Here is a 70962-nt window from a genome sequence, read left to right as displayed (position 1 = left end):
TTGTGATCATAAGTCAAGATGAAATATAAGAATTTCATAAAGCACGCAGACACACACACACAGAAAAGAAAAGAACAGAAAAGAAAAGAAAAGAAGCATAATCAGACCAAATTATGTAACTCAGAATTTGGAGACAAATACCTCCTTTGAGTGTGAAATGACTAAAAACCATCAAGGGAAAGAATTAGTAATTCATAGAAGAAAACTATCCCAAAAAGATCATCTGTCCTATATTCCTGAGATAACCTGGAAAATACTAGAATGTTAGTAGATAAAAGGGTGTAAAATTATGTAAGACCTTAAACGTCAAAGTGAGAATTGGAAACTTAGCAACCAGAGGGCACCTAAGTAAAGTGGATAGTAAACGAAGAAACAAGTTAATCAACCATGTGGGCCTGTGACTGGCATAATGACATGGCAACAAAGTTAACAGAAGAGTAGAGCCCTGTATGAATGCTAGGTGAACAGAAACTACATAGACCTTCTCAATGTCTACATAGTTCTGTATACGGGGAAAAGATTATAATGTACAGATATAAAATACTCCATCACTCTCTTCTTCAGCCAAGGATTTTGGATTTTCTAGGACAACCCTATTGCAAACATACTGATGTCAGAACTAATGAGAACATGTACAAGTTTTAGGTTGAGAAAATGAGTTACAATAACCATACAATATAAGCAAGGATAGTTAATACATCTGACTTTTCTACATCCTGGATTAAATGTCATTACAATCATTTGATTCTCATTCCTCCAATTTACCAGGCAATAATAATTTTCTTGCTGAGGAGATTCCCTAAACTGTGTGAGGATATTCTCCTGAGATTACATACAAGAGTTCCAGTCCCAGGAGAGGCACCTTCTAAATCACTCTCCTCTGGGTTTGGTTAATGAGTCCCTTAGAGCTGACTCACCTTGGGGTGAATCACACCGAGTTTCTGAGCCTTTGGTACTGAGCACCAGCCCACCTGTCCTTCACTTATTGCAAAATGAGCCTTTGCTATCCAGCAACTTCCCCCACACCAAACTTCACTTCCAGTGTGGTTCAGCCATCCGCAAGCAAGTGCCTTCTCTGTGCTCTGAATGGGCACTAAAACAATGCCAGGAGGCAGAGTTCTGCTCTGAAATGATCAAAAAGAGCTATTTGAAACTTGTGTTTGAGGGGCACTGGATTTCCAATTTCCTTGCAGACCACCAGTGACAAGTCCTGAAAAAGGCGTCAGCTTCCATACCCAGCTCCTTTCACGTCTCAATAATAACGGTGCCTGCCCTTGGGTAGTGCCTGAGCATTTCCGAAGTGTCTCGCAGCATCTCATGTAACCCCCACCTCCATCCTCTGAAGTAGGTAAGGTCGGTGGTATGACCTCCAACTTAGTGATGAAGAAAGGGAAACTCAGAGAAGGAAAGGGTTTGTGCAAGACTCCCCCAAATCAGTAGAAAACCCAGCAGCAGAACCCAGATCCTGAATAATTGGTCTCCAGCTCCCTGCAGTGTGCTGGGTTTTCTGGTTCATTAATAACTCTGTGCTACCTCGTACACAAATTATTTAACCTCTAAAGAATAGAGTTTCCTCTCAAGGGTCTCTTTCCACCACCTGCTGACACTTGTAAATTCCATAAAACCCCCTGTCTGAATACAAGCATTTTCATTTTTAGCAATAGCTTGTTTGGAAAATCCCTAAACCAAGGTGTTTCTCAACCCAGGATCTATGACCCCTGAGGGTCTGTCATTAGATTCTCAAGGGTTTATGAGAAGTTTATGTGTGTGTATTTTATTTTTATGATCTTAAACAAACAAAACAATGCTGGATGACTAGCTCATAACCAAGGACTGCCACAGGATTTCAGTACTCATATTTACCAGCATTTGGCAAACTACACAGGCTTCAGGCCAAATCCAATTGGCCACCTGTTTTGTAAATAAAGTTTTGTTGGGACACAGCCCTGCCCTTTCATTTACTATTGTCCATAGCTGTTTTGATGCTAAAATAGCAGAGTTGACTGGTTGCAACAGAGATAGTACGGCCCTCAAAGCCTAAACTATTTACTATCTGGCCTTTGCAAAGGCCATTTGCAGACCTCTGATATTTATATTGTCTTCGAAATCATATTGGAACCAAATTGCAGAACTTTAATTATCTGGGCTTCTGAGAAACAACACATGATGGGTCCTGCTCAACAGAAAGCTACATAAAGGGGATGCCTGGGTGGCTCAGTCGGTTGAGCATCTGCCTTGGGCTCCGGTCATGATCCCAATCAAGTCCCGCATCGGGCTCTCTGCTCAGCGGGGAGCCTGCTTCTCCCTCTGCCTGCAGCTCCCCCTGCTTGTGCTCTCTCTCTCTGTCTCTCCGACAAATAAATAAAATCTTAAAAAAAAAAAAGCTATATGAAGGCACATGGACAGTGCAGCACGAATGAAGCCTGCTGGCGGTTTGAATGGAGACAAGTGGTGGAAGAACAAGCCATAACCCAACCCACAGTGGGACAGTAGGACCAACTTCAAAGAATCTGGGCTTCTGCAGTCAGTACCTTATTCTCTTAATGAGTAGTAATTTAATTTCAGCCAAACCATATCTTTTGTCCACTAAACTTTAATTAATTTTAATTTTATTGGTTTTGTGATGTTTGATTTTTCTTTTGTAAACATAGTTGCGTAAGAGCTGTAAGTCTAAGGATTAGCCTGTGGATGTAAAATTATCTCACATCTAATTTTAGGTTTCATACATATAAATAATGGTGTACTAAAAAAATAAATTGTCAACACTGGGGGTCCATGAACAATACTGAGTAGAACAGTACCGACACATGCCAACATATACATATATATATATACAACTCTTGCCTGGTATTTTAATGTCCTGTATGAAGAAAGGGATTGCCATTTTTATTTTTTATTTTTTTATTTTTAAAATATTTTCTAAAGATTTATTTATTTATTTGAGAGAGAGTGTGCATGAGCAGTGGTTGGGGGTAGAAAGAGAGGGAGAGAGAATCCCAAGCGGACTTCCCACTGAGCACAGAGCCCGTTGCAGGGCTTGATCCCAGGACCCTGAGATCATGACCTGAGCCAAAATCAAGATTTGGATGCTACGGGGCACCTGGGTGGCTCAGATGGTTAAGCATCTGCCTTCAGTTCAGATCATGATCCCAGGGTGCTGGGATTGAGCCCCATGCCAGGCTCCCTGCTCGGCAGAGTCTGCTTCTCCCTCTGCCTCTCCCTCTGGTTGTGCTCTGTCTCTCTTTCAAATAAATAAATAAAATCTTAAAAAAAAAAAAAAGATTCAGGCGCTTAACTGACTGAGCCACCCAGGTGCCCCAAGGCATTGCCATTTTTTAGAGATTCCCCTCTTAGGAACGTGCAAAGTTTGTCCTCAAGCCACACAGAAGGAGCCAAATGGTCCTGGGCTGTTCCTCCACTCATTCACATTCTGTGCTCTGGCCAGGCGTTGCAACTTGGCCACAGCCGCAAAGTCCTCGGGTCCATCACACATTCCACATGGGCAACTTTCCTTAGAGGAAGCTTATCCAGAAGGGGCATCTGTGATGCGGCACAAGACTGGATAGCAGGACATCTAGCTTGTAATAATTAGGATCACTTCTCTCACCAAAACTTTTTGGAAAGAGGTAATGACTACCTAATTACAAGAAATGCCATCTTCCCATTAAATAAACAAATCCTATCATAAGAGAAATAAGCTTAACTTACCTCTTGACACAGATGTGGAGATTAAGAAGAGAGCCAGTCAGTTGCTCATTTGATTAAAAAAAAAAAAATCATGAGCTGATTATATTATTTCCCTGAGAGGAAACTAGTGCTTTAAGCTCGGGCAAATGGAGTCTAGTGGTTTCCAAGGGAGCATAAGCCAAACAGGTGTAACCCGATCATTTGTTTTGGCTCATAACTTAGATGAGAACTCTTGGGTCTCTGCTGTTTACAATATATGTTAAAAGAGAATTGAAACTGGAAAAACTAACTCAAAGCCATTCACATACACACAGTTCACTGAATATCTCTTTTTATAAAACCTTGTCATCACCTACCCAAAGAAGCTGGAACAATGAGAGGGTGTTTCATCTCTTTAAAGGATTTTCCAAGATTATTTATCAGAACCTATCTACCAAAAACAATAGGCAAAAGAACAATTTAAGTCAATGTATCTTTGATGAACTTACTTTAACTTCATATCATATACGCTATTCTTAGAAATTCAGAAAGTAAGAAGACATAGTAAAAATCACTCTCACAAAACCAGGAAGCATCAATAACAGACATTTTGTATGTACATAACAAACAGATGTGAAAGGGAGGGAGAGAGGGAGAAGCGGGGACGGGCGGGGGGCAGGGGGAGAGAAAGTACTTTATCTTTTTATTCCTAGGTATGAATTCAGCTAAAATTAAAGATATGTGGAAATAAAAATGAAATCATTTTTCTCTTAGAATAAGAATAGCTTACAAATAGAATTTCATTGTTGGAAATGATATTGGATGTCATGAAATTTAATGCCTTCATTTTAAAGATGAGAAAACAGAACCACAGAGCACAGCGGGCCTCAGGTCCCAGAGCCAGGATAGAAAGTCTTTGTACTGAGACACCTTCTGCCAGGAGCAGTTGGATTGAGGTAGTTCATTTTTAGGATGACCTTCAGGGAAGACATACTGAATCCTTGAGCATTAATAATTCAGAGGATCCTAGCCTTCTAATAATGTTAGCACTAACCCAAACAAAGATAGAATTTGACAGTTTTCTAGACAAAGGCCCCTGTCCTCACGGATCTTGCAGCACCTTACACAGAAGCCAGGGGAGGGAGAAATTGCCGGAGGCAGTGGGCTATCAGGAAATGCTCTATAGAAGAGGTGGGACATGGGTTGAATCTTTATGGAATGAGAAATAGGAACATGGGTGTGTTCTGGACAAAGTGTCTCTGCTGAACCCTACACCTTCTCAGTTACACTCATGACTCTTGCTATGCTTTTGACAAAGAGATTTAATTCTTCCATCACCATTTTTCATTTGGAAGAAACAGACATAATAAAAACTGCAAAAAGAGTGCTGTATTGTAGTAGAAATAACAGCATCTATAAGTCAGAAAGCTAAGGGTGGGGAGAAATAAGAGAAGGCAGAACTAGAAAAAGAACGGAATAAATTCTGTAAACCTTGTTCTCCTTCTTTAAGATTTGGATTTCGATAGCTTTCTCTTCAGTGTGAGACTCTGGCCCCTGTGAAATGTCAGCAAGAGCAGAGCCCAGAGCAAAGGCTATATATGCCAGAGCTTTCAAATGTCCAGTGTGTCCCCCTGAATGAACTGCACAAGGGTGGGGGCTCAGGAAGGCCTATCTTGGTGATCACTCTGTTAAGAAAGACCACAAAGGTGTGTTGAGTGCAGACACCATATGAGAAGAACATGACCAAGATTCTGATTGTTACCATCACAGCTGGCTGCAGTGATGGCAAAATAAACACTACTATACATTGGGGACCATCACACACAGATCACTGTGCTCTGAACTTGACCTTTATTGTGTCTCAGCATGTCTCTTCCAAGGGAGGTTAGGAGTCTTTTCTGCTCAGTTTAGACACAGTTGGAGCACTGTGTTTTGTTCTGGTCTCAGTAGGACCTTTGACAAACTCGAGTAGGTCTAGAAGACTGACCAGGGTGGAGAGGGTGTCTCTAAACATGCATAAAAAGGATTGGAGCAACTGGAGGTGTTTAGCCTGGAAAGACAAGGTCCCAGGGAGTTACTTATCAGAATTTGATGCTAATTCTGTCAATTTCAAGATTTTTTTTGCAATAGTAGAGATCCTATAGACTCTGAGTTCAGACAAACCAGGGTTGGAAACTTGAAGCTATTTCCTACTTAACTTTGTGGCTTTGCCCAAGATGCTTGAGTTCTCTGAGCCTCCGTTTCCTCATCTGCAAAATAGAAAGGAATTCCCTATTTCAGGGTTCTTATGATGGTTAAATGAAATAATAACTGCTCAATAAACTGTAACCACCATTATCCTTGTCTACTGAAAGCAGCATTGACCTTGGATTGTGAAATTTCCTGTCAAAAAAAAAAAAAAAATGGCACCAGAAATGAGAGACATATGCATGGACTTGACAAACCACAAAAGTTACCTTTTGTGTTGGGGGGAACTTGCCTGCACATCTCAGAGCAATTGGTTTTCAGTACCATTTGTGAACCCAAGACACCTTCGTGAAGGAAGAAGTAATTCCCAGTTACACCAGAAGCTTGTAGATTTGTAGCATTGGGACAAGTCCAGGGACACACTAAATATTACTTAATAATGATTGATGTCTGTGATATCAAGTGCTTCTGAGGTTTCACGTTCTGGTAAGAGTGGTTTGAGGGGCTCCCTGCCTTCCACTGCTGTGTCTTCTGGTGCCATAAGTGATTCATTCCTCTTCTGACTGATGTAGGAAAGGATCAAGGGAAAATGCTTCATTGGTATAGAATACCTGAGGGATAGAGAAAAGGTCACATTTCAGCACCATTTCTATATCTAAAATGAGTTTTTAACATTTTTAGAATGAAAATGTGAGCATTGTCTCCTTGATTTTAACCTCTCTTTAATTAGCTCTTTCTGGACCCAGTGGTATGACGAGCTTGCCCCATATCGCAGCTGGCTGCCAGTAGAACCACGGTGCCAGCCCCATCCAGATACCATGTCTCTTCCCAGGTCATTGAAAGGGCTCACATTTTCAATACTTGCACTTAAAGCATCAAATACTTTCTACCCACTTTCCACATCCAAGAAATGTTTGCAATATTGTTTTGCTAAGAAAAAGAAACTCACGTATTACCTATCATGAGTGTAGCCACCACTCTTTCAAAACTTTCAGGGCTCGAAGTTGATAGATGCATGTGACTCTGGCTCTAGTTAATTCTTCTCGTTGTTAGATCAAGAGATAAAAAGCCATATTTTACCTATGAGTATTTTGTGCACCTTTACTTAAGAAAACAAGTGCACAGTATTGAAAAACATTTAGATTCAACTGATATGTTCACAGTATATACAATATAACAGTTATTACACCTGTGTGACAGATAAGCCTAAATTTTTATCTCTCTTCCCTTATTATTTTAATCTGCTTTAAAAGAAATAATATGAATGGTTTTGTGTGCATATAGATGTTATTGCAGATATTGGAGATTAAACAACAAATTTTATCTCTTCTCCACCAACTTTTGCCAAATAAAAAGTTCTTAATTTAATCACTTACATGCCTTCTCCAAGAATATTATTTTAATAGTTAAAGTAAATTTTATTTATTTGACAGAGAGAGAGAGAGAGAGCACAAGCAAGGGGGGAGCAGCAGGCTCCCCGCTGAGCAGAGAGCCCAATATGGGGCTCGATCCCAGCATCCTGGGATCATTACCTGAGCCGAAGGCAGTTGCTTAACCAACTGAGCCACCCAGGCACCCCTTTTATAGTTAAATTTTAGATGGAGACATAAATATAGGCAATAAAATCCCATTTTGTATAGAAAATATATATAACTCTGTAAATGTAGCCTGGAGATTAATAATGTGAAACATATATACGTAAGTAAGGATCTCCTATTCCAGGATGGTTGGAATAGATTGGACTCATTGCAACTATAACTTCATTATGTGCTTGGGAATTATTGGCTCTGATTATCTAGCAATAATGTGAAATTATTGGGTAATAGTGCCCAACATATAACAGGCATTTGATAAATGTTACTGCAATTTAAGGTTGAAAGGGCAAAGTAATGAATAATAGCTGATAAAGTAATTTGAGATTCATGTTTGAAAAAGGATCACAATATGTTAAAAGTAGTAGCATTATTTCTTCAGGCCATTGGTTAGTCCAATGGGGTAGAAGGGCAAAAGTATTAATACTTAACACACATAATTATGGAAGATGAAATAATTAGGTCAAATGCTTCTTCCAGTGCTTGACTAAACTAAAAAAAAAAAAACACGAAAAAGTACCTTAAACATCTCTTTTTGTAATTCAGATGAAAAGCACACACTTCAAATCCCATTCAGGGCTTAAGGTCTATGGATTGCACCACTCTGTATGTTGCCATAACATACAGTTCAGCAGATGGTGTTCTGTAAACACGGGCGTAACATAGCCATCCGTTCTTCTAAGTTTTAATGCCCAAGGATGCTTATATTTTGCTTCTTGTGGTGTAATAAACACAGCTAACTTTGCACACAGCCTTCATATGGTTGTACATAGAATTAAGACAATGGCACCCAGAGCCAACACTTTGTAGCCACACCCTGAATCCCAGACACTTCAACATCTTTAGCTTATTGGAAAAGTGGAGAAGTAAACCCAGTGTATTAAATAGTCTTCCATCAGACATTTTAGAGAAAGAAGAAGGATTAAAGACTATTCCAGTGGGTTTGGGGGAAAATGGGGAGTAGAGGGAGGCAGGGTTTTATTCACTCCAGTCTTCTGTAAGGACAATGTATTTCAGAATACTCTCATCACTCTTTGTCCTCTGAGAACTTTGAGAGTGAGAAAGAAGAGAGGTGGGGGCAGTATATTTGACTAGACATTTAGAGAGAGAGAAGGAATATGGAGAACAATTATTGTTCTCTTACTCCTTCCCTCAGAAAGCCCTACTGAAATGAGACAGGGGATATGGTTTGATGTGGTACTGAATCTCCCCACGACCATGTGTATGAAATTATATAAAGGGCAAGGACTGAGCTTTCCTTTCTTTGTCTATGATTATTCCAGAGTCCACATTCTTTATTTTTTTAATTTCAGCTGTTTTATTTTTATCTTTTTTTTTAAATTGAAGTATAAATAGCATACATTGTTATATTAGTTTCAGGTGCACAATATAATGATTCAACAACTCTATACATTACTTAGTGCTCATCATGGTAAGTGTACTCTTAATTCCCTTTATCTATTTCACCCATCCTCCTACCCACCTTCCCTCTGGCAACCACTTGTTTGTTCTCTATATTTAAGAGTCTGGGTTTTTGTTTGTCTCTTTTCTCTTTGTTCATTTGTTTTGTTTCTTAAGTTCCACATATGAGTGAAATCATATAGTATTTGTCTTTCTCTGATTAACTTATTTCATTTAGAATTATACCCTCTAGGTCCACCCATGTTGTTGCAAATGGCAAGATTTCATTCTTTTTATGTCTGAGTAATATTCCATTGTGTGTGTGTGTGTGTGTGCGTGTGTGTGTGTGTGTGTGTGTACCATCTCTTCTTTATCCATCTATCTGTTGATGGACACTTGGGTTCCTTCCATGTCTTGGCTATTGTAAATAATGTTGCAATAAACATAGAGGTGCGTATCTTTTCAAATTATTGTTTTCATTTTCTTTGGGTAAATACCCAGTAGTGGAATTATTGGATCATATGGTAATTCTATTTTTAATTTTTTTGAGGAACTACCATACTGTTTTCCAAGTGGCTGTATCAGTTTGCATTCCCAGCAACAGTGCAGTAAGTTTCCTTTTTCCCAGAGTCCACATTCTAAATAAGCTACCCTGTGGGGGTGATTAAATAAATAATATTTAAATACAAGGTAGATTTACTCCGAAGCTAACAAAGACCCTCCTCACCAGCATAGCTCCCTCCAAGGCCCTGGAAATGGCCCCAGTAACATGTTTTCATAGGCATATGTTTCTATAAAATTTGCAAATTTAAGATGTATTAACTGATAAGATAATCAATTGAGACTGCTGTCTCCTTCTACTACTACAATATCTCCTTTGTTGCACTTCCCCTCCTATCAGAGTTTGGAGTGGCTGTGGATATTTTGAGGATCTAGCTAAGGAATGTTGTTTTAGACTTAGTTTTGGTTTAGTGAAATATATTTGTGTAGTTCACATTCACTTTTGTTTAGAGTTAAGTTGTTACAGGGCGCCTGGGTGGCTCAGTTGGTTAAGCGACTGCCTTCGGCTCAGGTCATGATCCTGGAGTCCCGGGATCGAGTCCCGCATCGGGCTCCCTGCTCGGCGGGGAGTCTGCTTCTCCCTCTGACCCTCCTCCCTCTCATGCTCTCTGTCTCTCATTCTCTCTCTCTCAAATAAATAAATAAAATCTTAAAAAAAAAAAAAATGTAGAGTTAAGTTGTTACAAAGCGTTCTGGTGTAGGGATAGTTTTCAAGAATCATCCTATCGCCCATTGTGCCCGCTCACCCATTGCTGTAGCCAAAGGTGCAGAGATTGTGGTCTCATTGCAATCTGAATATGTCTAGTAAAACCCAGGACCAGAAGGATTTGGGTTATGGAAGAGAAATGAAGTTTGAAATATATCAGGGCAGATTTTGGTCTGGAAAATTCTTCTAAATATGAAGAAACCTCATGGAGGCTTTCCCGCAAATTGGCAATAATCTCTAATGTATATGCTATTAGTAGAAAGTAATCAGAAAAATTCTGATTACTTAAGTTTTCTAAATTATCGGTAATAAAAAGCAAATTTTGAACAACTATGCCAGAGAAATGATTGGATTGTCTCTGTGTATTATCTGGAGAAAATTGAAGTTATTGTCACAGGGAGAGGCAACAGAAGAGTATGCAGACAATAAAGTTTCCTTAAGGAGCTCAGTCTAGTGGAAGACAGAGACATTCCCAGGCTTACATACATGATTACAGTGTAATGAGAGGTAAGCACTGAGTCAATGATGTTCCTTATTGCTACTGGACAGGCAAGGTTAAGGACTTAAGAATTTTGTGGGGACAGTTCAACTGACCCTTGAATGCAGGGCCATTTTTTCTGTTTATTTATTTTTCTTATAAAGATTCTCCAGAGAAGAGGTGGCCATGGACAAGGGGAGGAGATAAAAGGTGTCTGTACAACGTTGTCACCAGAATTAAAGGTTCTGATCAATTCCAACCAAGGAAATGCAGGTACTGAGAGTCAAAGACACAATCAAAAGAAATAGCAGGAGACTCTTCCTTTCAACTATGGCAGTTTAATTTGTAGCAAATCGTCCATCTAGTTGAGAACAGCTGGAAAGCTGAATTCAATACAAAAACAAAACAGATGAAATTGTCTGAAGGCATCAGAGAACCACCAACGTAACCACGACTTAAGGAGCCAAGATCCCTTAAAGAAAGGACACTCACTGAGGTAAGTCAATATTCAACTTCTCTGTTTCCCTTGACCAGGTAGTGATATGGAAGCAGCACAGACCAGGAGAAAGAGAACTGTAAAGAAAGTTTTATGAGACTGAGAACCTAACCAGAGCTACGGGCATCTCATAGTTATAGGGAGTTAAAATTGGTCTTCAGGCTTTGCCAAGATATAGAGGTCCTGGTGCGGACTCCCAGACTTTCAGTAAGGAAACAAGAAATAGACAAGGCTTTTAAAAGGCTGGAACTCAACTCTGAATCAGATCAATTCCTTATTAGATGAAGATAATAGGATCCTGTTTTAACTGAGTCTCAGAAGCTTAAAAAAAAACAACCTCTCTGGAGGATTTGCAAAAAGCCTTGTCTTTGTAAGTAGAGAGGGCATAAGGCTGCATGTGTGCCTTAAGGAAACATGCCTATACACACATTGTGTGTTACATAAATGGAGCTGAGGCTTCTCCTTGGGTAAAGATTTTAGTATTATGATGAGGTAAAAGTCGTCATCGGCCATTCTAGAGGTCACGCCATGGTCCACCTGCACAGGTGCGAGTCAGAGGTTTAGCTCACACAGATCTGGCTGGTCTGGGCTGGCTGGGAGGTCTTGTCAGGACAATCGCTATTGCTCATGGGTGGTTTTGCTTTCCATTTGCCTGAGTTAAGAGATAAACTGGAAGCAAGAGCTTAAGGAAAAATATGGGACAAAGATCAATGAGTACAAGCAGGTGGGCATTAAAGGTCAAGTCTTAGGGTCTAGCTGGTGACAGTAGTGTCTCTAAAAGGGGGCATTCGGGAAGAGTATTTGTAGGTTTGGGGATTCTGAACTCAGGTTTATGGCAGGTCTTTCATGGTAGGGAACTGTTTGGGACTGGGTGAAGTTCATGACACAGTATTTTAGGATTGTTGGTCATAGCAAGGTTACAATCTGGAGATGAGTTTTATGAAGAGCAAACTATTGTCCTGATAAGTGAGTTGTTTACCCAGATAAGAAAACTATTTGCTTATAAGAATTGGTTTGCAAAGTCATCCTGATGTAAACACTGAAGTATTTTATTGATCTGCTATTGTGTCTCTTTTGAGGCAAGAATTCCCTGGGGCTTAAAGGCAGTAATTTGACATAGGTGGTCTCAGCCATCAGTCCCATCAGTTAAGTTTATGTTGGTGCAGGTAATCTCAATTCTTAAGACAGTGGAATACTCTGTAACAATGGAAATGAAAAACTGATAAATGCATCAATATGAATAAATTTTAAAACATAAAGTTTAAAAAATTAATATGGTGATAGAAATCAAAATAGCACTTAACAGAGGGGAGAGATAGTAACTGAGAGGAAGTATAATGGGATTCTGGGATGCTGGTGATAGTCCTAGTTCCTATTTTGGGTGGTGGTTACTTGAGGGTGTTCAGTCTGAAAATCCATCAAGTTGTACACTTAGGACTTACATGCTTTTCTGTTTATGTTATGCTTCAATTAAACAAAATGATTACTTAAAAAATAGAGGTGGGTAAAGGAAAGGCCTAAATTCTAGTACCAGTTTGTATCTTAAATGATTGTAATTAAAAATAAATGCAACAACAATATTAAAGAAAATTTGAACAAAAGGAAGTAATTCCTCAAAATTACAAAATCCTGTTACCCTGTTTGACTTGATTCACCCAGTTTCCATTATTCTGTGACTGTCATTTTGCCTCCCTCCATCAGGCATTTATGGGCTAATGCTTTCTTTCCTTGCTTGCTTTTTCAAATTGTATTGATCAAAACTCTACCTCTTGCAAAAACAAAAACAAGCGTAAAATATATTTATGAGACATGGCTGGAAGACATTCTTGGTTGCTTGGAGTGAGTGGTAGAGGTTTATTGATCTAAAACAAAAAGAGAGTGAGCATCTTGCTCAGGATAGAAAACCCCGACTCTTGTTAACATATGAGACGCTCCTCTTCTGGAGATTTTAATCTTTTTACTGTGGATTTTTTTTTTTTTTTTAAAGATTTTATTTATTTATTTGAGAGAGAGAGAATGAGAGACAGAGAGCACGAGAGGGAAGAGGGCAGAGGGAGAAGCAGACTCCCTGCTGAGCAGGGAGCCCGATGCAGGACTCGATCCAGGGACTCCAGGATCATGACCCGAGCCGAAGGCAGTCGCTTAACCAACTGAGCCACCCAGGCGCCCTTTACTGTGGATTTTTAACGACTGCTATCATTAATGAAGAAAAGCACTTAGCTTGTCAGCAGGTTACCTTAATTCAGCACATTTGCAGCTTTCTTGTAAATACAAACACTTAACTGTAATCCACAAACAAGCCTGCCTTGTGCATCGTCTGTTGTAGAACACCTTCCAAATGCCTTGAGCAAAGCTCCCAAGTGTTTTAGAAGGAAAGAAGGAAGAGGAAAAGAAAAAAAAGAGAGGGAGAAAATCAAGGAAAATAGAAGACAAGGGAATCTTTATTACTTGTTTGAATTTAAAGAGACCTTTCATTGTTGTTTATGGCATTGCAGGACATCCTATAGAACTATTACAGTAAAGGCCTTTATTATATTTTATGCATCTGAAAGAAGACTTCAACTATACCTCCATTTTGACCTCAGTCTGTACTTTCTAAGTGATTAAGTTCTTTCCAGCTCATGTCTTAGTTCAGGCAAAAGACCCAGTGGGCAAAGCATGCCCTGATGGAAACTAAAACTACCCCTCAAGCAATAAGGACTGCTCAGAGCCAGCAAGACCCCGCCCATGACAATGATCCATCTGACCGTCACTGCCCACTGACCTTTGTCCCACATTTTCCTCATACAAACCTGGAAGTATTTTCAGCACTTTGGAGACAGTCTTATAAACACTAGTCTGATGTCCTCCTGGTGTCAGCCTCACTGAAATTAATTCCTTTCTTGTTTCACTACCACTCATTTCTCTGCTTTTTGATTTTGTTAGTGGCCAGTGGCTGAACCTGGTCTGTGTGGGACCCCCGGAGCCAGGTGCTCTTGCAACCCAGTGCCCTGGCTACACACCCAACTAACTCAATTATTTGCTTTATGTTCTAAAAGGATGGGGGTAAAAATAATTAGAAGAGAGTCTCTAAATTTCCTAACATCTCTGTATTTTTCAAGTCTTAGGGAGGACCTTCTCATGATTAAGTATCATTGCACCCAAATAAAATTGTCCCACTCAGTTTTATTTTCACTGATCATAATCCATACTGACCTATGATAAATACCAACTATACTTAAATCTCCATCATCTGAAATGGTTGTTTTGTGTGCTTTGCTAAGTCTGATCTATTGGGTCAGATATTTAAATATTCAGAGGAATTTCTTAAGTTAGAATGTCACACATCCCTGTCCCCAAAGTAGAAACTGATGCAGACAGGGTGGATCAGAGGACTTGGGGGCAGTTGAGGGGGCGCAGGACCAGCCAGGACAGATATTGGCTTCACTCAGGATAGAAATCAAACGTGAGCTGGAGAAAGTGGAAGAAGTTTGTTGGGTAGTACGAGTGGCAGAGAATAGCAAACAGAGTGTTGGGGAGACTCAGAAAGACTCTATGTCTAAGACCCTCCCTCTTTTCTGGAAATTGGGTTTGTGCAGGGGTGGAAGATTAAGAAGGGTAGTTTGAAGGGTTGTGTTTTTGTTCAGTGATGGGAGCAGGTTGACAAAGGAATAAAGGATCTATGCCTCAGTATCTAGAGAGAAGTTGTTTCTGTAGCCCTTGGTGCTATTAAAGACTGAATCAACTGGCACCTGCCGACCTACCCTGGCAGCTCTACTCTCCTCCACTAGGGCTCCCTTTCACAATATCTCACTCCCACCCTCATTCTCATGGTCCATAGGCCCAAAGTAATGCTTTGGTTGGCTTTGCTTCCTCATTATATCTCCTCCTGAACATCTCCCTAGTTCACTCAGCACTGCTTCAGCGGATATTTCCAGAGCTTTTCAATGTGTCTGGGAATATAGCTATGAGCAAAACATGGAGCCTTCATGGAGCTTTCATGGAGTGTTTGTGCCTTCATGGAACTTGCATCCTAACGGAGAAGAAAGACAACAAAGAAATAAACTTTGTGATGTCAGGTAATTTTTTTTAAGATTTGTTTATTTATTTTAGAGGGAGAGAGTGAGTAAGCATGGGGGGGGACAGAGGGCAGAGGGAGAGAGAGAGAGAGAATCCCAAGCAGACTCCCTGCCCAGCACGGAGCCCGACACAGGGCTCAATCCAACGATCCCCAGATCACAACCTGAGCCTAAACCAAGAGGTGGATGCTCAACAGATTGAGCCATCCAGGCACCCCATGATACACTGTCTTTTAAAGTCCCTTGGGGGGCGCCTGGGTGGTTCAGTCGTTAAGCATCTGCCTTTGGCTCAGGTCATGATCCCAGGGTCTTGGGATCGAGCCCCACATCGGGCTCCCTGCTTGGTGGGAGCCTGCTTCTCCCTCTCCCACTTCCCCTGCTTGTGTTCCCTCTCTCACTGTGTCTCTCTCTGTCAAATTAAAAATATAAATAAATAAATAAAGTCCCTTGGGATTCTCTCATGTGCATTTGGCACCAGCCCACCTATCTCTTCCATTCTGGCCATCTCCTGTCATTAGCCATGATAGGAAGAAGGTCTCTCTTTACCACCATGTGAGAATATGGCAGCAGCACCACTCAGTGGAAAAGCTCTGTTCTATGGTCCCTGCTGGCTGCTGTAATTCAGGAGCACACTCCTTGCCCCAGCTGTGCATAACTTGGACTGGAAAGTAGGTCCACCTGTTGGGAGGACATCTGCTGATTTTGTCTTCCTAGCACCTCTATGCCATCCCAACCCCCAGGCAACTGCTCCTCCACAACTATGATAACATGACTTGACTCAGCCCTGACCAGCCATGGCACCCCTTCCTCCAGTCCACAGCAATTTGTCCTGAAAAAGGGCACATGACCCAAAGGTCATGAAGGCTAATTAGAGCACTTCTATAAGATTTGATATATGAATGATTAGAAAAGCTCCCTTTCGGGGCGCCTGGGTGGCTCAGTCGTTAAGCATCTGCCTTCGGCTCAGGTCATGATCTCAGGGTCCTGGGATCAAGCCCCACATCGGGCTCCCTGCTCGGCGGGAAGCCTGCTTCTCCCTCTCCCGCTCCCCCTGCTTGTGTTCCCTCTCTCGCTGTGCCTCTCTCTGTCAAATAAATAAATAAAATCTTTTAAAAAAAAAAAAAATGTATTAGAAAAGCTCCCTTTCTAGCTGGATGTACTTCAACATGGTAGGTGCCTAAAACTGCCAGCAAGTATGTATCCAATATATGGAATAAGTGTATCTAAGAGGTGAGACAAGGGAGCCTTGTTGATGTATTTGGATGTCCCATAACTCAATGTTCCCAAAACCAATTCTCTCCTTGTACTTATCATTACATGACCTAATACAGATCTTTTTGCACTTGAGCTAGTTTCAGTGATTTGCAATAGAAGTTGTATGCTGAGTCTCCCAGGATCCTATATCCAAAATATCCTCCCTTCTGCTTCTACCATGTCTCCAGGGGGTCAGATCTTGTTTCTTATTGGCCACGGAACAAGTAACCCTGCTCTTTCCATTTCTTCTCTATCTAGGAGCTGATGCACAAATCTCATCCTTCCCACTTAATCAAGAAAGACAATCTTCTTACGTATCACCTCCTACATATTGACACCAGAGTTTTTAGATGGGTGGGGGCAGGGTTTGCTGGCTCCTTGTGCTCAGTCTTTGCAGGGGCTCAAGATTATCCTGCTAGACTTCTGGCTTATAAAATAAACGAAATAAATGTAGCCTCTTAGCCTTACCCGAGAATCCAAAAAGGGGAATCTTTCTTCTGGATAGGTATGATTCTTCTCCAAGAGTCAGCTTCCAGGAAGATAATTTTTACACCTCAAGTATGGCTGAGCTGTGGGTGTGATGTCTCCTCTGATTAACCTTATGGAATAAGGAGTGAGGCAAAGGGCAAGGACAGGAAAGGGCATCCCAGCAGGAAATGTTGAGCAGAAGAGTGACATGATTAGACTTGTATTTTAGAAAGAAGGCCAATAGTTTGAAGGGGAGTTTGGCTGATGGCAAAGAAACCTGTGCATTAATCTATTCTCTTCTTAATCATCTCAACTCCCTTAGCTTCCAAGGCAATCCTGTCCTGTTTTTCTTCACACCATTCTGACCATCCTTTCTCAAACCCTTTCCTGATCTCCTCTTGTCTGCTCACTCTTGCACTGTTGATGTTCCCAGTGTCTTGTGGCCCACCGTTCTTTCTCTGCTTCCTCTTCTTACATGTTCACATCCACTCTCATGGTTTTACCTATTCTGTATTTGATGATTCTTAAATCTTTATCTCCCTTCCCCCCGAACTTCAGACACATATACCCAACACCCATATCAGCCTGTCATTGGTCACAGGCAACCCCTGAAGCACTGGATGAGACAGTTTCCTGAAGCCATGAGAATGCCCAGCTGGAGGGAGCAGCTGGAGGGTGTCAGCAGCGGATCTTCCATGTTGCCCCAAAGAGGGGGATTCTGGGCAGAGCACCATGGGCTCCACTACATCCTCCTAGTTTCCTTTTTCCCCTTACCTTCTACCTCTTCTACCCCAACCCAAAACAATCACTAGTCGTACCAGTTTTGCCCGCTAATATCACCAAAATCCATCCCATATTCTCTATACTTCTTATTACTGTCCTAATCCAGGCCTTCATTCCCTCTCTCCTGGAATACTGCATTGGCTTTTTAATGAGTTCTCTGCCCTTTAGCCCACCTTGTTCTCAGAGAAATCTATGTGAAACATACATTGGATCATGTAGCTCCGGGTTTAAATGGCTTCAGTAACTTCCCATGACCTTCAGAATACTTTACCAGTCCCTTACCATGGATGTGAGCCCTCCTGGACTGGCCCCTATCTGTTTTTCCAATCTCATTTCTTCCCATTTTCCATTTTATTATTCACTCTCTGGTGAATACGTAACACACCCCATCACATTGTATGGTTTCATGCTTTGAAGACTGTGTTCATTCTGTTTCCCCTGCCCTGAAACATCCTTTCTAACTTCCTTGCCTTAGTTAATGCTTCTGATTCTCTCAGCTCAGTCATCAGCCCTTCCAGGCCAAGCTACATACCATTCTCTGTGCTTCCAAAGAAACCTGTGCACATCATTATGTTATCACTTATCACATTATATTGAGATGCTTCCTTCACTCAATGAAAAAAAATTGGAATAAAAATGTTTTTAATTTTTCTTTTTTAAGATGCTTTGAGATTATGAGATTTTAGAAAAATTAATATTGAATAAATCATTATTTTTTCTAGTATTTGGAAATGGGATAAAAATAAATATAAGATGACCTGACATGGAAAGTATCAAAACCAGTTTTGCTAAAAATATTATATGGAAGAAATAATATCAGTTCCCCATTCTCAATTTTTTTAACTCATTTATGTTTCCTACCATTTGATAGATTTCATTTCCTTCCCATAGCAGATATTTCTATGATGCTAGACCACAATATAGTTTTTACAAATAACAAACATTTGTTCTTCTTACAGTTCCCACTGGAAGCGGATTACTCCTCAAGCTACCAAGCAAATCAAATGCTCTTTGATTTCAGAGAATTTGCAATGGAGGACATTGTGTCAATTATCTATTGCCACAGTGAAGCTGCACAACAACCAACACACCTATTTAAGCTCAGCTGATCTGGGCAGGCTTGTCTGATCTTGGTAGGTAGCTTTGCTGATCTTGGCTGGGCTTGCTTACATGTGTGGGGGCCAGCCTAGGATGGCCTCGGTTGGAATGTTGAGGATGACTTGATTTGGCTCTATGTGTTTTTCATCTCCAGTGGGCTAGTTGGGGCATATTCACCAGTTCAAGCACCTTTTCAGCCTCTGCTTGTGTCATACTTGTTAATGTCATATTAACCAAAATAAGCCACAGGGCCGATCCCAGAATCAGAGTGGGAGTGGACACAAGGGTGAGGGGGAGGGTATAGAGGAGTAGAGAATTGGGATCATTTTTGTATTATACCACACATACTTAATTTTTTTCCAGTTTCTCAGCTAATAATTCATTCAATGGAGTCATATCCCCATGGCCCACATTAATTATATCACCTACTTTGGCTTGGCTTAATGCTAGGGAAAAGAAGCCAGCATTTGTTTTATAAAAACAACAGCAACAACAACAAAGCAACCCTTGCTTTTGATAAAACACCAATAAATCAATGTATGATTTTTTATTAAATATTGTAAGTCAACTATTAATTCATGGCCTGAAAAGAAAAGAACCAGCACATCAGAGATCCCCTTGAGAAGGCTCCCAGACCACCAGTATTGTCCCTGACACACTTAATGAACTCCGGATGAAAGTAGATATATTTTGAAAATTTGAGTGCAGTGTCACACAGATAAACTTTTGTTTTATGCAGCTAATCCCATCAAATATAAAATCGCTAATCCTAGCAAATACCAAATCTCCTGTTAAATATTATTAAGTATTGATGGTTCTGTTTAAAATGATTATAAAAGCTGATTTCAGACTGGCCTCATTCTTCAAAGTAATTTCTTAAAAGCATGATAAAATAGAAAGAACTCTTGTTTATTCACATCACTTGCATTGTTTTCATATTCATGACATTGGCAGGGCCTTTAGGCTTTTCTCTACTGTCTTTACCTACAGTTTATGCTCTTTTTTTTTACATTTTTTTTTTTTAAGATTTTATTTATTTGACAGAGACACAGCAAGAGAGGGAACACAAGCAGGGGGAGGTGGGAGAGGGAGAAGCAGGCTTCCCGCGGAGCAGGGAGCCCGATGCGGGGCTCCATCCCAGGACCCTGGGACCATGACCTGAGCCAAAGGCAGACGCTTAACGACTGAGCCACCCAGGCGCCCGTTTTTTTTTACATTCTTAAGTTTCATTTTCTTTTACCTGATCATTTTGGATTGATCATGACAGTAAAGGTACTTTTGTTTCCATAGTGATACTTGGCATTTTACTGATTAGGGAGGACAACCCTAAGGGATAAGGAGAAAATATGGGTATGTTGATAATGCAGCACAGGAACATTTTGTAACCCTCAGTTGTTGTGTGGCTACTGCACAAATAGCTTTTTTTTTTTTCTTTGAAAGAGTTTGGAACATCATCTGGAAGTTTGGTATTGTGTTTAGTATGTAGGTCCTTTGCCTGATTTTGTGGGCAACTTCCCCTCCACCCCAGCTTTATTGAGATATAAATGACATATAACATTGTGCAAGTTTGAGATGTACAATGTCTTGATTTAACACATATATAAATTGCAAACTGATAACCACCATAGCATCAACTAGTTTGTTTGGTTTTTGTTGTTGTTGTTGTTGTTGTTTTGGTGAGAATATTTAAGATCTACTCTTTTAGCAACTTTCAGGTATAAAATACAGTATTATTAACTGTAATCACTATGCTGTGCTTTAGATCTTCAGAAATTATTCACCTTCTAACTGGAAGTTTGTAATCTTTGACCAGTATCTCCCCATTTCTCCTATGCCCTCAGTCCCTGGTAACCAGCATTCTAGTCTCTATTTCTACACATTTGTCTCTTTTAGATTCTGCATATACTTGATATACAGTATTTGTCTTTCTCTGTCTGACTTAGTGCACTTAGCATAATGTCCTCAAGATCCATCCATGTTGTCACAAACAGCAAGATGTCCTTCTTTCTCAGGGCTGAATAATATTTTATTGTACATAAATACCACATCTTCTTTATCCATTCACCCATTGACAGACACTTAGGTTGTTGTTTCCATGTTTTGGCTATTGTAAAAATGCAGCAAATGAACATTATGGGGTGCAGATATCTTTCTGAGATAGTAATTTCATTTACTTTGGATATATATCCAGAAGTGGAATTGCTGGATCATATGTATTTCTATTTTTAGTTTTTTGAGGAACCTCCATACTGTTTTCCATAGTGGCTGCACCAATTCACAGTCCCACCAACAGTGCACAAGCATTCCCTTTTGTCCACATCCTTGTCAACACTTATCTCTTGTCTTTTTTCATGATAGCCATTCTAACAGGTGTGAGGTGATCTCATTGTGGTTTTGATCTGCATTTCCCCAATGATTAGTGATAATGAGCACCTTTTCATGTCACAAATAGCTTTTTAGTTAAAAATTTAACTTATTTTGTCGGAAAGATTGTCTAGTAATACCAGATGCTGATGAACTTTTAGAAATTAAACCTCAAGTCGAATATAAAGTTAATTCGGCTTGAATGAACAAGTTTGAAATTAAAAATTCATTTGCCCAGGCTTGCTGAGAGCGCATTGAGGCGACATGAAGCTGCTCACGCACAACCTGCTGAGCTCGCATGTGCGGGGGGTGGGGCCCCGTGGCTTCCCACTGCGCCTCCAGGCCACTCAGGTCCGCATCAACCCGGTGGAGTTCAACCCCGACTTCGTGGCGCGTATGATACCCAAGGTGGAGTGGGTGGCGCTTCTGGAGGCGGCGGATACCTTGCATCTGGTCGAGGTGCCCAAAGGGCCGATTGAAGGGTATGAGCATGATGAGAAATTCCTGAGGCAGATGCACCACGTGCTGCTGAAGGTGGATGCGCTGGAGGGCACCTTGCAGTGCCCAGAGTCTGGACGTCTGTTCCCCATCAGTCGCGGGATTCCCAACATGCTGCTGAGTGATGAGGAAACCGAGACTTAATCGTGCCAGGCGCTAGTTTTTCAGTCTGTAACCAGGAATGTTTTTGTTGATGTATATCCTGTTTGCTAGGTCTGTCGTGTATCCCCAAACCTGGACCCAGTGACACACGAAACACCGTGTTCTTGAGCTCGATATATTTCTTTTTCTCATTAACAGTTCAAAACCAAAAAAAAAAAAAAAATTTATTTGCCCAAACTTTACACAGATTCCTGCTCAAATCTGGGCACCTGCATTCTCTTTCATTTGTTTTATTATTTTTTTAAATTATTTTTTAAATTATTATTATTTTTTTAAGTAGGTTCCAGGTCCAGTGTGGAGCCCAACATGGGGCCTGAACTAGGACCCTGAGGTCAAGACCTGGGCTGAGATCAAGAATCAGACACTTAACCAACTGAACCACCCAGGCACCCCGTTTTGTTTTAATGCAACTGGTATACCAACAAACTTTAACATCAGTAAAGTATGTAAAAACCAGTAACCATATCTATTCTTTTTTTTTAATGTTTTATTTATTTATTCATGAGAGTCAGAGAGAGAGAGAGAGAGAGAGACACAGAGGCAGAGGGAGAAGCAGGCTCCCCTCCGAGCAGGGAGCCCGATGCAGGACTCGATCCCAGGATCCTGGGATCATGACCTGAGCCGAAGGCAGACGCTTAACCATCTGAGCCACCCAGGCGCCCAACTGTATCTATTCTTATCACAACCATAGCTACACACACCTTGCATCTTGGAATGTCAAGACACTAATAGAATGACAGAGTATTAATTGTACATTTGAATGACTGTGCCTCTAAAATCCGGGCAGATCCCAGCCTTCTTTCCCACCTCAGAATGCTTACCCCTTCCATTAAATAAATATATATTTCTAGATGTCTTCTTTTATTTCTACAAAACACAGACACACGAAACTAGAACCCTGGGAGGCTGAAAACTAAAGGTAAAAAAGGAAGAAACTAAAAACGCCCCTTGCAAACTCCAGCAGGTGAATCCGTGGGCGGCGCCAGGGCCTGGGAGGTCGAGGAGCGGCGTTGGCCTGGGTCCCGCAGTGCACGCGCCCCGGCGTTTTCAGCCTCCGGGCTCTAGGGGCCGCTGTAGCGCTGAGCCTGCTGGGCGCGGCGGGCCGCTCTGTTCCGCAGGCGGAGACGAGGCGGAGCTGAGAGGACGCGCAGGGGAGGTGACCTCGCGGCAGGTGAGCGGCGGCGGTTGAGGGGTGACGGCGGGGAACAGGGTGGCCGCCCCGCCGCCACGCTCTGGTCCCTGGCCTTGGCGGGGCGGCCGTCCTGCGGGCCTCACTCCCAGGTGCGTAGGACCTGACGGCGTTCTCCCGAGCACCCCGAACCGTCGCCACTCCTGGGTGCTCTGAACGGTCTTTGAGATCCCTGACCCCATAGGGCCCATTTCCCGCCCGTCACGTGCCAAGATCCTGGCACTGGTCATGGACACCCTCCACCTCAGACATCCTACCATTTCCTGGACAGTTTCTTGGTGTCCCAGCTCACCAAACTCCTATTTAGAGGGAAGTGGTGTTGCAGTTGTTTTCACATGAAGTGCCTCTTTCCTTCAGTAATTGTTTTAAGTTGGTCCGAGGCTTGTGGGTTATTGTTGAGCAGTAATTGTGTTAAAAGTCACGTGTTCCCCTTGCAATTCCCCAACACAGTGTCTGGAACTTAATTGAATGGAGTTTCTTTTTCTGGAGACTTCAAATGCATCTGTCTTTGAGTAATAGCCAGCTGTAGTGTAGGTACCACAATATGGGGAGGGGAGTAGACCTCGATAATACTTGACAGCCCGCAGATTGTAACAGCCATTGTGAAAACCTTTCTCCCTTACACAGGTACAGTAAATTCAAGAGATGGAAAGACACTTTTTTAAACGGTATTTTTTTTACATCAAAACAACAAATACAGAATCCATTTAAAAAATTTAAGTGATACGCTTTTATGTTTCGTAATTCTGGTGATAACTTGTAAATGCAGCGCCTTATCAATTTTGGAGTATGGTGGGGGTAAAGTAATGGAATAGGGGTGGGCTGGAAATTGAGAGACCTGGATTATCTCACTCCCATTGGCAAAGACAATCTCTTTGGGTCTAGGTTTCTCTGTTTTTGTTTTTTTTTTTAAGATTTTATTTATTTATTTGACAGACAGCGAGAGAGGGAACACAAACAGGGGGAGTGGGAGAGGGAGAAGCAGGCTTCCTGCCAAGCAAGGAGCCCGATGTGGGGCTCGATCCCAGGACCCTGGGATCATGACCTGAGCCAAAGGCAGACGCTTAATGGCTGAGCCACCCAGGTGCCCCTAGGTTTCTCTGTTTAAAAAAGGGAATTGGACTAGATGGTGAGCATGACAATAGCTATCATTTATGGAACATCTGTTAACATCCTTTAAAAAGTGTTATCTCACTTAATCCACACAGCCGTTCTATGCAATAGATAACATTACCCCTTTAGGTGGAAACTGAGGCCCGCAGAGGTTGTCACTTACTCCAAGACCTCCAGCCTATATGTAGCAAAGTTGGAATTTGAGGCTATGCTGAATTCCCTCAAGACATAAAGCCTTCTGATTCTATCCCAAACTTGTTTCTTCTAATTTAAATTTTTAAAGTGCTCTGTCCCAGATTTCAAATGACTTTTTTTTTTTTTTTTTTTTAAGATTTGATTTATTTGACAGAGAGAGACACAGCAAGAGAGGGAGCACAAGCAGGGGGAGACGGAGAGGGAGAAGCAGGCTTCCCGCTGAGCAGAGAGCACGATGTGGGGCTTGATCCCAGGACCCTGGGATCATGACCTGAGCTGAAGGCAGGCGCTTAACTCACTGAACCACCCAGGTGCCCAATTCTTGGCACATTTTCATCAACACAGAATATAAGTGATTAACTGTGATCGGGGGACCCTTCCGTGCTTTACAGTATGTGTCCTCTTTACTCACCTTCCCCGTTACCTTGTTTTTCTTCCCAAGAAACAATTTTAAACCATAGTCTACTGAATATCTTTGTTTTAATTACATGCAGCAGTTTCTCAATAATTGAAGGAAAATGCCAGTTTGTCAGTTTATGGTTAAAATGACTGACCTTTGTGTATTTGCTTTTTCAGGCCTTCCTAGTATTTTTTTTTTTAAAAGATTTTATTTATTTATTTGACAGCACAAGTAGGCAGAGGGGCAGGCAGAGGCAGAGGGAGAAGCAGACTCCCCGCTGAGCAGGGAGCCTGATGCGGGGCTCGATGCGGGGCTCGATGCGGGGCTCGATCCCAGGACCCTGGGATCATGACCTGAGCCGAAGGCAGATGCTTAAAAACTGAGCCACCCAGGCGCCCCCTTCCTAGTATTTTTATCTAATGCCCCAGTTTCAATTAGCAGTACACTCAGGCTGTGATTTAGTCCTAACATGGCTATTGTGTTAACTATTTCCTGCCTCACATTTTTTTTTTTTATGGGCATAGCCGATTTACCCTCTATAATATTGCTTCCACTTTAATGATTGCTTCTTTCAGAATTTTCTTTCCCCATGTTACAGTCAGTCATGTTATTAACTTGAGTAGAAACATCATTGGCACTTAGCTTAGGCATCTGGTGACCAACATTTGTCACTTAAATTCTAAATGCATTAGTACATGCCATCTACCCTGCTCTCATGGCTGAGAGGCAAAGATGAAATGCCAGCAGTTTTCATAGAAGGAAATGAAAGCAATAGGAGTAGGTTGTTGCCACAAGAAAGGAGGAGTAGCAAAGGAATTTACCATCCCTCCTCCTATATTGTCGACATTATTGAAAGATTAGGCCGTAAATGAAGAGGAAGTTAAAGGGATTCTCGACCTAAAGCAGAAGCAAATGCCAGGTCCCTATTATAGCTGTTTTTGTGTGGTATCAAGAAGTTAGTTTAGGACGGGGCACCTGGCTGGCTCAGGCAGAAGGGCAGGCAACTCTTGATCTCAGGATTGTAAGTTTGAGCCCCATGTTAGGTGTAGAGATTACTTATAAAATAAATAAACATAAAAAAATTTTTTTTTAAAGTTAGTGCAGGACTCAGGCACATAGGTGGACCTCTTGGTCAGCAGAAAGCAGTGGATTTTTTGTCAGCTTTGGTCATGATGAGTTTCAAGCAAGTGTATTCTGGCTGAACAAATTTCAGGCATGTTATGGAATGGTTTCATAAGTTGTCTGTAGTGGAAAAACAAAACAAAACAAAACCAGTGTTCCAGTGGAGAAAATGAGTAACTTGCATATAAGAGAAATGAAAAAAAAAACAATTGCTAGTTACTGTTTGAATGATGTTTGAAATGCTAATGAATTGTGTTTTATGAGTTGCTATCTCATATACTTCATGGGCAAAGGTGGACTTTGCAAAAGAAATAAAGATTGATGATTGCTCTATTCTGCTGTAATGCATCTGGGACGGAAAGGGTGAGACTACTTGTCATTGGCAAGTTAGTTTCCCCTCAGTGCTTCAGAAATGCTCGTTTGTTCCCCTGTGATTACAAAGCCAGGACACATACCTGAAGGATGAGAGGTTTGTTTAATGAATAGCTGGGAAATGTTGGCAAGAGAATGGAAGGAACAAAACGCCATATCCTCCTGCTGGCAGACAGTCGCTCTGCCTAAACACACTCCTGTGCTTGGATCATGCATGTGTTGAGTTTTTCCCATTGAACTACATGAGCCATTCTAAAGCCATCAGCTGGGGGTATAATTTTCACAGTGTAAGCACACTGCTGAAACAACTCTTTCTAAATTTAGATAGTGAAGAGAAGACTGAGAAAGTTGAATGAAGCTAGGCTATTGGAATGATTGCTGAGATCTGGTGATCTGTAGAGCCATCCACATAGTGAAATTTTGGCAGAAAACAGGCATGATTCTTGTGGAATCCCCTGAGGTCAGCTTGGAAGACTGCAAACCAAGCATGGTGTTTGAAATAGTCTGGTACTTAATTGGTAACTCTCTTAGTCTCCCAAACCAGTTTGATTTTAAGGACTTTGTGGCTAGAGATAGCAGTTGAACTATTTTCCAAGAGTTAGCAAATCCAAAAATTGCTATAGGAGTGCTAACTAATGTCAGAGTGGAGCCAGAAAGTGATGATGATAACAGCAGTGACAGCCATAACATCCAGTGGATGATGGAACAGGGAACACTGAACATTTCAGAAGCCCTGGCAAATACAGGGAGCGTTGAGAATCCTTTTCCTTCAAGTAGGTGTTTCTGACGAGGTGTTTATCCAACTAAGTGGTATAGACGAAGTAACCACTTCAACAAAAACAGTTTTGAAAAAACAATTCCTGGGGCGTGTGGGTGGCTCAGTTGGTTAAGCGTCTGCCCTCAGCTCAGGTCCTGGGATGGAGCCCCACATCGGGCTCCTTGCTCAGCAGGGAGTATGCTTCTCCCTCTCCTTCTGCCCCTCCCCTCCCGCTCATGCTCTCTCTCTTTCTCTCTCTCAAATAATTCTTCTTTAAAAAAAGAAAGAAAGTAGTTTAAATAAAAGAAAAAATGAACTAATTTTCTCCGTAATTAAGGTACAGAAATACTGCTTTTATAAAGTCCGTAAAATGGAAGACTTAAAGAGTCCTTGTATGAACAAAGCCGCAACGAGTGTTTAAATGTGAATGTTTGACTCTTGTTTCGTAACATTTACTATATGGTAGGGTTACAGCATTTCCCCAGAGAACTTTATAGTATTGTCATTAATTTCAGCCTTTGGAAGGTCTCTTTGCCTACCTCTTTCCTTCCAACCCTCTCCCATCCCGCCCCAGCGTTAGGTGGCAGGAATGATAAGAATAAGATTTGCCTAATAATACCTAGAAGAGAATATTCACAAAATGACACTCCAGCTGGGAGAACTGGAAGCCAAAAGACACATTTGGATTTGATAGGATAGAGTTAGAGTAATTAAGAGGAAAAAAGGATATTCAGATTGAGAAGATAGCAGAGCAGTCCTTCCCAGAAAGTCACTGACATGCAAATGAGTGAAAATAACTACTTGCCCTTACTGTTTGGTGCTCATGCTTGGGTAGGCCAACAGACAGCTGAGGAGCATGGGCCAGGGGGGAAGCTGTGGGAGAAATTGAGGAATGCTAGCGGCATTTTCAGCTGTTGGAAGGTGAGGAAGAATGAAAGTGGGAGGAAATAAAGAAGGATATGGATTACCCCTGACCCCTCCTACCCCCGCTATGCCTTTCATATAACAAGATACAATGTGACTCAGACCAAGGAACAATTCTCCAGGCTTCTGTGAAAGTAGGAAAACAACTTTTGTCCACTTCACTGGTTTGTTCTAAGAGATGAGAAATAAAATAACTATTTTACCAAACAAAATTTAAAGCACCTTTTATAAAGTACATGTTATACAAAGTAATAATATAATTGGCAATCACTTTGGTATGTATTTGGACTGGAATTCAAAAAAATGAATGAATACAGAATGATTTTTTAAAGAACATTATTAAAAAAAAAACATGGTCATGAAGGAAAAAAAAGTCTCTTATTTTTAGGTAATAAATCATCATTAATCAAGAAGATGTCTTCAGCACCGGAATCTCCTGGCTTCAAAAAGGAACCACCCAAGGAGAAAGACTTTCGAAACCCAGGGCTCAGAGGGGTCCGCACAACAACTTTATTTCGAGCTGTGAATCCAGAGCTCTTCATTAAACCTGTAAGAAATATATCCAGGATAAGACATTACGTTCAGTTTAACTAGGCTATCAGAAATAGAAAGTTTTTATTTTCCTGTAACATTTGATTGTATCATGAAAATTTTATGTTGACTAATAAGACCTCTCTGAGTAAAAGCAGGTGGAAGGAAAAATTTAAATGCTATCTATTTCTGTAAATATACACATAAAACTAATTATTTTGAGGGTATTTGAGAACTTTAACAGAATATAGTTGCACTTTAATAGATCAACTTCTCAAGTTCCTATTTAAAATTTTATTTTAATGGTTGCACTAATTTGAAGGAAATATTTGTTGATCAGGTACTATTAAGTAAATAAGATCTTCCATTGAAACAAAACAAAGTGAAAATCTGATCATTCTTATAGACTACACTTCCAGCTTTTATTATAATATTCTTACTTAAGGGATATTGCAAATGTTATGAAAAGTTTAAAACATACATTGTAAGGGAGTTAGCTAATTATTTATATTCTTGTTGCAGATTATTGAATACATTTGACCAATTTTATTTTTAAATAAATATAAATTTATTTTAAAATAAATGTAAATGAAATCAAATATTATGTAATATATTTAAATATATTGAATTTGGTTAGAATATTAATAACATAGTTGCCAGTATAAACTGTTTTAAAGTTAAATAGGTCAACTTAACAATCAAATCATTAAGTCAAGGTAGAATGTTTTAAAAACCTTTGAACAAATGTGTTGTTTTAATTGCCAAGTGCATTTCAAAATATGTAGATTTAAACCCCTTTGAGCTTGTGGCCCTTCTTATGTGTCCATCCAAGTAAAAAAATTTGACCTTTATTCTTCAGATGATTAAGATTTGAAATAGTAATACAACAGATGTGACAGAATCAGAAAATACTAATTGAAACTTGTATCACTACTGTGCACTCACACTGACCTTAAGAAAGGTTAATTTGAATGTGAACACACAAAAAGGAAGATCTGAGTTATACTATAGACAGGACAAAACATTTCTGTGGAGTTGTGAACATCTTTTCCTATTTTTTTTTTCCAATTTCAAAGTTACATCACTTTTTCTCTTAGGGTCTTGGATTTTTCAGCAGTTAATCAAGGTTATTATAACAGCATAGTATCTGCCTCAATCACTAAATTTCTTGAGGTTATAGAGTAGGTTCCCAGAGAAGAATGTATACATTGTCATTTTTGCTACACTTAATATATGACGTGAAAATGAAAGGCTTTTTGCTAGTTATCCATGGAGTCAGGCAAGAAGAACAGCATATATACTTCATTCCTCACTTCCTAATAAGATTAACTAATTGAAGGTTTGTCAGTGGGGAAACTCGGGTTCAGGCAAGTTAAGCAACTTCTCCATGTCACCCAGATAACAGTGAAAACTGAGCACCAGACCCATTTTCGTGCCTCATTTCCCTCACCCCTCTCCCAACCACCACCATCCTGAAGGTGGAGGCCTGAGATCCAGGCTGTACACAGGAGAGAGACTGGAGAGGAGAAGCAAGAGTCTTTTCTAATCTCTGAATTATCAGGAGCTGAATTAATTGAATAAGGAACTGGATAAATTGTTATAATGGGAAATATTACCATAGGAATGCTAGTGTGGTAATAAAGACTTGGTATGTCAAGAGGAAAGTGCAACAGATATTTGGGTCTTCTCAAATTATTAGTCTTAATGAGGATTTATCATTTTTTTTCTTTGGCAGAACAAACCTGTAATGGCTTTCGGATTGATAACCCTTTCACTTTGCGTGGCGTATATTGGTTATCTACATGCAACACAAGAGAATACAAAGGACCTATACGAAGCTGTTGATAGTGAGGGACACAGTTATATGAGGAGGAGAACATCTAAATGGGATTAACAGTGCTGGATACCGCAGATGGGGCTTCGTAAAGGGCTCTGAAATCTCAGAAAGACTTTGTGAGTGCCTGGTATCAGCTTCTTGTTCTGGAACGTGTTGATGAGGAGAGAAGGTAGCAGCTGCAGCCAGGCCTTGAGGCTGCAGTCCTTACCTCATTCTTTCTCCACAGCGGGAGCTTCTTAATATTGTTCTTTTATTAAGTCCTAGTATCAAAGTGCCAGGAAAATGGAAATCATTTTGTTAATTATTAAGTTCTATATAATAAAAGTACCCAGTGCTATCAAATTTGCAGGGTATTTTTAATATTTTAAGGTGAATTGTGCATTTGCAACTGTTGTGAGGGTTTTGTTTTGTTTTGCTATTTGTAAAGGCAATGTTCATTTTCTTCCTGGCACAGAACCTGTATTTATGAAAAAAAGAAAGAAAAATTGTAAATTATTATAAAGCCTGCAGTCAACATTCAAGACAGATAATTTTTACAGAGTCACAGATGACTCATATATTTTGGCATTCCATTTCAGCTATTTTTGGTCCAGAATTTTATTTCCTTTGATAAGGTAGTCCCACTCAACTACTAACATGAGTAAATGAGAGAATAATCCAATGCAATTGGAGTTTTTCTTTAAAAAAGAAAGTATATTATACCTAGGTATGTTTTTATTTGATTCCAACCAAATGTTATCTATTTTAGTTTTTGTAAATTAATGTTACAATGATATTATAAACATAAAACCAAATTTTCTTATGGTTATTTTAAAACTAGAACTATTCAACAGATAAGAAAAGAAAGTCTTCTTACTCTCCTGGGTTTACCTTATATAATTTAGAATTTTCTGACAAGGATTTTGGACATGTTTCATTTTTGTAGATTTTTACAGTTTTCCAAATCCCTGAAATTGGGGCTCAGAAATAAATCTCACCTATGAAATTTTGTTTCATTTATTATTGCCAAGTAACAATAACTACATTGGCAGGGTTTATCATCATATTGTGAGCTTTTAATTTCCAGTACTTTATTTTGGTTGTGTAAGATATGTGAAAATGCAATTTTGTCTTGTTTGTAGATATTAAAGAGCTTAACTAATTGAGTTATCTATAGGCAACTAAATCAAATCTTTATTCCTGAGCCCTAAATATTCCTTTGTTACATCTCTCTATATAGTACACTTCATCAGTTTAAAATGCACTTAGGTGGTATAAAATGCCTTTTAATTTAAAGTATTATCTTTTGCCTTTGGTTTCCCTGTGTACTTTGGCTGTTAAGCTAGAATTCTTCTATTTTTAACTTACGTATTTAATGTCACACTGTCATCTTTTAGAATTCCTCTATTATTCAACAAAATAAGTTGATATTTGGGCGGGGCGGGGGGGAGATAGTAGTTAGGTGAACTATCAAGAGACCATGACAGCACAGAAGGGCAGTGGGAAATGCATAGAGCAGCCTTAAGCCATGTGACATCTATGTATGTGAATACATACATATTCACATGTGTCATTTCTGCTATATAGACTTTTATCAGCTCTTCTAATCAAAGTTGCTTGTCTTTCAGGGGTGTCTGTTTGGCATGAGAAGAATATGTGTTAAAATCTAGCTTCTGCACTGACCAGTTGTGCGCCTTAGACAGTACACTTAGTCTCTCAATCTGTTTCCTTATAAGGATGTTAGGGATCCTATATTAAATAGGATTGTGTCGTTGCTTCTGGTTATTGGGAAATAACCATAAGAAAATTTGATTTTATGTTTATAATATCATTGTAACATTAATTTACAAAAACTTAAATAGATAACATTTGGTTGTAATCAAATAAAAACATCATACCTCAGTATAATATACTTTTTTTTCCCCAAAGAAAAACTCTAATTGCATTGGTTATTCTCTCATAGATAATCCCTATCTTGCAGGTTGGTTATGAGGATATAATGAAATATTTGTTGCCACTTATGCAGTAGATTCAGCAAGGTGCACAGCTGTGAAAAATAATGGGAGGGAACAATCACATTGAATTTTAGGAACAAATAACCTAACTATGATACTTTTTACAGGGTGGTTACAAGTTACAACACAGGCTTTGTGTACACAGAGTGTCAAAGGCTGCCTGGCTGTGTACTGATGTTCTCATTCATTCTCTAAGGGAAAATGCCACTTTGACAAAGTCAGTTGTGTCTAAGAAAGGAATGGTCTGGGCATGAGATGTACAGCATTTTGGAGTCAGGGTTCAAGTGGTTAAAGGAAGGTCTTTCAGTGTGGGAATCTGGTTGAGATTGGCCAAACTCAGTAACATAATAGGTTAGATCTTGAAGCAAGTCTCAGTAAGTAAACTATTAATAAGCGGTAAGTGACCTTTTTGCCCAGGGAAGTAATCTGTTCTGATAGAAGAGCTATTTTCCCGGAGGAGCGAGCTGTTCAATTGATAAATTGGTTTTCAAGAATTTCATGAATAAACAGTGAAGTTATTTATTGGTTTGTAGCCTTATCCTCCATAGGGTGACCAATCTTTCCTAGTTTTTCAGGCATGGAGGTGGTTCTTGGGATGCAGGACTTTCCATTTTAAAACAAGGACAACAAATTACTTAACTATGTGATTTTAAAAACCAGGCTTATTAATTTTGAGTTCTGACTAAAGGAAAGTAATTTTTCCCTTAAGATACTGTGATGTTTCCCAGTTTTACTGCCATGACACTGAAACATCACATTTATAGATAACCTGAAAAAAAATTAAGTTCTCTCCTTTTCTGGCCTAAAAGAAATCAATTCTTTAAATAAACCATTTAAAAGAAAGTGTGGAAAGAAAGGAAGGAAGGAAGGACAGAAGAAAGGGGAGAAAAGAAAAGAACAGAGAAAAGAAAGTGTGGTTGGCTGAATAATGATTCCCCTGTCCCACCCCACCCCCAAAGATGTTCAGATCCTAATTCCTATAACCTGTGAATGTTACTTTATATGGCAGAAGGGACTTTGCAGATGTGATCAAGTTAGGGATTTTGAGCTGAGGAAATTATCCTTTATTATCCATATGGGCCTGATATAGTCACAGAGATACTTGTAAGAAGGAGGCTGAAGATCAGAGGAAGAAGCAATGTCACCATGCACACAGGGGTAGAAAAGGCTATGTGATGTGAGACTATGAGCCAGGGAATTTGGTGGCCTCTAGAAAATGAAAAAGGCAAGAAAAGACTCTCCCCTAAATCCTCCAGAAGGAACCAGCCCTGTTAACACCTTAATTATAGCCTCATAAGACTCATTTTGGATTTCTGACCTCCAGAATTGCAAGAGAATAAATTTGTGTTGTTTTAAATCACTAAATGTGTGGTAATTTGTTACAGCAGCAAAAGGAAACTCATACAGAGAGTATCTGGGAAATGAATGGCTATAACATGCTCCTTTGGTCATTATTTCTAGTTGCTTTTATGAGCAAAGCTTGTCTTACCTAGCAACAGTTGCCAAGTAAGTTAACAATTTCATGCTAGAATCTGGAGGAGAGCCACTGCTTAAATCTTCCCAAATCCAGTGTCCATACTTTATATGGCAAAGGCTTTCAGTACCATTCTTTGCCATTAGGCACATAACCACTGCCTAATGATGGCGAATCATTTCATACTTACCAGCCTCTAACATTGTCCTAAAACCTTGAACCTCTTCCAGCTTTCTTAAACTTCTAGCTTTTTCTTAAAACTTTTTTTTTTTGTATCATAAGAGTAATTTAACTGCACATAGTAAAAGACATCTAAAATTTAATTATGATCAGAAATCCGAATTACACAAGCTTTGTTTGCTGTGCTGTTTGTAATAAAATAATTCCACCAGCCCCTTTTGGGGAAACCTTCAAACGGATCCATGAATACAAGCCATTTAAGACACGCTTTTACACTCACAAAGATATACTGGGTAAGTGAATGCTCTTTTCCTTTGTTCTAATATTTGATAGCATTATATGTCATTCTTTCTGCTATACTTTTATCAGCTCTTCTGATCAAAGTTGCTTGTCTTGCAGGGGTGTCTGTTTGGCACCAGAAGAATATGGGTTGAAATCTAGCTTCTGCACTGACCAGTTGTGTGCCTTAGACAGTACACTTAGCCTCTCAATCTGTTTCCTTATAGGGATGTTAGGGATCCTATATTAAATAGGGATGTTAATCCCTATTTGCAGGTTGGTTATGAGGCTTTAATGAAATATTTGTTGACACATAATAGTAAATGGGAGTTCTTTTTGCCCTTGCCCATACTTGGCCACCCTCCTTACACATAGGAGAGGAAATACCTCTAAGTAACGCCTTAATAAGTGGGTGACACTATAACCTTTACTAGTAGCTGGTGACATAAATGTAGGTAACATGGAGATGACCTGAGACTATTTGCTGTCTAAGCAAATCAGATTGTCATCACAGGTTTACTTCTCTCCTTATTCCTATCAGAGTGCAGTCTAACTTTGAACCTTAAAATGCATTCCTAAGGACTCTCAAAATACTTCTCTGATGCTCTCTTCCTGTAACCTGGTAAACTAGTGATTTGATTTCACTCCTGATCTTGGAAAATATGAGAAGCTAAAGAATGGAGAATGTCTTGAAAACATTACAGTATAGGGGAGATCAAATTGGAATCATTCTCTACAAATAATCAATACCAAAACTGATTTTAACTTTCAGTACATGTTTAGTATGACTTATTAATTATAATGTCTAGAGTGATTTGACTTCTTACGCCCAGGTCAGTGGATATCCATTCTTAGATGTGTGTTTATTGATTGATTCCTTATGCGGATAAATTAAATCTAGTTAGAAATTAATATTTTATATTCAGTGACCTGTATTTGTCATTGACTATTTTAAGTCGAAAGAGTCAAAATTCTCTGTTCTTTATAAGTAAATTCAGGAGCATGTGGGAATGTCTGTATAAATGTTAAGTGAATATTGCATAGGGCAGTAGTCCTCAACGCTAGCAGTGCACACAGCTTTTATTTTTTGTGTTTTTTTTGGGTTTTGGTTTTTTAAGTAGGCTCCACACCCAACGTGGAGCCCAACATGGGGCTTGAACTCATGACCCTGAGATCAAGACCTGAGCTGGGATCAAGAGTCAGACCCTCAACCGACTGAGCCACGCAGGTGCCTCAGCACACATAGCTTTTAAAACATTTGTTTTTACTACAAATATCTAAATACAGAGTCATAGGACTTAATGTTAATTTAACACAGACCCACTAACTTAGAACCTTCAGAATCAGGCTTCATTCAGCATGTGTTGGTTTTTATTTTTTTGTATTTGTTTCATATTTTAATAGCTTTTTATTTGGAAATTGTTTAAGACTCAGAAGTTTTAAAAACAGAATAGAGTTCCCTTGTACTCCTTCTCCAGTTTCTCTCATTGATATCTTACAAAATGCTAGTATATTGTCAAAACCAGGAAATTGGTATTGGAACAATACTGTTAACTCAGGTGCAGACCTTACATGCATTTTTTTTTCTTGGTGTATAGTTTTATAAAATTTATCACGTGTAGGCTTATGTAACCATCTCCACAATCAGGACAGAGAACTGTTCTGTCACCACAAAGGAACTCCCTTGTGTTATCCCTTAACACACCCTACCCTGAACCCCTGGCAACCACTAATCTGTTCTCCATCACTATAATCTTATCCCTTTGAGAATGTTATATAAATAGAATCATATAGTATGTAACTCTTTGAAATTGGCTTTTTTCATTCAGCATAATGCCCTTGAGATCCATCCACGTTGTCCTTTGTATTACTAGTCTTACCCTGAGTACTTTTTTTAAAGCTATGCAGGAATCCTGTTGTACAATCAGGGTTGAGAAAAACTAATATCAAATAATGGAATTTAAGCATAAGAAAGAGTACTAGCAGCCCACAGTTGTATCACATTTTTATGAAGTTTAATACATTGATGGTCCATGCTTAGTCCCCTTTCTTCCTAGATCTTTCATAATCATATCTACACAGTGTTGAGCCTATGTAGTATATGTCCATCTCTACTGTAGTATTCACTGCCTTATGTGTTTAGAGTCACTAATAATCTAATAGCAAAGACTTGTAATGCTATCAAACATGGATTTTCAGTTGCAGGTGACAGAAACACAACTCAGACAGACTCTGCATAAAAGAGAATTCCTTGACCCTTTAACAGAGAAACCCAAGAGGGATCTGGTACCAGGGCTTTCGATCTATCCACGCCTGCTCTCAGTGAGTTGGCTCAATTGTTTACTACCAGCCAGGCTTACTCCAGCAGCTGGGAAAAGAGTAGAAGTGGTCCCAAACTGCTCTAAGTGGCTATTACCTCCAGCTTAGAAATCTCAGAGGAAAAAGGTATTTTCTCCTTACATCCTTATATAAATCGTAAAGAAGAGCCTGGTTGGCCAGGCTGGAGCATGTGCCCAACCCTGGGCCAACTATTATGGCCTGGAGGATGGTGACAATATGATGGGCAAAGCAGGTTGGCTGCTGAGATGTGCAGTCCCCAGTCCCCCCAGAACAACCTGAGGTGAGAGAGGAACATTCTTGAGAGAAATGGGTCCTGTTACCAGGGGGAGAGCAGAGATGTTGGCAGACACCTATGTCCACAATGGCTTCTCTGTACTTATCGCCAAGCTGGGTATCGGGAGAGAGACACCGCAATATAAGATAAGCTTTGTAATTTTCAGAAGTTGATCGTCAAGACCTAATCACATGAAAAGTTAATAATTCAACAAATCTAAGATGTGAGAAATAAATGGAATGAAGAGTAAGTAGTATAAGAGTTTAGATTGGGGAAAAGATGACTGTGTGTGCCATGAGCACTGAAAAGGCTCGTCGCCTGCACACAGGTCCTGAGCCACCTCTGACGGTCCGCTCTGGCAGGTGAAGATGGAGCTCGGCTGCAGGTCTAGCTCTGTCCCTAGCTATCTGGTACCGTGTAGTCCTCTAACCTCTTTAGGCTTTTATTTTCTTGTCCGAGTAGGGAGGCTATTATGGGAATATTATCATGTGGAAATTAAATGAGATCATTGACTGAGAAGTACTAAACAGCTACCCCCTTACTCCACAACTGAAGCAGCTAACCTATGAAGACCTACACATGAAGAAAGACATGCAGCAGAGTGAAGAGAGCATTCTGCTACCCCTTCCTTGAGAGAAGCAACGCCAGCACCCAGATCAGGGCAGAGAGTGGGGAGCAGGACAATGTGCTAACATAGCTTGAATATTCTCTCACTGTTCTGCTCTGGGACCGCAGGATGTGCGCTGTTCTGCCACTTTACTTCCCCAGTTGTTTATTGTGTGGCCTGAGTGTGATGAAGGGAACAGCCTGTCTCCAGACCCAACGATGCTGTGAGCTCCCTCCTCACTAATTAGGGAAAAACCTACCCCTTTCATTGGTATCTTTAAAGAAAAGATTGACATCTATAAAAGGGAATATCTTTTAGAGGACATTAATAAGTAACTAGGTGATAGTGAAAAGGAAAAAACAGTCTGTGGATTCTTGTGATTGTTTTTCCTCAAATACACAGATATTGGGGCAGATATTCTGAATAAAGAAGAGCAATTTCAAGAGGCAGTACTCAAAGAACGTATTGCAAAAGCAGAAGCTGACGTATGGGTTCAGGTAAAAGAAGTTGGATATCAACCTAAATGCATCTTTACAGTTCTTTCACTTTTTGGATTTGTCCAAAACAATAGTCAGAACTGACTTTGAATCCTGGCTATCTGTGGGACCTTGGGCAAATTCTTCAACTCTGCGGTCTCAGCTTCTTCAAATGTAAAAGAGGAACGATAAGATTCTATAGGATTGTTGAAAGAGTTCAATGAAATAATGTGTCTGTCACACAGGAGGTCTTTAGTGAGAAGCAGACACCATTAGGGGTTTCATTCCTTCTAAATTGCCCCTCTGTGTGGATGACTCCTGCTCTCTTTAATCTCACTGGATTAAAACTTAAAAAAAAAAGACATCCTTGTTAATAATTGTTTATTATTGCTTACTATTTCATATGTAGACCATCCATTTGTGTGGTGTTGTAACACCCCTGACCAAGTGCCTGTTTTTGCCAAATTCTGTATTATGGTCTGCTTTCCTTCTTTCTCTCCAAGGTCCTTGTTTACCTTGTCCCTATGACTGCTGAGGGTTGTAGGGGCAATTTGAGTGTGTTGGGACTCACAGTCAGATCCCAGACACTTAACTGAAGCAAAATCTCAATCTTCCAGCCTCTCCTCCTTCCAGTCATAGATAGAATAATGTAAACAACTTCCCAAAGAGAATGAATGCTCCGTGAGAGCAGGACAAGACACAGTGCTTGGAACATTATTTCTCAGTGTCTTTATAATATAGACATCATGGCAAAGAGTGTTAGAATTGTCCAGCATCTGTGCCCGCACAAGTTTGGTATTAGAGTACTTTGAAAGTGCAAAATGCTCCAAGTGCAAAGGGTAATATGAATAAAAGTCTTAGTAGTCATCTCTCTTTATCAATAATAGTAAAATACAAATCAATTGCAAACTATTAATTATACACCCTAATACAAAGCAATGTCAGCATATCTAATGATCTGGGCATTCTCTTCAAATAAAATAATAAAACCTCTTTCTGAATGCCTGATTCAGGAGGTCAGGGATGGTGCTCAGCCTCGTTTCTCAGCAAGGTCTAGCTTTGTGCATCTTTCCACTTCTCTGTATTTTCCAGATTTTCTGCAATGAGCACACATTACTTTGATAATCAAGAAGCAAGAAATAAAGTGCCAAAGAAAAGACAACCCAGCAGCTTACAGTAAAACTCTCTTAAGCAGTTCACAAAACAGTGATGTTAGCTGTCAGAATGTGTTAGGGCATCTCTGGCTGAGGCAGCCGGTTGGCTGTGGGAGATTTGAGATGGGAACAGAGCAAGTAATTAGGGGCCCCATGGCGGTTGCTAATTTTCAGTAAACATGAAAAATTTGTGTTAATATAAGTTTATACATTAATATATAAATATTAAGTATGGGCTGTTTCTTTCAAAGGCTGATGAACGTCAAAAACAAGCAATCGAGAAAGCACTTGAAGAAGCAAATGACCGACACAAAATTAATATTCAGATTCTGGAAGAGGCACACCAAAAAGATTTACAGGTTTTTATAATGGCTTGTTTGTTGTCTTTTTAAGGGTACATAGGTTAGTAAAAAGCTCTGGCAAAGGAATAAGAGAAAAAACAAAATATGTAAAACCTCGATGGGTATTTCATGGAGGTTGGTTGGGAGACCCAGGATTTTCACAGAAGAGATGCTGAACTCACAGATGAGAGGCAGCAGTGATGGATGGGTGTGGGAGAATCCCACGGTCTCTGATGTGATGAATCCAAACCTTTATGGGGTTTCAAGGCCCAAAGGAGCCACCCCGTTTGCTTTACCCTCCACGTCTCTTGCCCCAGCCCTTCTCTCTCACCGCCGTTTTTCGGGTCCTCAAACCTGAATGCACCGCCTTCTTCCCACCTCAGGGTCTTTGCCAGAATGTTCTTCCCCCACTTCAAGGGTTTTAGCTCAAACATCACTACTCAAGGGAAGCTTTACCTGATCAGCTCTGCCCTGCCACCGTGCTCTGTCCTTGACACCCTGTCGCCTTTGATAGCGGTCCTCACCCATCAGCATTGCAGTTAAATAGACCGCGTGATTACTTGTGCCTCACACACGACAGTAGCCTCCAGTAGGGCATGTCTCTCTCATTCCCACTCTAGCCCAGTGTCCAGCGCAGAGCCTTGGCTTAGCAAGTGTTCAGGCTGTGGCTGAACAAAGGAAGCAGGCTGTTTTCTTCCTTCTCCCGGGCTCTCTGATGGCCTCCTCTCCCCTCAATTTACATTTACTGCAGTGCCGATGGGGACTCTGAGCTGTTACTGAAGTATTTCCTGCAGCACCAGAGGTCATAAAAAGAGGGGTCCCCTTTCTAACCTGGAACTTGTAGGTTGCTGGCCAACATCCCAGGCAGAGGGGCAGGAATTCATTATTTCGTTCAGTACCCCAGTTACCAAATCTGATCAAAGGAAAAGGACTGTTCTCACATGTCAGCCATGGGAGGGACAGGACGAGACATGGTGTAGATGTGATGATTCATGGGCAGAGGCTGGAGGGAAAGTGGCAGAAGTCTGGCCCCAGATTCGGCCTAACTTAATAAAAACAGAACTAATAAACAGTTCAGGGACCACCGGCCCATTTATTCATTGTTTCAGTAATGAACACCTACCATGTATCAGACGGGTATTAGATAAGATTAAATGGACTGTCCTTGTCCTCAGGAAACTTGTTGGCAGGAAAGGGAGCTCTGCCCCAGGGTTCCCTTTAGGAAGGGTAGTGGGATCCTCCCTGCTTGGCTCCAGTGGCCATGGTCCCCGAGAAGTTGGCTGCAGGGGTTCACTGCCCATTCCCTATTTTAGTTCAAAACATGAAGAACATTTATAGCAAATCTATGTGGACCTGCTGCACCACTGGCATCTGCCGGTATGGCCGTAAGTATTTAAATACTTCTCTATCAGTTGATAGATAACCACCTCTTCGTCACCCTGGCCACTCCCCCAGACTCTAAGACCTCCCCCAATCCAGCAGTGTAAAGGGGCAACCCTTTAAAGTGATGGGGAACTTCAGGCCCCTGCCCCATTGCTGCAGCCAGAGGATACACATTTTGAACATCACTCCTGGTGTTGGGTTCTGAAAATACAAGGATGACCGAGCTGTGAGGCCAGTTTCAAGGAGCGCACGTTTGACTGTACTCCGTATGGTCTTCGGGTGGAGTTGATACACTTAGTGCTGAACTAGAAGTCCTAAGAAAATGTAAAGGGGAAAAGTTAGAAGGAGGTTGACCTTTCTAAAATATTTGTCTAGGGTTTGGGAATTCACATTTATACTCCATCTCAGGGACATATCTTTTAAAGATTTTATTTATTTATTTATTTATTTATTTATTTATTTATTTATTTGAGAGAGGGAGAGCGCGTAAGTGGGGGGAGGAGCAGAGGGAGAAGGAGAAGCGTACTCCCCTCTGAGCAAGGAGCCCGACATGGGACTCAATCCCAGGACCCTGGGGTCATGACCTGAGCTGAAGGCAGACACTTAACTGACTGAGCCACCCAGGCGTACAGGGATATTTTTAGTGTAATGAGGAGTGATTTGTCTAAGAGGGATGCATAGGATTATTTCAACTTAGGATACCCAGACATACACATCATTATTGCTTCTCAAGTGGTGTCTATGAACAACCTGCTTTAGAATCTACTCACCTGGGAGCTTAACATGCAGATTCCCAGGCCCCACCTGACCTACACCATCAGGGGCAAGGTTTTTAACCAGCAGCCCATCTGATTCTCACACGTATTACAGTTTGAGATTGCCAATATGTAGAGCAGAAACCAAGCTATTCTAAAACCAAATACCATTAAATTCAGATATGTAGATCTCACCAGGTATTAATTACTCTTTTATGATATTAAGAATTTGGCATAAGTCTCAGATGCTTGCCGTTAAACAAAATTTCAAGATCTTATCCAATGGGCAGGTAGGTAGTATTTTGAAAAGATGTTTATATTAACTTTTTCAAATACAATAATATTGAAGAGCAAATGATAAAATGAAGCTGAGGGAAAATTAGAGTAGAAAATATAATGAAGTCAGGAGTGAATTAGAAACTTAAAATTGGGGTGCCTGGGTGGCTCAGTTGGTTAAGTGACTGCCTTCGGCTCAGGTCATGATCCTGGAGTCCTGGGATCGAGTCCCGCATCGGGCTCCCTGCTCGGCGGGGAGTCTGCCTCTCCCTCTGACCCTCCCCTCTCTCATGTGCTCTCTCTCTCTCATTCTGTCTCTCTCAAATAAATAAATAAAATCTTAAAAAAAAAAAAAAAACTTAAAATTGTATATATGCATGAGTTCCTGTACAATTATCACTATTTGGGTCTTGAACTTTCTGGCAGTCAGTGCAAAAAGGAAAATGCCATGAATCACCATGTCCATAAGGCAAAAACAAATGAGATACTCAGAGAGGCCCAGATATTTCTACATGGGATAGCTGAGAGAAACTTCTCCTAAGGGAGACATTGTGTCATAAATGTCTGTCACACATCAGCGCAGTAAATATGATGGATTTCATGAGGCTGTTTCTTAAAATATCTCAATATATGAGCTGATTTACTCAAAATGTATTTCAGTAAAAGTAATTTAACTGGGAGACTTTCCATTGAATAAGAACATTGCCAAACAGTCAGTCATTGAATTATTTTTGTGACTTTAAATATATATTCCACATGCTTTGTGAGGCAGTAAAATGATTTTGCTTTTAATACATCATTGCATAAAAGAAGGACTTGGTTTAATTCTTTGAATCCCAGTTCAGAACCCAGCCAAAATAAAGGGCTGGGGTGTCATTTTTAAATTCTGTGATTCAAATATTTTATGATACTACTTCATCTATCTAAAGCTCAATCATTCAGCAATCTCAATTACTGAGAATATACTTGAAAACCCAGAAATAATTTAAAATATCCCTGAGGAATTTAAATAAAGGCCTCTGACTACAAGACAGAAACTCAGGCTTCTTACTCATAGCAGAACCTTTCCATTCCCCACTCAAATGTTATTTACACTTATTTGACAGCCTGAGCCCAACAGATGTGGCTGCTCAGTGTCACAAATCCAAAATAGATTAAATGCCAAAAACTAGAAATGACAAAAAGGAGCTTACAGACAGCCGTGAGAACAGAGGGTCCTCAGCACAATAGCATGTGAAGAATAAGAAAAATTTAAAAAATCAGATATCAGATCTCAAAAAGCAAAGTAGTCTTGGGTCATTTATAACAGAGACAAGTAGCCCTATAATAACTTGAACAATTACTAAGTGTAGTATATTTAGCTCAATACAATCATTCTGTTTTATCTACCAGCCTGGATCATCAAGAAAGGTTAAAGGATGTTCACTATACTCTTTTTTTATGAAGTAAGATAAATCTTAAAGACATTTAGAAATATTTCCATGCAAAATGTTTTATCGTCAAAAAGTTCTAGTCCTCTCAGAGGCAAAGCCTTCTGCATATGGAAAACCTAGTGGCCTTTCTAAACAGCCAGTGTTTTCCTTAACATTTCTTGCTAAATACATGAACTGAGGCCACTCTGGAGAGATTCTTAAAGTTGTTTTTGTTGTTTTATTTCTTTTTTAAAATTGTCACCTTTGGAGTAGCCGAAGTGAGAAGACGAAAACTTTCCTTCTCTTGAAAAAACTGAAGTCTAACAAATATTTTAATTGTTAAGGCACTTTTTTTCTAAAAAGCTAAAGTGGTTTCAGCTTCCATTGAGACATAGAGTTCAAAAGAAAGAAAGAGAAAGCAAGCAGACATGTTCACTGTGATTAGAGGATTGTACAGCGTTTCTGGAATGAAAATAAATTGATGAATCTCTTGAAAGACCCTAGCATCACAGCCAGCGATGAAGCAAGAAACTGGCATTGAGAATCCTGTTTCTGTTCCTAGTTCTTCCACTGACTCACTATGTGAAATAACTTATTTCTTTATGCTCTCTTGTTATCCCTAAAATAGAGGTAAAAATTTACTTTTAAATGAAAGTTTTGAAACTCTAGGCAGAATTCATTGCTCCTCCTTTCTTGCATTTCTACTAAAACACTCATTGCACGATTAAGTTGCTGGTTTCTTGAGGAGGAGGATCCCAGCCTTCTTGTGTTTGTAGTACGTGAGCCTAGCACAGTGCCTGGCACATGGCAGGGTCAGTAGGCATTTCCAAAATGGTTACAGGGTTTTCCTTGAGAATCTGTTTTTCTTGAGTCTTGCTTTGACTAGTGCTTCCTCCCTTTACTTGGCCAAAGGCATCCACAGGTCCTTCTACCCTGGAGTGATGGAGCACTTGTTCCTGTCCCCTTGGTGAAGGAGAAAGGACCCCTCAATGCTAATGAGCTGGAATGCTCAGATGGCAAGACGACAGACAGACAAGCTTCTGTGACTACAGTAATGGGCAACTGTTAGCTGTCTGAGCTTCAGGTTCCCTCCTACCCAGAAGATACTCAGGAGGCATAGTCATTATTTCTGTCATTTTCCAGGATTGACTTCCTAAAGGAGAATCATATTATGTATCTCTAATTATGTATAAAGATAACATGACACTATAGAACATTTGGACGATCAAGGAAAAAAAGACCTATTTTCCCTTTTGGCATATTAGGGAATATTCCAATATTACTTATATAAATATTTATGCTCTGTGGTTTGCAACATTTCTGGTATTAGCATTGTATAAATGAAAGTTTTCCATATCATACACAGTCTTCTTTTTATTTATTTTTTTGAGAGAGAGAGAAAGCTGGAGGGAGAGAGAGAGAAAGCTGGAGGGAGAGAGAGAGTCTTAAGCAGGCTCCATGCCCAACGTGGAGCCCGAGGCGGGGCTCTATCTCACGATCCTGAGATCATGACCTGAGCTGAAATCAAGAGTCAGGTACTTAACCGACTGAGCCACCCAGACACCCCCACACTCTTCTTTTAAATCATCAGTGTTGATAGATGCACATTCCATTGGGTTAAATACAAATAACCTTTTAATATGCATTTTTATGAGACTGAGACTGACTCATGACCTTCTAGTGTACATTTTTAAACACCAAAGCTATAAGGGCACCTGGGTGGCTCAGTCAGTTAAGCGTCTGACCCTTGATCTCAGGGTTACAAGTTCAAGCACTGGGTTGGGCTCCATACTTAAAAAGGAAAAAGAAAAATATTTTTTTTTTTAAAAAATAAATATAAATAAATAAATAAATAAATAAACAAAAGCTATAACATCTAAACCTATTTAACTGTTGCTTAAGGAAATGGCAGCCAAAACCAAGATTGAGGTGCACCAAAACATGGAAGATGAACTACAGAGAGAACACTTGGCTGCAGAACAACGCATGGTACATAGAATCCAAAGGATTATGATGGAGTGCCACAGGGAGAAGGTCCAGGCTGTGGAGAAGGCCAGGGCTGAAGAGAGACAGATGGCCCAAGAAGCAATCCAGGCCCAGAAAAGGTATTCCAGAGAACACATTTGCAAATCAGTATCTTACTCTGGCCAAGTCAACTTGAAGCAAGGGATAAGGTTGAGGCGCATAGGTGGATATTTCCCAGGTTCTGTGTTTTTATATTTTTATTATGAAATATTTCAAACATAGAGAACAATATGTAATATATTGTAGAATGTATGTGTGTGTGTGTGTGTGGTTTAAAGAAAAAATACCATGAATATTCAAAGACCTACCACTCATCTGAAGAGATTGAAAATTGCTAACACTTCTGACGCTCCCATGACGCTTCCTCAATCACATTTCCTTCCTCTCCCCACTCTCAAGAGATAACTACCATCCTAAATAATGTGCTTTGCGTTCTGTATCTCCAGTTTTAAGAGGCTGAGGAGAGGAATCAAGAAATATTTCCCCATAAACACATAAAAGTCAATCTTCACATTCACTAGCTGATATCATACACCAGCATGGATGTGTTATTTTTGGTCTTTTCCTTATTACACAAGTCATACATGCTGTAAATGAAATGGACACTTTGGAAATATATAGGGCAAAACTTGCTAAGTCCTGACTCACTGCTTCCCTACCTTCCCTGTCTCCCAGGGACATTCATTTTTAAATAATGGGCCCCTTGTCCTTCCATGCCCTTTTGATGTCATTACAGCTTTATATTTGTACATGATCACAAATAATTTCTACACAAATCAGATCACTTTTTTTTAAAGAATACCAAAGTAACCATTTTTATGTATGCAATGAACATTTGATGGAATTGGCCAATTTTTATAGGACAGCAGTCAGGATCCCTAGTGATTATTGGAACCAAGAGAAAAACAGTTTCCAGCTATTAAGTGACCTGCCCAAGATCATGCAGCTTCAGCAGCAGAACCAAGACTGAAACCTCTGTGTTTGGCCTTTCAGTCTAGGACTTGTCTCTTTTGCTTTGCTCTTTGACTTAAGGAACAAATCTGTTTGTGATTAATGGGTAAAATCTTCTTTGTTAGAACTGTTTAGAACAGGGCCAAAGGTCAAATCCTGTAGGATGTTTATTTTGCAGATAAATAAGAGCGAGGGCTGCAGCTGTGACTGTTTCAGCGGTACCTTCCTTCATGCACAGGCTATAAATCATTGTTGAGACTGAAAAGGAAAGTGAAAGAGGATTCTGGGAGAAAGTTAGAGAAGGTGGTAATGCCCAAATGAGTTGTAGTCCAATACAGTGAAAGGTGGTACCCCTCTCCCTTCTCCCCGCCCTCCATCTGCAGGAACTCTGCCTCTCCTGTAGGAGCTTCTGGGTCTACTCCTCACACACTTACAGTGTCTGCTCCTTCCCTCACTCTGCTGCTTTCATCATCCCCCCCACCCCCACCTCTGGCCCTTTCCTCTCTGCCTTTTATTAAGTCAGTTGACTAAAATTAGGGAACTGCTATGTCTGTTGTTTAAGGATATCCAAGTAGAATGTCCATTTTGTCCATTGATGTATTCCAAATGCCTGGAAGAGAGCCTGGCACATGGTATGCATGTATGAAATATTTATTAAACAAAGGTTCAAATTTGTTCCAATTAGCTGAACCCACTCTGCCGCACATCAGATCTTATTTCTAGACATTGCTGGATTCCAATGTTCTTTAGAGCATTTGCAGAAATGAATATATGGAGAGGGACCACTCTTTAGAATTCGACTGTAGATCTTTTATTTGACTATAGACTTCCACTGAAGAATTAAGGATTCAGAACATTTACATATTATGACAAATATGCCAAATTCACAGAAAACATTTTGTGGACTGGGGTGATTAGATTCTAAATAGATTATCTGGGAAACACTGTATTCTTTTTCTGGAAGGAAAGAAGGAAGGGAGAGAAGGCGAGAAGGAAGGAGGGAGGTGGAAGGAAGGAAGGAAGGAAGGAAGGAAGGAAGGAAGGAGGGAGGGAAGGAGAGGCAGGAGAGGGAGAGAAGAGAGCAAGCAGGCAAGTTTTGCTTAGAAAGGTTCTAGGTGTTTTCTAGCCCAAGACAAAGGCATGAATGAAGTGACTGCTCAGGAATTTTTGTGTTCATGTCTATAATTGCTAATGATAGCTACCCTTTATTTAACATGCAGCACATGCAAGGCCCTTTGTATGCTTCTCACTGAATTTTTGTATCCCTTCCTGAGGGATTCTATCATCCTCCATACCTTCAGATGAAGTCCCTGAGTTTTAAGAGAGAGATTGAGCAACCTGCCAAAGGTCACATAGAGAAGAGGTGACAGGGCCCCATGTGAACCCTGGTCTATACCATACCAAAGTTTATGACCTTCCATTACACTATCCTGCTCATTTCACCAGAGCTTATAAAGTGCCTTCTGTGGATGTGGTCCTGAGTTCTGCTGCAAGGAAATAAGGGTGTTTCCTCAACATGTGTAGTAACTAAAGCATGGCTACCCCATAGACCAAGGCTAGATGGACGGGTACAAAGAACACTAAGTACTGGGAAAGTCCTGGAAAGATCAAGCAACAAGCGTGTGGGCTATGTGGTGAGCTGGGTTTGTTGGAGGCAGTTAGTCTTGGCTTGGGCCTTAGAGAGAAGGAAGGAGGTCCTATTTGTGAAAGACTGGAAAGAGTAAGAACAGAATGAACAAACATGTAGAGGGGAAGGTGGATAGTGTAATGAGGCAGAACCAAGGGAAGGTTAAGAATATGAATGACCCTGAGATATAGATGCACCACTAAGGGGTGGCCCTGGAGATGTCCCCCCACCAAATCTATACAATGCCTGTCACCTCAGTCTGGGGTATCACTAATCCTCCTGCAAGACTGGGTGCAGTAGGTTCCCTGTTTCTTAGGTGGAAAGTCAGAATATATTTTCCTTCAAACACAGTGGTTATAACCGATTAAAATAGTGCTACCAGGGCACCTGGGTGGCTCAGTCGGTTAAGCGTCTGCCTTCAGCTCAGGTCATTATCCCAGAGTCCTGGGATCGAGTCCCACTTCGGGCTCCCTGCTCGGTGGGGAGTCTGCTTCTCCCTCTCCGTCTGCCTGCTGCTCTGCCTGCTTGTGCTCGCACTCTCGCTCTCTGTCAAATAAATGAAAAAAATCTTAAAAAAAATAAAATAGTGCTAACAGTGCTATAGTTCAAGTGAAAAAATGGATCAATAGTTTACTGTGGGCTCATCAGGCAAATGCTTAATATCACTCTAAATACTTGATGTACAAATGAATTTTGGGAACAAATCCTTTTATAATTTAGGAATTGAAGAAATGGAGAAATGAAGTATTGGTTCTTACTGTCTTAAGAACCAAGACTTTTACTGATGGACATAGAAAGGAGATTGAGAAGTGTGCTCTTAGCAACATTTATGGGGAAAATGAAAACTTCACTTAATAGGTAGAAGGGAAGGAACAGCCAGATATTATTCTTTAAACCTGTGAGCAATGTATCTTGAATCATTTCAATAGCCTCTCAAACACAGTGAGAGAGAGAGAGAGAGAGATAAGAGAGTCCCTCAAGAGCAAAGCACAAATCAGTTGCTGGTATGGTTTTCCATGCTTTATTTTTTTCCTCAAGAGCCTAATGAGGTTGAATTATTATATATTAGATTCTATTTTTATTTACTAATCTATTTTTCTTCTCTGAGAACCCATTTTATAAAATATCAGACTGAATCCTATGGATATATATGGACACACACTAAAACTATTCAAAAAAATCTCAATTTGTGGCCAGCACTGCACGTAAATATGGTGTGTAATTTTGAAATCCCAAGATTAGAGCCTCATAAAGTGAAAGATGGCAGAGGGACCTCACCACTTGCAGAAGGAAGCATAAATGTTCGCGTCATGTCAGAAGGGGCATTGGAGGCCGTTGAACCTGCTGTTCCTTCTGCTGGATGCCTGCCAAGCATTGGTGAGCCTCCTGAGTGCTTCTGTTCCAGGAATTTTACAGCTGGTTGAAGTGGTTGGTTAAAATACTGAATGCCTCTACTTGTCATGTGCTTCCTAATGTGCATCCAGAATGTGCTGGGTCTCATCCTCACATCCACACTTGGCTTCCAGCTCTGCCTCCCCTCCCCGATGCATAGTGATCCTCCAGATATTTGAGAAGAGAGGAAGATTCTCCAAGTATTCATTTGGAGGAGAAAAGAAAAAAAACCAAAAAGTACTAAACGAGTTCCTTTAGTCCTTCCTCATATGATATGATTTCTAGGCCCTCTTTTGAGAAAAAAAATTGTGGGTAATTTGTATAAATCAAAAAATATTTTAGAGACACCACAAGAAGTGACTATTTTTTATGATGAATATTTTGCTTATGCTAAGAATCCTTTTTAAGCATGAATTGTTTCAGGCTTTGATAATGCTCTAATTTAGCTGTTTTTAAATTAGTATTATTTGGCATAAAAAATGTCCTGGAGAGAACTACATCTCTCCTACCCATTCAGTCACCTGTTTCTTGTTTACCTGTTGTATACACACCAGGCACCATGCCAGACAGGGGAGACAGAAAGCTGAACGGGTGCTCCAGACCATTTCTCTATGCCCTGCACCCACTTTTCTCCTGGCTTCAATTCCATGATTTCTAGGAAATTATCAGAATAAAGATCAGAGATACTCTGACCTTACACCAAAAGGAGTGAATCCCACAGGATCAAAAATTCAGGCTCTAATGCCAGCTGGGAGGAGTTGGAAGGGACATCCCCCAAAATACCAGATCCCTTTAGTGAGAACAGATCTTGAGAGCAAGGTGTTTTAAGGGCCGGGGCGGCGGGGGCGACTGTTCTAGAGGGTGGAAGCTGGAGTCATCTAAGATGCACCTCATTTGAGCAGTTTTACCTAGGACCAGCTCTGGTGGAGCCTTCTAGTTGGCCCCACAGATGAACACATCCTCTGTGTGGGCCGGGAGAAAGCCAGGCGAAGCCAGCAGGAAGCTCACACCTGCATGGGACAGAGCTGCGGTTCCCGAGAAGGAGCACCACTTCCCCTGTGGAGACTTGAGGCAGGCTCAAGGAAGCTTCCTTTCAGTCCCTTCTAATCAAAGCACCAGTGTCCCTGGTCGCCACTTTTACAGACTCTCCAATATCCCAAAGATTCTATAAAACATCAGACTAAATCCTCAGGGTGTGTGTAGAGGCTCACCCCCGGCTCTAGCCTCGGTGTGATTTCTACTGATAGCACCTCCATTCTCCTGTGACCCAGGCTGAGAATCGGGGAGTTAGTCTTGATTCCTCTTCTTTCTGCCTCCCCTTTAACCTAGCCAACACAAATTCTGGCACTTACGGCTTTGTAATATTTCTTGGACTTATCCTTTTCTCTCCCTCTACCTACCCCTTTCTTTTTCATCATTAATTCAGACCCTAATCATTGCACACCCAGAATGTTGCAAAATAGTACCAGTTCATATCTCTACTTCACCCCGTTATTTTTCAATTTAACCACTATTACCAGAATAACAATTCTAAAACATAATTACTTTCATTGTGTTGTTCTCCCGATAAAAATATATATAATGATCTCTCACACTATTGCAGCAGGTAATGGTTAAGGGCGGGAGCTTTCCCACTTGCTCAATTGTGTCACTGAACAATAACTAAATCTCCCTAAGCCTCAGTTTCCTCCCCTGTTACATGGGAATAGTAAGAGGTAATAAATAAAAATTGTACCATCTTCAGTTATTGTGAAAATTAAATGAGATGTAATGCATGTCAAATGCTTAGCACAGTCCCTGGGACACAGTAAGTACTCAGTAAATGTTAACCCTTGTTATTAGTCATAGATGTAGCCTGACTGGTGGGAAAAGGAAGGAGAGAAATATTGCATAGTGCCACAGAGGCTAAGGACAACTGATGTTTACTTCATGATTAGGGAAGTTCATCACATTTGAAAGTCAAGTTGAAAGAATCGGAGACAATGAGAGAATTGCATCTTGGAGGTTAGAAGTTAGGAGATAGGACAGGTGCTAAGTCTTGGGAAGATTGTAATAGACCCGGAGGCAGAGGGGGAGGATTTTCAGGAGCAATCATAAGTATTTGAATCAACATTTATAAATTATTTTATTCTCAAATCTTGGGGAGGTTTTATTCTCAAGACCTCTTGGGAGATCTTGAAACTAGGTTTAGCAGAGATGTCCATCAAAATTACATTACAGTGGCTAAAAGCTTTTGACCTGGACTCAGACTGCCTGGGTTGCTCATTTTGCCACTTGTACTGATAAAGTGAAATAGGGCAAGTCACTTAACCTTTGTGAGCCTCAGTCTCTTCATCGGTAAAATAGGCAGAATCATAAACCCACCTCATGGACTCATTTTGAGGAAACATTAAGCTAATGTATGCATGGGATGCTCATCCACTTACTTGCCTGGAACATGGTAAGAATTCAAAACAGTTGGCTGCTATAAATTACATATAATTTCGTACATTACAACCAGAGGTCTGTGAACTCATTCAGCAGTGGTTCTCCAAGTGTGGTCCAAGGAACGCTCAGTGTCCCTGAGATCCTTTCAGGGGGGCCCTGAGGTCAAAGCTATTTTCTTAATAATACAAATATATTATTTGCCTTTTCATTCTCATTATCTCATGAGTACAGAGTGCTATTTTCCAGAGTTTTGTGATGTGTGATGGCACAACAGATTGAAACAATATGAAAAAAATCCATCTTTTTTTCTGTTAAGCCAGACAAGTAAAGAGTTTTGCAAAAAATGTGAAAGTATGCCACTTTTCTCACCAAATTTTTTTTTAATTTGGAAAATGTATTTTTCATAAAAGGTAAGTTAATTACATTTAATATTCCATAGATTTAATCGTACCTTACATAAATGTATAAATATTTTTTTAATGTCTCACTTTTAATTCTAATACTGTCAGTGTCACTAGATGTCACCCATACAAACAAAAGTTCTTTGGGTTCCTTGGTCATTTTAAGAGTGAAAAGGGGTTTTGAGACCAAAAGGTTTGAGGTGGCTATCAGAGTATTGTTCAGATAAAACTGTGAGTACAATTTCCTCCCCTCTGGCTAAAGGGAAGTAGCTGGATTAATACACAGAAATACTTTCTCTAGGGGTTTAGAACTCTGACCCTATTTCTTCATTTTTAATCACATTGCATTCATATTTTCCTGGCCACAGAGGACTCAGGTCCCTAAAATTACCATCAGACACTAGGCTAGTAGGCCTCACCCTAGTCCCCAGCAGGGAAGTCAGTGGGCAGTCTCCCTGCTTGAAAAATGTTCTTGGATTGTTAACAGCTACTGCAATCCAAAAGCTCATCTCTACCCACCTCTCTCAGACTGATGGCTCATCTAAACAATGCAACAGTTTCTCATACATCTGGGGCAAAAGACAACATCTTTTTGTTTTTAGTGGCTAACCCATCTAACTTATAAATCCCTCTCTTTTGTAGAAAAGCCATGGAGGAAGTTTTGAATACTGGTATAACAGTTATGAAGGATCAGAGCAAGAGTGTGAACCAAATGATAAAAGAAAAAGAACATGAAATGAATGTGTACTATTGCATGGCTCAGAGGCAGAAGCAAGAAGAGGTCCAGGAAGTGCTTCAAGAAGCAGAGAAGACACATCAGGCCACGCTTGGAAATGTGATGGATAAACTGGTTAACACTGAGGGGGAGCTGCTGTCCATAGCGAAACAACTACGCATTATGACAAATTGGAAAGATTTCCTGGAGGAAGAATTACAGGAAACAAGGGAAGCATTTCAAAAATATATCAATTATACGTTTCCTAAGCTTTCGCCAGGACATGCAGATTTTATTCTGCCAGAAAGAAAGAAAACACCTTCCAGTCTTGTTATTCAGGAGAAAGAAACAACTCTCGATTAGAAATCTTTGACTGAAATTTCACTACAAATGTCAATGTTCCAAAGACTAAATAAATCAACTCAAAAACCATTTATTGATCCCCAGTTATATATAGGGTGCTATGGGGCTGCAGGCATTTTGATGGAAAACCAAAATATTCAAAAAGCACATTCCAGGCTACATTGAGTTCTAAGTCTATTTGAGGAGAGAAAACAGTGAGAGGGAACAAAACTAATTAGGAGGGGAAAAGGTTTCTTGGAAGAAGTTCAAACAAACTTCTATAACTGGCTTTATTCATGTCTACATCAGACATGTAATTATTTTAGTGTTTGTTGCAGTTGAAAACAAGTAAATGGACATGTTTTTAGATTGTTCCCATTGTGGAGAGGTGTGCTAATTTCCAGTAAAGATTAATATTTGGTGAAGTGCAATAGCATTGTAGGAAAAAAAGCAATTTCCTTCTAATTCAATAGGATAAAATTTAAATTCTGGGAATTCTATATAAACTAATTCAGAGAGGGCTCATTTATATTGGCCAGTTGTGAAAGAAAAAATATGCCTGTAGAGGGCAGTGTCCTGCTTCAGGGATTGGGAGTCTTCTTGTGTTTATACTCCAGCCCAGGAGCGCTCTGAACCCACCTTCTTTGGGTTAAAACGCAGAAGACTGTTAAGTACCACAATGCTCAGCACCAACACATGTCAACATCTACTAAATTAAAATGAAAGAAAACCCAGGCCATAAAAACTTCAAAAATCTATCCACTCTAATGTAACATCCTTAAATTATTCATCACCACCTTGTGTTGGTGGCTTTAAAATAAAAACTTGGAAAGCACTTTTCAGTAAATTAAAAAGTACTGTTCTTGAGCAAGCCTTAAGTTGATTTGTTTACAATGACTGTTCTTCGATTTCCTAATGGTAAAAGTAGCAATTTGTTTACAATTGCAAATGGACTACAGTCTCCTCAGTATTTAGCTTCCTGATATTGCAGGACTGCAACAATCCCTGTTGATTGATTGCCTACCTGCTGGATGTAATAACATTTATATAGTGCTTTATGCTGCTTTTTTATGTCCATTCTTCTCACAACAATCCATGAGACAGGACAGGGGTTGTTGTTAGTCTATTTTTAATAGATAACAAAAACTACTATGTATGTATTCAGGTATTTACATGTGTGAAACATTTTAAGAACATTGATATTTGATCCTCACAATGACTTTTGAAAGTAATTATCATTGTCCCCTATTTGTAGGAAGGGAAAGCTAGGCTAGGGAGGTTTAGGAATTTTCCCCAGAGCACACAACTAATGACAGAGCCAGAGTTCAAAATATTACAAGGCACAGGCACATGGATGCAGAGCTTAAGAGACCTAAAGTTTTTCATCATCGAGTACACTAGGGGGCGCTAGCGTGTGCCAGGCTCACTGAACATGGTACACAAGAGGACTCTTTCATTTTCACAGCGGTCTGTGAAAGGTACAAACCAGTAACACAGTCACAGATAGGTTAAGTCACTTTCTCAAAGTCACACAGCTTGTAATCATCACAGCCAGAGAGTGTGGGTCTTCAGTCCACACTTTTAGTCATTATTTTGTTCAGCCTGAACATCAAGGCCTTGGTACCTGGTTGGTACTCTGTGAGTGTGTGTCTTTGTGGGTTCTGTGATGAGGACAAGAAGGACGGGGTCTGTCCTCTCTGTCATGCATCATTTTTGTCTCATAGAAGTCAAAGGAAATTGTACCTAAGATTGGTGGTATCTGAGTTATTGGAGTCATCCACCAGTTTCAAATCTGAGCACATACCATAGGGGAACAGAAGGCAACTGTCCTCTGAAGGGATTCACTCTATGGCCACGGTTAAGCATGACTTCTTTGGCATCAGTGACATAGTAACATGAAAAGAAAGCAGACAATGTATTTTGGGTTTGAAAAAAGGAATTTAGCTTCTCAGTCTTCAACTTGATTGGAAGAAATTAAATTATCTGTGTTTTTAGTATTTTCCTTGTCCATAATCCTGTCCCTGCTCCCACCTCAATCCCAACCAACAGCTTCCTTAGAGTTTTTAAAGCAATTTGGATCCACCAGAGGACTCACCTGCCCACTCCCCCAAAGTGCTCATCATCCTCCTGTCATGGGGGTAATCACAGGGAAGCCTATCAGGACAGACTGCCTGATCCCAGGCCCCCATTTGCCACTTACTTTAGAGTCTGGAGTCAGCACCAACCATGGCAGGAGGGTCTTCTTTCACTTCTCTTGTTCTCACTCAGGGTCTCAGATTTACCTCTCCCAGGGTCACAGTGAAGGAACATCATCTTTGCTCTTACCTAAATCCTTCACCCTGATTTGGTCATCTCAACCCACAGTTCTTCCTAGTTTGAATGTTTCCCAGATAATATACCCCTGAGAATTAGAGTTCAAAGTGGATGCATAATTTGCCCTAAAAATCAGGAAAGGCTGATGGTAGACTAAAAATGAGATATCACTCATATTTCCAGTGCCACATTCAATGGGCCCTCTCAGTAGTCTCTTGTTTCTATGGCACTGATAAGGATGATCCTGATGCATTAAAAAATGACACAATGGAAATATATAGCAATGACCATTTACTGAGCATGGGTTGTGCATCAGTGCACTAGGCTCCTTACTAAACCTTGTCTTATTGAAATCTCACAGCAACTCTGTAAGGTACCTACGAGGACCCCATTTTGAAAATGAGGAACCTGAGACTCAGAGAAGCAAAGTCACTTGCTGAAGATCACAGAATTGTTTGGCTGCAAGCCTATGTGTTTTCTACAATTACAGCACGTTAGCCTAATCGTGCTCAATCCCAGGACCTGAGTAGCCACCAATGATGTGTTGCTTTCAAAATACATTGGAATTGTATCAGGGCAATTCTGAATTATTGTGCAGAACCCTGACAGTTCCAGTGGCCATGACTGAGAGCCAAGAATGAAGGGGAGCAGAACTGGACAACTTTCCCCAAACGTGCTCGATGAGCTATCCCAGAAACCAAGCCCCAAGGGTGAATTTATGGAGGGGCATACTCCCTCCCACCAATCCAAATTCAAAAAGGAAAGATCCCCCCTAGGGTTCCGGACGGAGATCAATTGCCTGTAGCTCAAAGGGGAGACTCTCCAAGTCAAGTGAAAATTGAAAGTGAGGTATGTTTTTGAAATCTCAGTGGGAGCCTTACTCCAAGGTTTTCTAGGGAAACTTGATTGAGACTAAATTGGGCTATTTTCAAAATGAAAGATTCCTTGAGTGAACCAATTTTTTTTAAGCATAATTTAACTTGATAACACTTAACTCTCCTGGTATCATTTACTTTGAGTACAATACCTAAAGAGACCATTATAGACCTTAGATACTAAGCCCCATGTAAGTTATTAAAATTGTGAACATTTTGAAGAACTCTTTTAAGGAGAAATTAAAGAGTGCATTTTTCTTAGTTGCCTTAGACGCTACCTGTACAATAGTAGTGCGTGCTGTTCCCATGGTTTCTGACATTTAGGAAGATATATTAATTCCTGGAGGCCATCTGGGAACTTAATCTGGGGATCCTAAGAAATGACTTCAGTTTAATTTTCTAGAAGTCATTCCACCAAGAAAAAAAATCTTGTTTTTGGAGAAAATAGATCTGTAGGCTGGAAAACAGATGCATAGTACCTCTAGGAAAGGTGGAGAAGCCCCCAGCCAGCTTGGTCACAAAGCACAGGAATTGGGCTAGTTAGTTCTCACTTTTCAATCAGTGGACCTTCATGTTACAAAGAAGTCGCTCTAACTTGGATTCCACGTGACCTATTTAAAGCTTGTTTAAATACATTTAGTTTGGGGGGCCTGATTTACACGGACACCAGGTAGACACTGTTTGGCAAAACTTAGGTTCACTTACAGATCAGAGGAGTTCGACCGAATTCTTCTTGCTTGGCTGAGATCACCCAGAAGAGGAAAGAAGAAAGCATCATCATCTGTTGTCCAGTTATCGGTTATCAGTTATCGAAAGCCAGGCAGTGAGTGAGTGCCTCACCTGCGTTATTCCACTTCTGCCTCGCAGCAACCAGGTGGAGAATTTCAGGCACTTTGAGGTTAGGCACTCAGCATAAGGTCACACTATTTGAGAAGTTGGGATGCGTTCAACCCATTGCTATCTGATTCCAAATTGCAGGATTGAAAATAAGTGGGTTTTACTCTAGTTAGTTCCCAATATAAACACTTTAATATTGAGTTGAATGAAGTTAAAATTATCCGTTTGTACATAGCAACTGCATGTTAGCTCTTAAAACTTCCGAGGATCCAAGTCTTTCAGTCTGCCTTTTTTTTTTTTTTTTAAATTCTTGACCATATGTGTTATTTCCTATTTCTCACGGCTCTATTTACTTCTTAACCTGTTTTGGGTGTCTATTTCCCGCCGCTGGACTAAAGACCGTAGAGGACTCTCTGCTGAGAACCCATAACAAACTCCAGAGCCAGACAGTATCCTTGACATATCACTTTATTATTTTTTTTAGATTTTATTTATTTATTTGAGAGAGAGAGAGAGCACAAGTAGGGAGGAGAGGGAGAAGCAGTTTTCCTGCGAGCAGGGAGCCCGATGCGGGCTCGATCCCAGGACCCTGAGATCTTGACCTGAGCTGAAGGCAGACACCTAGCCACCCAGGCGCACTGACATACCACTTTATACTGTCCCCTCACTCCCAACTCAGGGTTCCCAAGCAGGGCTATTTGTATCACTGGTGCATTGGAAGGGATATCATTTAATAATCTCATATTTCGGGGCACCTGTTCTTGCTTAGCGCTAAGTCCTGCCCACATTACTGAAGGAATGGCGTGATGCAAATTTTGTTCCCAGCAAAGTGACTTCTACAATCCAAAGGATAAATTTTCCTAGTTTTCACATGATTTGTTCTTCTCAAAGCTGTCAGGTGGCCAAGAGTAGATGGTTGTTTCCTCTGTTGGTTCAGGCAACAGATTCCTATCTGATGAAATATGATCCCTGGAATCTTTGAAATCCAAGGAGAATCCCAGCCTCTGGGGAAGGCCTCAGGAAGATACAAAAGAAAATCCTGCAACTATGGTCACTCAGTTGCAGGCAGCCCCAGAGGCTCATAGTCTGGCTTCATGCTCTCTTGTCTCACAGATACACTCAGGGCACTTTGGCCAGGGAGCATCCCAAACATAATAGGTGAATTGTGGGGTGCCTGGGTGGCTCAGTCAGTTAAGCATCTGCCTTCAGCTCCGGTCACGATCTCGGGGTCCTGGGATGGAGCCCCGCATAGTGTCTAGCTCCCTGCTCAGTGGGGAATCTGCTTCTCCTTCTCCCTCTGCCCCTCCTCTTCCCCCTCCCCCTGCTCGTGCTCTCTCTCTCAAATAAATAAAATCTTTTTTTTTTTTTTAAAGATTTTATTTATTTGAGAGAGAGAGAGCACATGAGAGGGGGGAGGGTCAGAGGGAGAAGCAGACTCCCTGCTGAGCAGGGAGCCCAATGCGGGACTCGATCCTGGGACTCCAGGATCATGACCTGAGCCGAAGGCAGTCGCTTAACCAACTGAGCCACCCAGGCGCCCATAAATAAAATCTTTTAAAAAGAAAACGTAATTGGTGAGTTGTGAGAATAAACCCCACTGTATTATTGCTGAGGAATTTAGGCAAGCCGGTCTCCAAGGGGTATGTCCAAGTCACACCGTGTGTCTCATCTCTAGGCCTTTATCTGCCTCCATAAGGACACCAATACCCTGAGAAGAATTCTCGGCAAACAAATAGGATTTGGTAATTCAGTTTACTTGAAGTGTGTATCTGATCTTGACTTTATGACTCACCTTAACTTCACAACATAGAAAATATGCACAATATATTGTTAAGGAAATGCCAGAATTATCACTCATTTTGTTTTGCATTTTATGCCTTAATTTCTGAACAATTAATAAAAAACAATTTAGTATTCTTTATTTCCAAATAAGAGGTGAAAGAATAAAGGAAGTTATTATTGAAATCCTTAACTGATAATAAAAGATACCCCTTTGTATTCATATGGTTTTGTAGACTCCTTGGATCAGTTAACAAAAGGCAATCCTTGCATACTATCATCATAATTTCTCCATATCTCAGAACTGTTTTTTGTATTTTCTTGGTATTTGATTTAAGTCACTTTTTACTTGTAAACATCATGCTTTAGGAAGAAAGAGAGAAGGTAGGAAGCATCATGGCCTCACAGAGACTGGCAGGGCAGAGTGGAAATGCAAAAACCAGACGGGGAGAAGAGGGTCTGAGCAGGTAATGATGACCCCGAGGGCTAAGAACAAGAGTGGGCAGGAATCCGGTAGGGATGGGTACAGAACCTCAGCAAAGTGAACATCAGCCTGAGAAAGAAAGGTTAGGCTGGATACAGAGGTATGAATAGAATCTGGAGGTTAGGGACTCCTGAGTGGCTCAGTCGGTTAAGCGTCTGCCTTCGGCTCAGGTCATGATCCCAGGGTCCTGGGATCGAGTCCCGCATTGGGCTCCTTGCTTGGCAGGAAGCCTGCTTCTCCCTCTCCCTCTCCCTCTGCCTGCTGCTCCCCCTGCTTGTGGTCTCTCTCTCTCTGACAAAATAAATAAATAAAATCTTAAAAAAAAAAAAAAAAAAGAATCTGGAGGTTAGGTGGTCAGGAGGTCTTGAGGTTGATTTGGAAGAACTGGGGTAATGGACCGAAGTTTGACTGGGGTTACGAGCACCTGAGGAATGAATGTTCAGTGCTGGGAGAAGAGTGAAAAGAAGGTGTTGATGCAAGTTGAGGAAATAGAAGGCTGGTGGAAGCATCAGGCTGGGAACTGAGATAGTACCTGAGGCTGGGTTGAAGAAAGATGGCCTGAGAGTGGAGTGTGAGAGCAGAGAACTGGGGAGAAGGGAGATACCAGAAGGCTAAGGAAGAGGGTGAAGGGTACAGAAGTGGGTGCAAAGGGTGGGGTTGCACTAAGGAGGAGCAAAAGCAAGAGGGTCTGTTGCAATGGGGAGAAGGTAGTGGTTTACCCTGGAGAAATGGACACAGGGATTAAGGGCCTGCCATAGCAGTATGGTCTCCTGAGACCACAGTGGAATAGCTCAACATCCTTTGAGTTAAGCTGACATGTGCATGTATCACCTAAGGCATCTCTCAAAGACTGGTATGTGGTACAAGTGTCTGTCTGTCTGTCTCTCTCTGTGTGTATGTGCGTATTTCAAATGAATCATGTAGAGATGAAAAATATGATATCTAAAATGAAAAATACCCTGGGTGGGATTAAGAGGAAAAGATAAACTTGGAGTTATAGCAAGAGAAATAAATGATCCAAATTGAAGCACAAAAAACCAGACTGAAAACATTAAAAGAGCCTCAAAGACCTGTGGAACAACATAAAAAAAGTCTAACATACATGTAATTGGAGTCGCAGGGGGAAAAAATGTGGGAGGTGCAGAAAAAATATTTGAGGAAATGATAGCTGAACATTTTCCAAATTTGAGGAAAATATAAAGCCACAGATCTATTAAGTTTAATAAACTCCAAGCAAAAAAATATAAAGAAATCCACACTGAAGCATCTAAATCAAACTGTTGAAAGTAAGTGATAAAGAAAAAAAGCTAAAATGCAACCGGAGAAAAAAGATATTTTACCTGTGGAGGAGTAAAGAATAACAGTGGACTTCAAGCTTCTCAGCAGAAAAGAAACAAGCCAGAAAACAATGTAGCAACATCTCTTTTTTTTTTTAAGATTTTATTTATTTATTTGAGAGAGAGAGAATGAGAGAGAGAGAGACAGCATGAGAGGGGGGAGGGTCAGAGGGAGAAGCAGACTCCCCGCTGAGCAGGGAGCCCGATGTGGGACTGCATCCTGGGACTCCAGGATCATGACCTGAGCAGCAGGCAGTCGCTTAACCAACTGAGCCACCCAGGCGCCCACAGTGTAGCAACATCTTTATAAAGTACTGAGAGAAAAGCAAAACCAGTTACACCCCGTGAAATGTTCTGCAAAAATAAGGCAAAATAATGACTTTTTCAGACAAGCAAAAGCTGAGAAAATCTATTGTTAGCACATCTGCAATATAATTAATATTGAAGAAAGTTCTTTAGGCAGCAGGAAGTGATAACAGATAAAAAGTTGGATCTGCGTGAAGGAATAAGGAACACTGGGAGTGATAAATCTGTGAGTAAAGGTAAAAGATATTTTTCCTCATTTTAACCTCTTTATAATTGACTACTTAAAGAAAAAAAATAATGTGTTGTGGGATTTATAACATATGTGGAAGTAATATGTATGACAACAATTCCACCAAATGGGAGGAAGGAGATGGAAGCATACCATAGGAAGGCCCTACACGCCTGTGTGAAGTGGTATAATATTTGAAGGTGGACCATGAGAAGTTCAGGATGTACAATGTAAAGCCTAGAGCAACCACTAAAATGAAAGGCAAATAAGTATAGCAACTAAGCCAATAATGTTTCCAATTAATATTCACAAAATATATTCAGTTAATCCAAAATAAGGCAAAAAATGAGAGAGAAAGAAACAAGAGGTGAGATTAATAGAAAACAAATATCAATATGGCAGATTTACTTGCATTCAGTGTAAATGGTCCAAACACTCTAATCAAAACATAGAGATTGTCTGATTGGATTAAAAAAAAAAAAAAAAGCAAGCCTGGGTGGCTCAGTTGGCTGAGCATCCAACTCTTGGTTTTGGCTCAGGTCATGATCTTGGGGTAGTGGGATTGCCCCTATTGTCAGGCTCTGCGCTCCACATGGAGTCTGCTTGTCCCTCTCCCTCCCCCTGTTTGCTCATGCTCTCTCTCTCTTTCTCTCTCTCTCAAATAAATAAAGAAATAAAATCTTAAAAATAAAAAGCAAGACTCAACCATATGCTACCCAGAAGAAATCCAAGTTAGGTATAAAGACACACAGATAGGTTAAAAGTAAAAGGATGGAAAATGACAATACCATGAAAACACTAGTCGAAAGAAAAGTAGAATGGCTATATTAATAACCAGCAAAGTTGATTTAATAACAAGAAATCTTACCAGGGGAAAAAAGGGACATTTCAAAATGATAGAGATTGATTCATCAAGAGATCGTAACAACCCTAAATGTGGATTCACTCAGTATCACAGCTTCAAATTATATGACACAAAAACTGATAGAATAGAAAGAAAAAAATAAATGAATCCTCAATTATAGTTGGAAACTTCAACAGTCCTCTCTTGGTAATTGATAAAAAAAGAAGACAGAAAATCAGCGAGGATGTAGAAGACATGAACAACATTAGGAAGAAAATTGACCTAATTAACATTTCAAAAATATATGGAATATTCATAAATAAGGACCATAAAATGGGCCAAGAAACAAGTCTCAATAAACTTAAAGGGACTGAAAGAATATGAAATATATTCTTTAAATTAATTAGAAGTAACAGAAGGATATCTGAAAAATCCCTAAATATTTGGAAATTAAACAACTTCTAAAGAACCCATGTATCAGGGAACAAAGCATAAGTTAAATTAGAAAATATTTTGAATTAGAAAGGCAAGCCACAAAATGAGGGAAAATACTTGGAAAATATATATCTGATTAAGGTCATTAGTGCAGAATATATAAAGAACATTCACAGTTCAATAAGAAGACAAACAATCCTCCTCCGCCAAAATGTGAACGCTTTGCTAAAGAAGATATACAAATGGCAATTAAATACATGAAAAGCTATTCAAAATTAGTATTGGGGAAATGCAAATTAAAGCCACAGTGAAATTCTCAGCCTGCAGCTCTCTGGCTCCGGCTGTCTCCTCCTCTCCTCTGGGGCCCCACCATTGTGGGTCCCTGGCCCCACTGGCTGCTCTCCACCCTCTTGCTACTCCACACTTGTCAGCTGCACTTTGACCCTGAGCTGCTGGGCACCTGGGTCTTCCAAATGGGCCCCGATAGTTCCCAACACCACATCAACTGCTTGGTTATGGGACCACCAGGAGAAAAAAAAAAGTGGTGGTGTACCTTGAGAACTTGGATACAGCATGTGGTAATTTTGGCCATCTCACTATCATTTGCAATCAAGGCTTTGAGATTGTGTTAAATGACCACAAGTGGTTTGCCTTTTTTTAAGTTATTCAATAGGGCATCTGTTGAGGGGTTCTTTTTAAAAGACAGCCAAAAACTGACTTTGGGGCGCAGAGGCAGGGCAGCATGCAGCCGTGGACCTGCCTGCCTCTGACAGCCAGCAGAGGCCTCTTGCCCCGACATTCCCTTCTGGAGTCTTTATGTACATGTTTTAATGTTGAGGAATCCTGGCAACCTACCTCCAAGTCAGCTGCCCTCCTGAACATTTCTCTGGAAAGCCACAACTGCCATTTTGAAATGGGAACAACCAGAGACTACACAGGAAAAAGAAAGAAAAATCTGGAAGTCTCAGGTGGCTTCACCATTCAGCCTTTGAATAAAAGGAACAATATGCAACTCAGGTTTGTTCTCTTTTGACTATTCTATCAAAATGATTTTTCCATACTGATTAGGATTTGAATTTTGTGTTTTGTTTTGTTCATAGTGCAAATTTTATTCCCAGTTAAATTATCTTCCCATGTGCCTTTTTTTTCTAATTACCTTGAGGAACCCCAGCCCCTATTGTAAGAAGAAAATAATGCTTCAGGATATCTTTTTTTTTTTTAAGATTTTTTATTATTTATTCATTTGAGACACAGAGAGTGAGAGAGAGAGAGCATGAGCAGGGGGAGAGGCAGAGGGAGAGGGAGAAGCAGGCTTCCCGCCGAGCAGGGAGCCGGATGTGGGACTCGATTCCAGGACCCCGGATCATGACCTGAGCCGAAGACAGACGCTTGACCATCTCAGCCACCCAGGCGCCCGTGCTTCAGGACAGCTTGAAATGCACAGATATGTTACTGGTGAGAAGATGATTCTATGGAGGGTGTGTCCCGGGGAACAGGCTTTCCAAGATAAGTCAAACTGCTGAAGGGTATCTTTTGGCAGATCATAGGCCTGCAGTACCCTGGCCAGAAAGACTGGTGATTAATACATTTTGCTTGTTTCTTTTTTTATAGGGGCCAGCTTTGTGCTGAGAACTCAATGTACTTGACATACTTTACCTTACAAGAATCCTACAAAGTAGATAGTACTAGCTGCATTTTACAGATAGGGAAAATTAGTCTTTTACACTGCTTATGCTCACACAGCCTCTAATTTGTAAAATGACAAGAGCTAGTCTTTCAAGCCTGAGGACCTCCCTGAGGCTAAAGAGTGAAAGAAAAGCCATTCCACAAAGAAGTAATGGTACTTGGAGTGACATTTCAGTGGGTTTTCTGGTAAGTCCCAGTTCATAAGCATCATGGATGTTAGCTTAATGGAATGGAATATGCATCGCACTGGCTTCTGTTGAAATTTTAGGAGAATTGGCTTAAAGCTTATGTTTCCTTACGAAATTAGGCTACTCCCTTTCTTTCCTAACCCAGGGTCCTTTCGTTCAAGACAAAAACTTAACCTTCTTTCCTTTTATAGTCCTCCAAATTGGAAGGAGAGCTTTGTAAACTTCAAATTAAGTATAAATTAAGTACCCTTGCCAAGTTTACTTCTCTTAATTACACTATTATTCACACTGATTGCTATCTTTTCACTCTTTCCTACTAAACAATGGACTAGTTTCCTGCTCGGTTGTTCAGAGCTGATTAATACCAGCTTTGGTAAACTGAAAATATGGGGCTACACCTAGTTCCATATTTTCTGGGAGGGCTTTTCTCCTTTTCTTTGCTTGAATGGAGGAATTTCTAGATACCAGATTTTTTATCATTATTTTATTGGTTCAGATCATTTTTATGACATCTGAGAGGTACTGGTCTGCTATTCTGGGAAGGTTATGTCTTAATAAAGGCCAAGTAGCCATACACCCGACTACTTCTACCTGGATACTTCTTCCATCCTACCTCTGGACCTGATAATTCATCACTCAGGACCTTGATGCCACCTCTGTGAAATCCTCCCCAGTCCTCTCCATTCGTGGGAGAAATGCCATCATTTTGGTTCACATTATGCTTTGCAGTCACCTCTGCTCAGGTAGTACTATACTAACTGCTGTAAGGGAGTGATCTGTTAGTGTGTCTTCATCGTCTTCCAGAGTGAAAAGCTGTAGATCTCCTTGTGTTATCTTTAGAACCTAATTTATAAGTGTTTGGAAAATTGACCACATTTCTCTTGTCTTTTCAAAGATTTTTCACAAGTAGTATCAGCGTACAAAGAATTAATTCTATAGGATCCTAGAAGCACAGATCAGGAATAATGCTGTGTTTATATTTTTGGTTCTTTGCTCTAAAGAACATCAGGTCACCTGTCTCCAGAGTTCTAAAAGAGTTGTGTATTTTCAAACTGATTTTCAGGATGTAAATACTGACAAAACAGCTAATGTGTGTAAGAATGTGTTCGATATGGAATTTAAAATCACCTCTACTAAAGTCTTTTTGTTTTTTCTATTTCTCTAAGCAACTTTATCTAAATGTTTTGATTATGGAAAAGAAGAGCTGATGGGCAGAAAATGGCAGATGTTTGTGTTAGGAGGCGCCCTAATACAATACTGCTTAGCATTCTCTGTCATAATTGCTTGTTTGTCTTCTCCTCTGGTCCTTAAACTCTATGAGGGATCAACTCTGTATTACTAACCATTTTATTCCCTGTGGATAGCATGATGCATGATAAATAATAGGCCTTCAATAAACACAATGAAATACCACTACACACACACCCACACACTAATGCCTAAAATTTAAATATGGACAATACCAAGGGTAGACAAGGATATGAGTCACTAGAACATTTACCCATTGCTGGGGGAAATACAAAATGGTTCACAAACTTTGAAAAATTATTTGGAAGTTTTCTGTAAAGATAAATATAACCTTATCAGATGACTACATGACACCATATGACCTAGAAGTCATATTTGTACTACTTACTCAAGAGAAATTAAACCATATGTCAAACAAGGATTTGTATTCAAATGTTCATAGCAGCCTTCTTTGTAATTACCTCAAAGTGAAAATAACCCAAATGTTTATTGGTGAATAAACAAATTGTGGCATACCCCTGCAATGGAATATCACTCAACAATAAAAAGTAATAACTTACTGATACGTGTAACAACATAATGAGTCTCAGATGCACTATGATACATTTAAAATTTCATCCTCAAGGGGCACCTGGGCAGTCGGTTAAGCGTCCAACTCTTGATTTCGACTCAAGTCATGATCTTAGGGTTGTGAGTTCGAGCCCTGCATTGGGCTCCACGCTGGGCATGGAGCCTGCTGAAGATTCTCTCTCTCCTTCTTCCTCTACACCCTCCCCACCTCTCTCTCTCAAAAAAAAAAAAAAAAAAAATTCATCCTCAAAAGACAACTACTGTGTGATTTAATTTATATGAACTTTTAGAAGAGGCAAAACTCTCATACCAGAAAGGACATCAGTGGGATTTGCCAGGAGCCAGGGAGTATGGGGCAAAGGGGCATGGGGAATTTTGGAGGGTAATGGAAATTTTCAATATTATAATTTTGGTGATGATAACATCACTGAATACATTTTTTAGCATGTATCTAATTGTGCACACAATTAGTGAATTTTATTATGTATATTAAACTTCTATAAAGCTGATTTTTAAAAATCATTTATAATTACCCCACTTAGGAAGAACTCTGCAAATTCTCCCATTCTAGCATCTTATTTGTGCCTAGTAGCAGCATAGAGATCTGGGGTCCGGCTTCCTAGGAGTAAATCCTAGTCTACCAGCTGGTAACTGGCTGGCTTTAGACAAATTGCTTATAAACCTCAGAGTTTTTCCTCCACAAAGTGGAGATAATAATTGAACCTGGACCATAGGGTCTTGGTGAGGATTCAATAGAATGTTTAGCATAGTTCTTGAGAGAAAGGAAGTATTCCAAATGTTAGTTATTTTTCATCCCTATAAAAATGAGCCCACAAGACATATATGGTTCTGCATTTCTCATGCAGATCCTAAAGCCCATTTATTCTAAATTGTAGGATGTACCGATTTCATTACATTTTATTTCCTCAGTCTTTTTATGTGTTTGTGTGTGCATTGTGTGTGTGAATTATAGTCTACTGCTTGTATATTTTAAAGCATATTTAGTCTGTGATGGGTAGAACTTTTTTTATTTTAGCTTTTAAAAACTTAATCTTATGAAAAGCCTGCTGACAGCTATTTTAAAATTCTTTTACTAAATTCTTTTTTTCTCTTTCATCCCAGAGAGTATGTTTATTGACTACAGATGTTAAGCACTTCACTAAGGAATGGAAAGCAGCAAGATAGAGTATGTACTTCACCTGAGTGGTTGCATAGAAACCAGTTGTCTCTGAACCTTTAAGAACTCAAGTGGAAAATACACTTTAAAATTTAAAGGACAGAGTCATAACATACAGTTTGAATTGGAATGACTGCAAGATTGTTTCAGGATTATAAGACTTCTGTCTGAAAGAAGTTAATAAAAGGAGTATTATGGTAAGTCCCTTATAATTATGATTTTGAACAAACCACTTTAAATTATGCTATAGCATGAACTGATAAGGAAAAAACGAATAGAAGGATATCAGGATGGCTGAGGATCAGAACCCAGAACAACAGCCTAAGGCAGTTATGGAGATGAAACTATGTGTGACCCTGCAACCAAAACTCCAGTAAGAATTAGCTGAGAGACAGACCAGGAAAAGACTGTTTTCCAGTGATGTCAATATGCTAAAGGCAATAGTGAAGGTTGGAGCTGGAGAGCATGAGTGTAATAGAAACCCAGAGAAATATCACATGTTGTGTTGCTTTTGTTGTTGATCTTGGGCTTGGTCCTGGCATTATTTTGAGAGGTGATAGCAAGTTGTTTCTAAATTTCAGGCAGAGGGGCACCTGGGTGGCTCAGATGGTTGGGCGTCTGCCTTCGGCTCAGGTCATGATCTCAGGGTCCTGGGATCGAGCCCCACATCGGGCTCCCTGCTCGGAGGGGAGCCTGCTTCTCCCTCTCCCTCTACTGTTCCCCCTGCTTGTGCTCTCTTGCTCTCTCTGTCAAATAAATAAATAAAATCTTTAAAAATAAATAAATAAAAATAAATTTCAGGTGGAAAAATAAGAAGCAAGAATATTTAGGGAAATTCTGAGAGTACCTATGATGATGGGCACTAACCTTTTCACTATATGCCATTAGAAACTGAAATAGTAATCCTGAGGCATGAATAGACACAAGACGCAATGGTACAGAATAGAATTTTAGAATAAAATATAGGGGCACCTTGGTGGCTCAGTCGGTTGGGCTCCGACTCTTGATTTCATCTCAGGTCATGATCTCAGGGTCGTGGAATGGAGCCCTCCATCAGGCTCTGTGCTCAGCACAGAGTCTCCTTGTCCCTCTCCCTCTGCTTCTCCCCCTGGGTGTTCTCTCTCGTAAATAATTAAATAAAATCTTTTTAAAAAAGAATAAAATATAAGGGTATAGGGAAAACTTAGGGATGCTGTCCCAAATGACAGAATATTTGATTTTGCATCTCCTTAATATCACTTATTAATTTAGCTTAGGGCAAAGATGGCACTTTGAAGTAGTAAAAAAAAAAAAAGGCTTATTCAATTAATGGCTTGGGGGTAAGTGGGTAGTCATAGCAAAGTTAGCTATTCCTATCTCAACACATCAAGAGATATTCCAGGCGGATCAAAGGTTCAAAAGTAAAAGTGAAACTGCAGAAGTATTAGAAGAAGCCATTTAAGAATGTTCAAATAAATCAGATCGAGGATAGCCATCTATGTCTGATGCAAAACCCAGAAGAAAAAAGCATGAATAAACATGGTGCATTCAACTTCATAAAAACATTTTCTTTAAATCTGCTAGGCCAAAAATCATAAGAGGGCCCAAAGACAAAACACAAGCCAGAGAAAAATATTTGCATTTCCTATCACAAAGGGCTAATTTCTCTGCTATATAAAGGACTCCTAGGAAGCAATAAGAAATAGATCAACAACCCCATAGAAAATGGAAAAGACTCAAACATTGTTTAAACATATGGAAAAATGTTCCTGTCACTCAAAATAGCAGGCATGCAAATGAAAGTTACATTGAGAATTCATTGTCTACCTATCAGACTGGCAAAGATAATAAGATTATAAGCTGCATTGATGACAGTGTGAGCAAACATTCTCATACATTGCTGGAGGGAACGTAAGTTGGTACAAGTTCTGTAGAATTCAGTTTGGCAGTACCTATTAAAATTAAAAAGCAAATAGCCCTTGACCCAGCAATTCCATTTCTAGCAGTTTATCCTGCAGATATTCTTACACATGTAAAATAACACATGAACCAGATTGTCATTACAGTATTCTTCTGTAAAAATAAAAGACTAGAATCAATCTAAATAGAACCAGTTATATGAATTATGTAAATTATGGTACCTCTTTTTAATGATGTAATTCCAATGAAATAATAAGCTTCTGTAAAAAAAAAAAAAAAAAGAAGAAGAAGAAGAATGAGGGAAAGAATGTATGCGCTGATAAAAAATTTCCAAGATTTCAAAATGTATTTGTTGAATGAATGAATATGTCATTTAGTGAAAAAGTTAAGGTGCAAATGATATGCATAGTATAATCTATTTACACATTCATGTATTCATCAAATACATTTGAGCATCTGCTATGTGTCAGGCATCACACCAGACACTTGGGATATGTCCATAAAATAGACAAAGATCTTAACTGTAGTGGAGCTTACATTCTGTTAAAGGAGACAATTGGTAAACCACAAACGTGAACATTATATAGTAGTTTATCAGGAACTGGGAGTCCTGTGGGTGAAAGAAAGAGTAGAGCAGGGTATGGGAGATCCAGGGGTTTGGGGGTGGAGAAGAAGATAATGTGCACTGTTAACAATACCATGGTCAGGTTGGATCTTATTAGGTAAGATTTGAACAAAGGCTTGAAGGAGGTGAGGGCATTTGTCCGGAAAAGTGTCTGAGAGAAGAGTTCCAGGCGTGGGAGCTAAGGTAAAAGGCCCTAGGGCGGGCATATGTCTGCTGGTGCGGGAGCAGCCTGGCCAGGCTGAGCAGAGGGATCTGGAAAGAGTAGTAGGAAGAAGGTGAGGAAGACAGCAGGAGGCAGATCAGTGCAGGGCCGTATAAGGAGGTTGACTTTCATTCTGAGGAACAAGGAGCCCTGTTGGGATCTGAGGCACCAAGTGGCATTGTATGACTTCGAATTTAAAAGCCTTTGTCTGATGGTGTGCGGAGAATAGGCTGTGGGAGGCAGCCGTGGAGGCAGAGAATCCTCAGGCAGGGACCCTCATCTCACGAGAGATGCTGGTGGCCATCACCTGGGTGACAACAGAGGCGGTGGGAGGCAGTGATCAGATTCTGGAAATGTTTTCCTACTTGCCAACAGGCTTTCCTGACAGACTGGATGTGGTATGTGAACAAGAGGAGTCAAGGACGGCTGAGCAACCCCAAGGCTGGGGGTGCCATGGGCTGAATGGGAAAGTGGCTGATGGAGCCTGTTTGGAGGAAAGATCGGGAATTCAGTCTGCACGTGTTGAATTTGATTTATTTATTAGACATCCAAATGACTGTCTAATCAATGTCATCTGTAGATGGTATTTTGAGCCATGAATATGAATGTTACTATTTGTATAAACAGAGAAAAAAAAGATATATATCCATTTGCTTGTACATGTATAAAATATCTCTTTTCCAGACATATGCACAAAACTGGTCATTTTGGTTGCCTATTTAGGAGAGTGGCTGGGGATCAAGTGTTGAATGGAGCCTTAGTTTTCATTGTATATCAGTTTAAACCTTTAATTTTGAACCATCTGAATTTATCACATTTAAAAAATTTAAAAAAACTATAAGCCACATTATCAAACTGCTACATTTCTGTGTCTAGAAGTTTCTTTCTCAT

General features: G+C 40.2%; 3 protein-coding genes across 3 annotated transcripts; all 3 read left to right on the top strand.

Annotated features, from left to right (window-relative positions):
- The first annotated feature begins 21355 nt into the window (after positions 1 to 21355).
- Positions 21356 to 21929, top strand: LOC116635828 (multifunctional methyltransferase subunit TRM112-like protein). Its single transcript, XM_032410134.1, has one exon. It carries the CDS (start codon positions 21377 to 21379, stop codon positions 21752 to 21754), a length of 378 nt encoding a protein of 125 aa, XP_032266025.1. The 5' UTR covers positions 21356 to 21376; the 3' UTR covers positions 21755 to 21929.
- Positions 21930 to 22881: 952 nt separating this feature from the next.
- On the top strand, positions 22882 to 33050 carry SMIM8 (small integral membrane protein 8). The gene is made up of 3 exons (XM_032409317.1): positions 22882 to 22943; positions 28233 to 28393; positions 30111 to 33050. The coding sequence occupies exons 2-3, from the start codon at positions 28259 to 28261 to the stop codon at positions 30267 to 30269; spliced, it is 294 nt and encodes a 97-aa protein (XP_032265208.1). The 5' UTR covers positions 22882 to 22943; positions 28233 to 28258; the 3' UTR covers positions 30270 to 33050.
- Positions 33050 to 53125, top strand: CUNH6orf163 (chromosome unknown C6orf163 homolog). The gene is made up of 5 exons (XM_032409318.1): positions 33050 to 34153; positions 37763 to 37857; positions 39242 to 39349; positions 45060 to 45262; positions 52623 to 53125. Exons 1-5 carry the CDS (start codon positions 34006 to 34008, stop codon positions 53056 to 53058), a joined length of 990 nt encoding a protein of 329 aa, XP_032265209.1. The 5' UTR covers positions 33050 to 34005; the 3' UTR covers positions 53059 to 53125.
- The last annotated feature ends 17837 nt before the right edge of the window (positions 53126 to 70962 follow it).

This window comes from Phoca vitulina, unplaced genomic scaffold (assembly GCF_004348235.1).
Source record: "Phoca vitulina isolate PV1807 unplaced genomic scaffold, GSC_HSeal_1.0 scaffold11, whole genome shotgun sequence".
NCBI classification, from domain to species: Eukaryota; Metazoa; Chordata; class Mammalia; order Carnivora; family Phocidae; genus Phoca; species Phoca vitulina.
This window is presented reverse-complemented; position numbering and strand designations above follow the sequence as displayed.

What these genes read in the sequence shown, in the direction of transcription:
- LOC116635828 (XM_032410134.1), top strand. Translation starts at nt 21,377, where the DNA reads ATGAAGCTGCTCACGCACAACCTGCTGAGCTCGCATGTGCGGGGGGTG.
- SMIM8 (XM_032409317.1), top strand. Translation starts at nt 28,259, where the DNA reads ATGTCTTCAGCACCGGAATCTCCTGGCTTCAAAAAGGAACCACCCAAG. An exon ending in CAGAGCTCTTCATTAAACCT is followed by an intron (nt 28,394 to 30,110) that starts GTAAGAAATATA and finishes TTTCTTTGGCAG; the next exon opens with AACAAACCTGTAATGGCTTT.
- CUNH6orf163 (XM_032409318.1), top strand. Translation starts at nt 34,006, where the DNA reads ATGATCAGAAATCCGAATTACACAAGCTTTGTTTGCTGTGCTGTTTGT. An exon ending in CACACCAAAAAGATTTACAG is followed by an intron (nt 39,350 to 45,059) that starts GTTTTTATAATG and finishes CTGTTGCTTAAG; the next exon opens with GAAATGGCAGCCAAAACCAA. An exon ending in GCAATCCAGGCCCAGAAAAG is followed by an intron (nt 45,263 to 52,622) that starts GTATTCCAGAGA and finishes TCTCTTTTGTAG; the next exon opens with AAAAGCCATGGAGGAAGTTT.